Here is a 65,761-nt window from a genome sequence, read left to right as displayed (position 1 = left end):
CATAGTTTTTAGGTGAAATTGAAAGGCATCACCCAGCGGAAACCATTAGCAGGTTGGTGGGATTCAGTTGGCTCGCCTTGTCTTGGAGCAAGACGTGACAGCTAAAAGCCAATGGGCAATATTTTGAAACCCTGAATTTTGAAACCCCATCTATGGAGAGTTCAAAGGCCACATACAGCTGGGCCTCTGCCATGATCATTACCCAGCAATGTGATGAGATCTACAGAACACTCTACCTGTACCAATCTGATTGTACCAAGGTGGGAAGGTTGGCACAATATGGGGAAAAAGCGCTAAGAACAGCTACTGCAAGGAAGGAACCAGCAAATTCCTTTCCTCCTTTTGGTGAAGGATATGTCCACTTGTTTTATCATTTCCATTTATGGCACCTTCTGGCTGGGCAGCAGAATGGTCTCCGACCTGATTCCATCTGCAAGCTCTTTTTACACAAAGATACCCATCAGTACATGGTGATTTGTTCTTTGGTTGGCCAGGTAAAAATACAGGTAGATGGTGGCTTGCTGACTGAGGTGAAACAAAACATCTAACTGTTGTACCTAGGGGGAATTTGCTGGAAGCCTTCTAAAGTTAGTTGGAGAAGATTCACAGAACCCTTTTCTTGATTTAGAGCAAGGGTGGGCAAATTTATGACCTGTGGGCTTCAACTCCCAGAATTCCCCAGCCAGCAAAATTCTGGGAGTTGAGGTCCACATTTCTTAAAGTTGCCAAGTTTGGAAAACATTGGTCCACAAGTTTCTGTAGTCTCTAAGAAGAGTTTTCTCCTGGAGAAAACAATTTGGAGGGAATCACTTGGATGACTCAAGAACCAAGAGGGATCTAAAGGTCACTAAATAGGCCCCTAAATTAAAAAAAAATCCCATTCCTTCCCTGGGTAAATTCCATATCTCCATGAATGGATTTGACTTTCATCGGCATGGTACCAGGATATGTTTAGGTAGAGATGTGTGAATGGACTTGCATTCTTGCTTTGTCTGCTGGCCTTGTAGATTGCATTATGTCTCTGCAACTTTCTCCACCCAACAAGCTATCAATACTGTAGAGGAATGTACGCTATTGACTTTTCATCCACACCTGAGATGCTGAAAGATGCTGGCCTTCCTTGTCAGCATTTCTTACTGCTGTTATCATGTCACTGTTCGTTAAAGAATGATTGGGTCCTCTTTGAACTCCAGGAGGGTGGGAAATTGAATTGAAACCACGGGACTTCAATGGTTTCAGTTTTGTATTTTGGCCTATGTGTCATTTTCCAATGAAAACTTTGACTTCAGGAAGTGACTCAACGGTTCTAAGGTTATTTTCAATGGCAGGAACAAGGAGCTCCAGCCCAGAAACTTCACCAACATTGGGCCTGCAAAGCTTTAGATCAGACCCTCCAATTCTTCTATCAGGACTGGCTTTCTCATCTTGGCTGCCATACACCTTGGGCAATGAAGTTGGTAAAGTTGGTAAGGGCTGCGTTCCAAGTCTTCCAGATGAAGTGTCTGCAAGGATGGCTTTCCATTGGAAAGACTCCAGAACATTGGGAGGGAGCAGAATTTAAGTGAGGTGACTTACCTCAGGAGTCTCCAGCCTGTGGACCACAGCCCAGTACCGGGCCGTGGCCTTTTGGCCAGCAGGCTGGGGGAATGGCTGGCCAGTGCACGCATCCCCCACCCATGTTAGCGGCCCCATTTGTGCATGTGCAGGAGTGCTAGTGCTGCCACCAGTGTCACACGGTTGCTAGCAGCCCATTTGCACATGCACGCAGTTGCTAGTGACCCTCTTGCACATGTGCGTAGGCACCAGCGCTGCCGTCAGCACCTCCATGGGCACCCGCAGTCCACTTGCGCATGTATGTGGATGCTGGTGGCGCCACTGTGCACATGCCCACACACACACATTTCTCTTCTACTCCCTTTCCCTCCAGGCTGCCAGTCTGGAAAGGTTGGGGAACTCTGACTTCCATCATCTGGACTTTAGCCTTTAAGATATGTGGGCTTCCATTCCCAGAATTCCCAGGCCAGCATTTATTATTTTATTTTTTATTTTAATTCGATTTATATCCCGCCCTTCTCCAAAGACTCGGGCGGCTTACAAGCTTAGCAGTAGCCTTCATTCTATGTATATGCCTGCTTGTTAGGGCTTTCACACACACCCCCAAGCGGCATTATTACAAAGTCAGCTTAATTGCCCCCAACAATCTGGGTCCTCCTTTTACCTACCTCAGAAGGATGGAAGGCTGAGTCAACCTTGAGCCTGGTGGGATGTGAACCTGCACTAATTGCAGGCAGCTGGTGTTACTTAAGGAGGCATTAGCCCACTGCTCCACCAAGGCTCTTTTTAATTAATATTAAATTTATATGCTACCCATCTCATTGTCAAGTGACTCTGGGTGCTTACATCATAAAACACCATTAAAACACTAAATATTAGAATTAACACAAATTAGATATGTTAGAAATAATACAATACACTACAGGTAATCCTTGACTTACAACAGTTCCTTATTGACCGTTCAAAGTTACAACGGCACTAAAAAAGTGACTTATGACCATTTTTCACATTTAGACACACTGACCATGTGATCAAACTTCAGATGCTTGGCAACTGATTCATACTTATGACCTTCGCTTTGTCCCAAGGTCATGTGATCATCTTTTGCAACCTTTTGACAAGCAAAATCAATGGGGAAGCCAGACCCACTTTACAATCGTGTTACTAACTTTATCAACTGCAATGATTCAGTTAACAACTGTCGCAAGAAAGGTCGTAAAATGGGGCAAAACTCACTTAACAAATGCCTCACTAAACAACAGAAATTTGGGGGTCAGTTGTGGTCGTAATTCGACCCCAATATAACATATTTTAATGGGTTTTGAAAAAAATGCTTCTTCTTAAATTAGCAACAAAATCTAAACGCTGAGCTATTTCCTTTGGTATGTCAGTTTTACCCAATGGAGATCTTTTTTTTTTTTACAGATTATTCATTTCCTACCATATGAAGGAGAGCAGTTTGCTGAATTATCTTTGTTTTCTCTCCATGCTAGGTTGTGTGGTTGATTGACGTGAGCTGGCAACTTTGGAAACAAAGGTGAGTTAGTGAGTAAGAATCCAGAATCCAGAAATAACTCTTGCTTAATTAACCTTGACTGAGCAAACCAAATGGAATCTAAGCTATTTCCCTTGTCATATTTGCATTGTTTGATTAGAGAAGCTGAAACGCTTACCGTTGGCTGCTATATGAACAGAAGCAATTTTCTTTCTAGCTTTTTTTTTTAACTTTCTACCTTATCAGATTATCTCAGGCAGAACTCTCCTCACAGAGTTAACTACAAGATCAGACTAACAATTACGAAGGGAAACAGTGCAGCTGAGTAGCTACGGTTGAATGTAACTGCTATGAGCCACTTTCAAATCTTTGCTGACATTGTTCCTGGGGGACATCAGAAAAGTCATGGTGGTGGCTGCAACCACACAATCAAACTCCAACCATTTTATGAGATGTAAAGGCGAGAGAGTCAAACTGCCAGCCCGCGGGCCGGATGCGTCACATAGAAGCTGCGGCCGCCTCAGCTCCGACAAGGGGGAAAAAGTCACGATATGTCGTGACACGTCACATGACGTGGCGAGTTTGACACCCCTGTGTAAAGGCCTTAAAGATGCAGTGGTACCTCCATCTTGAGGTTTTGACATTGCTGTGCATCAAGGAATATGGTTATATCAATCCCTGAGCGATGTTGAATGGCCACCATTTCAAAGCTTAACCCATCCTACAAGAGGGTTTGATAAAAATGAAGCTCCAAGTACATTATCTTGGAGGAAAGGTGGGATATAAATGTCAGAAGTAGACGTGCCCATCATTTTCAAATTCTGAAGAAGCACTTTTGTTCAATTTAGCTGAGGTACCACAGAGAGCAGCCTGTTGGGAGGCCCTGTTTGTGGAGTGGCTGAGAACAGATGGCACAGTTTGCTCACAGTGAATACAAATATAAAATCTAAAGTACATATATTCCCCCCTTTTTTTAAAAAAAGGTAAGCTCTTTGGGTGTGTCCCCCCATATCCCACTTGTTAAGTGAGGCACTTGGCTTCCAGAAGGGTTCCCAAACCTATATTAAGAATCCCGCAAGATTAGGGCTTGAGTTAACATTAAATCTGCAGTGCACAGAATAAGAGAGTTGGAAAGGTCCTCGGAGGTCATCTAGTCCAACCCCCTGCTCAGGCAGGAAACCCTATACCATTTCGGACAAATGGCTGTCCAGTCTCTTCTTAAAAACTTCCAGTGTCAGAGCATTCACCACTTCTGGAGGCAGGTTGTTCCACTGGTTAATTGTTCTAACAGTCAGGAAATTTCTCCTTAGTTCTAGGTTGCTTCTCTCCTTGATTAGTTCCCATCTGTTGCTTCTTGTTCTGCCTTCAGGCGCTTGGGAGAATAGCTTGGCTCCCTCTTCTTCATGGCAGGACACAGAGTAACTTTGAGAGCATGGTAAACTATTGCAACCTGCTTCTGCCAGTATTGAAGTACAAGTAGTCCTTGACTTACAACGGGTTTTTTAGTGGCCATTCAAAATTACAAGAGCACTGAAAAGGGTGACTAATGACCACGTTTCACATTTACACCCATTGCAGCATCCCCATAATCACGTAACCATCATTCAGATGTTTGGCAACTGACTCTATGACAGTTGCAGTGTCCAAGGGTCACGTGATCACCTTCTGCGACTTTCTGACAAGCAAGGCCAATGGGGAAGCCGGATTCACGCAACAACCATGTTACTGACTTGACGGCAGTGGTTCATTTAACAACCGTGGCAAGAAAGATGGTAAAATGGGGGGAAAAAATCACTTAACAAATGTCTTGCTTAGCAACAGAAATTTTGGGCTTACTTGTGGTCGTAAGTGGAGGACTATCCATACTCTACCCAGAGTCATCCGAAGAGTTTGTATCTGACTTCCTTATTCCATATTTGCCCTATAAATGGGCATGGGTGATTTATCCAGGCGCTGCTGCTGAGATGGAAAGGAGAGCTGCCATTGGCTAACCGTGAGTCACCTCTGCTGTTATGCGCGCTCCTGGGCATTCTCCTCCCCTTAATGGTTCAGGAGTATCCATCTCACCAGCTTCATTGAGTAGAGGAACTCATGTGGAATGAGCCGACCACTTCAAGCCAAGCAGCTCTTTTCTTTCCCCTAAAAGGGAAAAAGAAGCTGGGCAGCAGCTCACCTGCCGCAATGTGATGGAGAAGCTGGCAGACGTAATGATACTTTCCAGAGGTAGATGCAGGTAGATGCATTTCGGTGGCTGAGATTAAACCTGATGAACTTAGGCTCCACGTCTAGGCTGGCAAAGAGTGAGGTTTTTCCCGGCAAGGGTGAGCTCACCGAAAGATTATGGCCCATCGACCCCGTTCAGAATTTAGCCTGTAACTCTTGGCACATCTGCAGAGTGGTGAGGGAGGGAGGGAGGGATGCTTGGTTAGGCTGGTGGTTGGTTCACAATTATAAGTGACCAGCATCAGGATCCACAAGGGTCTTTACACCTGTATTGTTACGCTCAAAGATTGTTCTGCAGTCCCTTTCCATTCTTGCCCTTCGGTTGGAGGGGAAAGAAAATTTTAAACTTAAAAAGTTTACAGTATGGAATTACTCAGAATTTCCAGCCAGGTTTTTTCATATTTTTTTTTCTTCCTCCAAACCAGAGAGGAAGACAAAAATGCTAGCTTTGCATATTATGCCATGAATGAATGAATGGCTTCTTTATGCTGGTCAGAAACGGGACGTGGTGGCTCAGTGGGTTAGGACGCTGAGTTTGTCGATCAGAAGGTCGGCAGTTTGGCGGGTCAAATCCCAAGTGCCGCATAACAAAGTAAGTGCCTGTTACTCGTCCCAGCTTCTGCCAATCTAGCAGTTCGAAAGCACATAAAAATGCAAGTAGAAAAATAGGGACCACTACGGTGGGAAGGTAACAGTGCTCCGTGCGCCTTTGGCGTCTAGTCATGCCGGCCACATGACCACGGAGACGTCCTCGGACAAGCGCTGGCTCTTTGGCTTTGAAACGGAGATGAGCACCGGCCCCTAGAGTTGAAAACGACTAGCACGCATGTGCGGGGGAAACTTTACCTTTACCTTTACCTTTACAAGAAATAAGAGGCCATATTATTATACAACACATAGTAGGGCTCACATTGAAATTGTGATTGCAATAGGAAGACAGTCCATGGTGTGGTGGGGAGCCCATTGATTGCTGGAAGAGTGAACATTAGCAATCAATCTAACCCTTGATGAATAACACCAATTCTTATGTTATTGCACTGGTAGCATGAGATTACCAGCTCTGTTTAAAGTTGGCGATTGTCTACAAAGTCCTATATAGCATAGTGCTCAAGTATACCAATCGCTATCTTGTCAAAAATTAAATCTGCCCAATCTGAACATCTCAATAGGATAATCAACATCTCCCATCTGCAAAAGGTTCAAGGATACAGCGTGCCTTTCCTACGGTGGCCCTTTTGACTTTGAGTGTGTTTATTTTTTTTTTTCCTTCAAGGTATTCCTTGACCTACAACTACAATATGAGCTCCAAATTTTTTTGCTAAGTGAGACATTTGTTAAGTGAATTTTGCTCCATTTTACCACCTTCCTTACCGCAGTCATCAAGTGAATCACTGCAGTTGTTAAATTAGTAACACGGTTGTGAAGTTAATCTGGTTTCCCCATTGACTTTGCCTGTCAGAAGGTTGCATAAGGTGAGCACGTGACCCCGGGACACTACAACGGTCATAAATGTGAGTCAGTTCCCAAGCATCTGAATTTTGATTATGTGGCCGTGGGGATGCTGCAGGTGTGAAATATTGTCCTAAGTCACTTTTTTCAGTGCCATTGCAACTTCAAACTGTCTATTTTAAGGCTACCTGTATTACCTAAAGCAGGGGAGATAAAGCTTTTCAACCGTATGTTTTGCCCTCTTTATATCCTCACCTTTCTCCCTCTGATCTAGTTAACAGGAGGTAGGGCTGATGGCTCGGTCACCAATTTGGGCGACTCACCAAGGAGGAACAAATTTAATTTCTTATTTTCTCTGTCCGGATATCAACTCGACAGACTTTGTAAAATTACCCAGGGTGATGAAGACAAAGCTGCAGCTTTAAAAATAAATGAGCACAATAATAAAATAATAAGGGCAACCTTGTCTTTGCTTCCTTGGTCTCTTCGGATGCTGGCCCTCTGCCACAAAAACCACGTTCTGCTGGCAATCTAGGTGGGATGCTTAATGCTTTGCACTGTCACCTAATTCCACAGATGGAAACCTGACGTCAAAAGAGGGGCTAAGACTACGATTGATCCTGGCTCTGATTAAATCCAAACTCCCTGTCCTTCTAAGGCATTTCTTTTTTAACCAAAAGTCTTCCTGGGGCTTAATATCTGGGGACAAAGAGGACTGGCAAATTAATGATTCCCATGTTCGTAGGAGGGGTCGGAATGGCATTTACTTTCCATGGTCCTAAAATAGCCGTCTGGGCTGCAAAAATTTACCTTCTGTGTTGCGTTGAACGGAATCTGAAATGCTGCTAGACAGCGCCCTCGGCTGTCGAAAGCGTTGTGCATCTCCGCTCCGTCATGCTAGCTGAAGTGAAAACAAGGGGATCTTGAACCGCATGACAACGATCAACAGGCAATCCGGTGACTATCAAAATACAGTCATTCTAAATTTTAGAACTGGCACAAATTAGACAAGTTAGCAATACTCATCCTGTTGACTTACAACATTTAGTGACCGTTCAAAGTTACATCAGCGCTGGGAAAAGTTCATTTACAAGCATTTTTCACACCTATGACCATTGCAGCATCCCCATGGTCACGTGGTCAACATTCAGATGCTTGGAAGCTGACTCATATTGGCGACAGTCCTGTGATCACTTTTTGCGACCCTCTAACAAGCAAAGTCAATGGGAAAGCCAGATTCACTTAACAACCATGTTACTAACTGAGCAATTGCAGTGATTCGCTTAACAACTGTGGCAAGAAAGTTGTAAAATGGGACAAAAAATCACTTAACAAATGTCTCATTTAGCAACAGAAAATTTGGGCTCAATTGCCGTCATTAAACTGAGAACTACATCTTTGTGGGAAGATTGCAACTGCTATTCTATTCTATTCAATTCTAATTCTAATTCTAATTCTAATTCTATTCTGTTCTGTTCCGTTCCATTCCATTCTACATTTTATGCTATGCTATGCTATGCTATGCTATGCTATGCTATGCTATGCTATGCTATGAAGTGTTGACTTCAGATGAATTCTTCTTCAGATCCTCTACCTCTTAATAACAATACAGAAAAATTCTTGTGCATTTGTGTGTGTGTGTGTGTGTGTGTGTAAATAAGAGCACTTAGATCAACATTTGTCTCTTTTATGAGATGAAGGCCAACCTATTAGTTGGGACATGCAGATCCCTTTCACTCTGATCACTGTCAGCACCACAGCAATTGATGCATCTTTCCATGTTATGTTTTTAAAAAGCTATTTGGAAAAATATATTCTGTAATCATTCTGAAGTTTCTCAGCTTTTGTTCTGACTTTAAAAAAAAAGCAACAAATGCCCAAGATATTTATTTGTACCCATTTCCAAATTCTATTTTCTTTTCTACTTAACCAGAGACTTGGAAAGCACTTACAGAATCCATCCCATAACATTCTTTTCCTTGCCGAGTGGATGTGTAAGAGGGCTGTTTTTCTTCTACACGGCTTCTGATAAGCCATAATAGTGCTTTTTCTTTTCTTTTTTCCAATTTTAGTTATATTAAATTGCCATCTTTTGACTTTTCCTTGCTCTAAATCCTTTAGTTGTTTACACCAAAAGTCTCCTTGCAGGTTCATGTCTGGTTCTGGTGGTTGATGCTTAACTGTCTTCAAAAATGGAGAATCATTCCTGAGCTGGCCACGCTGAGGGAAAAGAGAAAGGTTTCCAAACTGTGCCATGCTGGCTCAGGAATTCTGGGACTTGAAGTCCACGAGTCATAAAAGAGCCAAGGTTGCCTAGCTCTGGTATAGGATCTCCTGCCATGGGCAGACAGTTTGATTACAAGACCTCCACCTTGCTATTCTATTTTCTGTTGCAAGTTGCTCAGATTCTTTAGAAACGGCAAAGGAATTGCAGAATAAAATAAAAACCAGGACATCAGGACATCAGGGCGGAGATACCCCATATTTCAGTAAGCAAATGACTGCCAGACAAACTGGAGGTGGTATGTTGGGATTTTAAAATTTATTCCAACATGCTATTTTTTAAAAAATAGGCTCAGACTGATTAGACAGCCCAAACTGTAGTAAAGGCAATATACGTGTAAAAACTTCTTTCATTCACAGTACAGATGTCATTTACAATTAAGGATCACAAACATCAAATGCTGAGTAATTTCTCTCTTTTTTTAAACATTATATTCTGTGCTTTTTACCTGCATTTTTTTGCACTCTTATTACCATACAGACATTGCAAGATGCAAATGTAGAAACCAAAATAAAAATTACAGGCAAAACTACCAAATTACACTGTACTCTGAGTCTGTACATATTTACAGTACCTTTTTGGAATGTATTGCCATTTTTAAGAACATATAGAAACTTTCTAAAGACTATTCCACTTACAGAATACATACACCTTTTAGAAAAAAAGGCAAATATTTATCTTACATGAGACCATGTATATTAAATTTGCGTACACATCATCAATATTATTAGTATTTTACATTACATTTACTAAAGTGAGCATAAGTGCCATAATATTCAAGACTGAAAACTTATTTTATGTCATCATTAGGACCCAAATTTGGTATTTTCTAAAAAAATATTTTACCTTTTAATTCACAAATACTGTGCAATAAACAGGATGTAACCCCCCAAAAAAGTTCTTAAGGAATACACACAAAATCAAGTTTGGAAAAAATTAAAAAGGAGGAAAAATATTGAAATAGACAGAGAAGGGCTAGATCACAATGCTTAACACTTAGCTCAGAAATGGTGTAACAGCTTCAAAACACTATATATTTACTGCCTCTTAAAAATCAGTCACCATGACTTGGCATTGCATTTTTAAAAAATAATAATAATAATTGTGACTTAAATAGAGAGACCCAGGTGCTAGAAGATAGAACTTTATGCTAAGAAATAGTGAACGAGTTAAATAGAATTGCTCTGTTTGAACTGAAGATAGAACAACAGTATGAGGCTTGCTATTCCAGTTCTCCTCCAATGTAGTTATAAATAACTTATTGCTTTAAGCCCGCTGCCAAAATAATGGTTGATTTTTCACTTATGCTATAGTATCCTCAAAACGAGCCAACGTGAAACCATGGTTTATGAAGGTTTGTTTCAGCAAACCTTAGTTAAGGTTCACCATAGGAGAAGGCCTGGATGCAATATCAGACACTGGTTAATCTAACGTCAGACAGTTTGAAACTCCTTCTTACGACCGCATTGGAAGAGAATGAGTCCACAATTCACCAATTGGTTGCCGTGATTTACAAACTACAATGTCTTGGTTCACAAAAGAGGGTAAGACAAACTCAAGCAAGCCGTGTTAGGGTTCAGAAATTACATGCAGCTGCTCCTTGTATTTTATTTCTTCCAGGCCAAACTACAGGTAGTCCTTGACTTACAATCTTCAGTTTGGTGACCATTCAAAGTTACAATGACACTAAAGCGACTTATAACAATTTTTCACACTTATGATCATCGCAGCCTCCCCATGGTCTTGATCAAGATTCAGGTAGTTGGCAACTGGCTTATATTTATGATGGGCCTGGAGTCATGTGGTCACCTTTTGTGACCTTCTGATAAGAAAAGCCAGTGGAGGCCAGATTTGTTTTACAACTGTGTCACTAACTTAACAACGGCAGTGATTCACTTAACAACCATGGCAAGGAAGTTTGTGCAATGGGCACAAAACATCTAACTGTTGTACCTAGGGGGAATTTGCTGGAAGCCTTCTAAAGTTAGTTGGAGAAGATTCACAGAACCCTTTTCTTGATTTAGAGCAAGGGTGGGCAAATTTATGACCTGTGGGCTTCAACTCCCAGAATTCCCCAGCCAGCAAAATTCTGGGAGTTGAGGTCCACATTTCTTAAAGTTGCCAAGTTTGGACATCACATGACATCACGCGGCGTATCGGGAGTGTTTTGCCATTGCCGGTAATGGGGTGGGCACGGCTTCCACATGACACGTCCGGCCCGCAGGCCAGCAGTTTGACACCCCTGCAATAGAGAGAGAAGGAGGCCATCATAATTGGGCCATTTTATAGGTGAGGCCATAAAGGCCTCTCTCTGACTGTTTGGTATTTTCATGAAAGGCAACTTGAAAAAGTGATCCATGCTATCATGGATTGGTTTTCCTGTATCTCTGGAACACAAATCGTAGCTCTAAATATGAATCACAACAATTACAACAAAATCTGGTTTGGTGTTTCCGACTTCATCCAAATTAATACATCACATGGCATACGTTTCAATTAACTCAGAAAGCAAACCACTTTCAAAAGACTGGTCTTTAATGAACAGACAGTATATCAAATGGCTTAAATTACTGCCTTTCAGAGATGACAACTCTAGGAATAAATCTCTTTGAAAATAAAAAGCTATCCACTCACTTTGAAGTCCTCAGCAGTTTGGAGGGAGAATTCTTTGGCCTGAAGGTGGATAGAAGCAGGATGGGGGGGGGGGGGCGGGGTGTCACCAAAATATCAATGGAAATACTCATGAACTCAAACACAAATATCATCCCTGCATACTGATGAAACCCAGTAATCAAATATAAAGAGTTCTGTAAAGTTTTTTTTGCAAGTGATTCTTCTTTTTTTCTCAACCAAAAACGGGAGGGGGGGCAGTGAAAAAATCTAGAAATATTCCACAGAACCTGCTCAGTTCCATAAATTAGGGGTGCACAGAAGTATCAATTCAAATTGTGTCGAAATCAGAATAACCCCAGGTTAAAAATGGCCTGCCTCTACAGTGGACAAGCTGTCTTGGGCTCAAAACTGGCTCGTTCTCTGAGCATTCTCAATTCAAAATTTTCCCAGAATACTCAAAATAGCCCACTTCGTATTTGGATCAAAACATTTTATTGACGAAATCATATGTACCTTGCTCTGAAATGAATGGTATTATACTCAAGAGAGATTTACTCTGAAATGAGTCTTAGGATACATGACTTTTTCGGGGGGAAATTACCTCTAAAAAAGATGTCGTTAATAGTGATGAGATTCTGTTCAGTTTTCCTAGTCTGAGATGATAAGGGCCAGCTACTCGTAAGTGTCTCCTAAATTTCCTTATAGCACCACAATGTCTTGATTGACCCAGTACTTGACTGTTAATGGGGCGATTGTAAGTGCTTCCATGGAAACACCTTCTTAAGGCTTTGCTAGGTCTTCCTAGAGTGCTCAGCACCATACAATTTGAGCCCTTGGTGTGTTGAATAGCTTGCCGTCAGGGAAGCTAGCTCCATCTGGCCAACCAACGCCCTCGGCTGGCCAACAAGAAATGCCCTAGAGACCCAGAAGATTACATGGCTGGCAAAAGAAAGAAAGAAAGAAAAAGTGATGAGAGAGGACTGCTTCCATTTACTTTTTCCTGTATCACAACTAAAGCTTTTTAACACACGGCTTTAGTTGGCCTGTGATTAAATAGCAATAGCAATAGCATTTAGACTTATACACCACTTCACAGTGCTTTACAGCCCTCCCTTTACAGCAATTTACAGAGTCAGCCTATTGCCCCCAACAATCCTCATTTTACCAACCTTGGAAGGATGGAAGGCTGAGTCAACCTTGATCCAGTGAGAATCGAACTGCTGGCAGTCGGCAGAATTAGCCTGCAATACTGCATTCTAACCTCTGCATCACCATGGATCACATTAGGAAATGAGAACTCCACCGGCAAACAAGTCAAGCTGACATCCGCTTCTGTGTTTACAGTGGACACTCATTATGCAAAAGAAGGCTCATGTCTTATCAAACAACTTGGTGGCCTTTAGGTATTTAGGATTTCAAGTCTCAAGAGTCCTCTGCTCCTGGTCATGCAATCTAGAGCTAATGGGAGCTGAAGCCCAAAGCAACTGGATGATGCCAAGTATAAACTATGCCATGCTAAGGTCCAAATGAGGCTGCTGGCTGGTATGCTGGTACAAATATCTAGGATCTGGGCAAACATTAGTTCCCAATCAGGAAACGAAAAGGAGGAATTCAAGTATAGTCTTCTAAAATGCAAGAAGAGAGATCACAAAAGGTTACAATGCATTGCATAGTGTATTGGGTCTTCTGCTATTCAGTCTATGCTAGGAGCATTGCAGTCCCAATAAGAGATTTCAGGATCTGCCTCCCCAAACTAAAATGCCCTTACAAGCAACATACCAATATATAAAGCACATCAAGCCTCCTAACAGTGAACAAAAATTTACTTCCATCTGCAGAGCACGGAAGGGAGACAGAACAGTATCGGAACCAAAAAAAAAATGATAATAAACATACCCTAATTATTAATATTACCTCTGGGAATCTAAATTCCACCACAAATTATAGAATCCATGGCAAGGTAATGTGCCTTCCACACTGCATCTAAATGAAAAGGAGGTGAAAGCAGGAAAAAGCTGGGAAAACAGAAAACCCTGAGCATTATGTTGCATTTGATCTAGCCCCCAAATGAAACCAGGCACAGTTAAAGCATGAATAGGTCAAAGACATGAGAGTGTCCAACAATGGCTCGTGTACACTTACAATACTGAAAACCGTTTGGTCCATTAAAGAGCTGCATGGAAAGCCAACTGAGAAGAAAGAAGGAAAATAAAGGAATCCAAAGCCTCAGTAGAGATGAAATACTGTTGTCCAGCAATTGCCACAGAGATGATGATCCAAGGATTGCTTCTTCAGTGCTGGACGGGGTATGGGGGAATCCTCTGAAGGGAATACAAGGTAGTGCCAATTTCTGTTGGTTCAATCTATTTAATCCAGTAATAGATATTTGTACCCCATGATCTGCCTCAGGAGAAAACTGAATTAGACCCCCTTCACAGTCTAGATGCTGGATTCCAGTGCAAACACGACAGCACCATCACGCTCAGCCCCGAAAGAGGTATCAGAGGCAGAAGTAAACAAAGGAAAAAATGTTGAAGACCACGCGTGGCGTTTTCCAGTGAACTCTGCAATTCCAGGGTTGAATTGGTTGCTTTCATATCACAACGTCAACGTTGCCTTGACCAAGTGGACACAAAACCAGCCAAACAAAAATGGTCTAGCATCCCCGTTTTCATAAATTCCTTCATACAATACATAAAACAATGCATCTCAGATTATTTAACCCATTCTGTGTTGTTCACCTAATGCAAAACCCAACAGTCCATGGCTTTATCAAGCCAGCTTAATCAAATGAACTCATTCAGGATTCTTCTTCTTCTTTCTTCTTTTCTTGTTTTGGGGGAAATGAGAGAGCATGCACACAGTAAATTCAGAAATCTCAAGATAGCTCTGAACTGGTCCACTGCATAAACATTTGTGGATCTGTTGCAGGGCTGGTGCGTGAGGAAAAAGGGAGCTGGTTTCATTTTTTTGAAAAGCATTTGTACAGACTCCCTACAGACTCTTCAAATAAACGCTGAGCACACACTTATCAGAGTAAACACTTCTTTTGAACAGGTGCACTTTTAAAATGGTATGAACAAGGCAGAACTGCATGACACTGGCATGATTTGTAGGTGGCACCAATTGATGAGCGGTTGGGTGGGCACTTCTTAAAACTGCTCTTAAAAAAAAACCTGGCTAAATATTCACCACTGCGTTGTGCAGATGTGAAATTTGGCTCTCTGCCTCATTGCGTTTTTGCACTGATTCAAAAAGTTGGGAGGAGAAACTGCGCAAAAATCGAAAGACCTAAATTTCCCTGTTTTATTCATGAAGTCTGAATGAATCTTTTTTTCCTACATACGAGGTCTTAAAAGTAATGCTGTTTTCAGTTTTTATAGTCTCCCATCCAGCATGACCTTGCTGGTTTGAGGTTACAGCTAGTCCCCAATTTACAACAGTACACTTAGTAACAGTTCTGAAATTACAGTGGAACTAAAAAAAGTGAGTCATGGCCATTTTTCACATTTAATGACCCTTGCAGCATCCCCACGGTCACATGATCAAAATTCAGATGCTTGGCAATTGGCTCATATTTACGAGGGGTCATGTGAACTTCTGCCCAGTGAGGAAGCCAGATTCACTTAACAACCATGTCACTAACTTTACAACTGCAGCTGTGGCAAGAAAGGCCATAAACAAATGTCTCACTGAGCCACAGAAATTGTGCTTGTAAGTCAAGGACTACCTGCATACAGGTTGAAATCCAGCCTCTTTGGAGGACCATCAAGTTGGGCAACCTCCTCTTCTTTCAGAGGGAGATGGTCTAATTGAGACAAACGTATCATGAAATCAGAAATTATAACTAAGGCGGGGGCAGATGTAAGCCTAAGCATGCCCTTAACTTGTACTGGTGGGGAAACCCTTGCTAATGGCGTGTACCACACCGAAGTCCTGGTTCAACACCCATCATGGGTTCCTTAGAGCCTGCTCACCCACATGTGTGCTGTGCAGAAGACAGCTCCAATGGAATCCATTTTATAAGTACTTTGCACTGGTTTCCAAAAATGGAAGGGTCAAATCTGGATGTGTTTTTTTTTAAAAAAAAATTGGTGTAAAAAACTCGGGACAATCTTTTTTAAAAAGAGAGAGAGAGAGAGAGAGAGAGAGACATATTTCCAAATCTGAGGTTATGTATCACATACTTCAGAGCCACATTTTCAAACACTGAGATTCCAGGAGCAGAAGAAAACAAAAAAAAAAGATTCTCAACTAAGTCTCAGCCAACGTTTACCAGCCGACTTCCATGGCTGGTTAAAAAAAAAAGCACCCTTTAGGATTGTGTGCACATAGATTTAAGCAGCAGCGACGTGGAATGTCAGCATTAAAGCAAGAATGGCTGCCAGAATGAACAGATCCACATCATTCTCAAAACATTTTTTTTACATTCAATATATTTCTATTTCCTTCCAATTTTTTTTCTTAAAAGGGGATAACCCTCCATATGTCTGTGTGTCCCTTTTTAAAAAGTGCTTTTGTGGGTTGTGTTTAGGGAGGCACCTGCTGAGATCGCCAATCTCTCTCCCTCTCTCCCCACCCTCCTTTTTTTTCCAGGGCAGGGAGACAGAATTATTTTCACTGCCATTAATACCTCCCCCAAAGTAAGTGCTAATTTCATCAACAATTCAAGGGTAAACACTTCTTTCCCCCCCCCCCAAATCAGAACAATCACAGCTGTCCTTAAAGCACATTTACAGGCAATCAGAATAATGCAAATAATAATAATAATAATAATAAAGAACCATTATAAAATAACAAGCACTTCACCACATATTAAATAAAGCATGTAATAAATAGGGATGGGGGATTATAACTTCTGTACAGGGGAGCAGATTTTTTTTTTCTAATCAGTATCTCTGAAGAGGCGTCAATTTTCCTAGAAGTTTTCAGTGCATCCTTTGGAAAAGATTCTTGACTCTTTCCTGTCTGCATTTATCGGAGTTCGTTGGAACAGACATAGTTAATGGCAATGGAGGGGTAGGGGTGACTAACGCCTTTTCAAGTGTGTAAAACACTTGTAGTTTCAGTTTTGCATGTGTGTGTGCATGTCAAGCAACCACAACAAAAAGGGGCATTGATAAAAGGCACAAGGAAATGTGAAAGTAAAATGGAGGGAGGGACCATGATTTTTCTACACCAAAGGGAACTTCCTGTAGCAATGATTTACTCTAAAACCAACAGCACTGACCAAGGTCTGTTGTTAAACATCTGAGAAGTTGCTGAGAAGGAGACGAGCAGGAGCTTAAGTATTTCCTGTACTGTTCTCCACTCGGCTTTGAGCTAAGCCAAAGCCTGCAGCATGTTCCAAGGATGGACTTCTTCTCCTAGGTGCCCCTGCTGGTGGGGCTGGCTCTCCTGACAGGTTCCTTCTCCTGCTGGAGAGCTGGTGAGAGGGCTGGCTGAACGAATGTTCCAAAAGGCAGCCCGTGCTGCTGCTTCGGTCCAGTGACTGCGTGGGGAGGCTTGAAATAAAAGTGCAGGTGGATCTGAAAGTAGTACATGAGCTGCCACCATCTTTCTTCCCCTTCTTGGTGAAGGGTCCTTCCCCATGAGCCAAAGGCTTTGGAGAACACTCCCCCGTTGAGCAAGAACTCATCTGGGTGGCCGTACAGCTCTCCTGCTCCGAACTACACTTTTTTACCCTGTATCCCTCCTTGGATCGTATTTGCTGAAGTTCACTAGTCCTTATTTTCTCTTCCATGTAGATGCCGCTTTGAAGTGGCAAAGTGGTCGATGAAGAAGGAGCTTCGTGTCTGTTTGGAGTTTCTTTGCCCTTGACTTTCATCTGGCAGAATTCAGAAGTGCTACCACCGAGTTCAAAGTAGCTGGCCTGCAGGGACATCACTGATCCATGCCCCAAGCTGGGATGGCTGCTGGGCCTTGCCTGGACCATTTGGATGCCCCCAATTGGGATCATCGGACAAGGGCTCCTGGGTAATTGCTGGGAGTGCAAAGGGAGATGACTAAAAATATGGTCTTCCACTTGATCTGGAGCATGAATGGGTACTTCGTGGAGCGACTGAAAAGGTCTGAAACAGAGATGTTGAATGATGCCTGGTGAAACTGTTGGGCTCCTGGACTCTGTCTTCTGCAATGACAAGAGACATACAAAAAGTCAACTCTTTTAAGTCTGGCGTATACAGATGTGGACACAAAATGCTGGCTTGCTTTAATAAGGCGTTCTTAATTTAGAAAAGCAAAATGACTCAAAGGAGACAAACTAAAAGAACATCTTCCATTGTATCTGGTTATCTATCCTTCTCTCTTTTCTGTGCTCTGTGTTAAAACACAACAGAAAACAAACAAACAAAAAATCACCACCCCCACCCCAAAAGAGCACATCACGAAAATGACGGTTTTGATCTTCAGTTGGGCAATATCCATTTCCAAATTCCTGACCCACCACTTGAAGAGCAAGGAGGTAAAGCAGGAATGGGCAATATATGGGTCTTCAAATATTGCTGACCTTTATGTCCCATCATCCTTAGCTAGCATGGCCCATGATGTGAGGCAATAGACATTGCAATGAAAAAAAACCACCTGGAGGACCAGAATTTACCCATCTCCGAGCACAGCTTACCAGCTTAGGGTCTTCATGCAGCTCTGTATCCTTGTCAAGGGACCTGTGAGGTAGAGGCACTGAAGATGATATTCCATACTGAGTTTTACTCAAGTTTTGTACTTTTTCATCTGCTGCCATTTGGCTCTGAGAAGGCAACTCCTCTCTTCCTGGGGATGGATACCGTGAAGGTGGCTCTGAATAGCTCTGGGACAGCATTTTCTTCAGAGATAAGTATCTAGATGATGACATTTCCCTGCTTGGAGAGACACATCTCACCGGAGAAATCCCTCTTGCTGGCGGGAGGTATAAGGGTGACGAAAGCTCTGTCTTTGAAGAAAGGTGAGATCTGCTTGGTGAGATCTCAAGTCTTGGTGATGAATTACAGAAGACAAATGACTCTCTCAGAGCGTGGTGAGTGGAGGGCATTTCTCCAGTATATGACAATCTTTTTGGTGAAGTTTCATTTTTGGTTAACAGATGCTTTCGAGTCAAGGACCAGTTGTTTCCACTGCTGTTAATCTCAGAGTCTTTGCTTGGGGAACACTTCCTTCTAGGCGTGATATCTTTGGAGACTGACAAATCCATTGCTAAGAGCATCTGTGGTCTTCTAACAGATTCCTTCTCAGCCGAAGTTGAGAGCGCACTGGAGGTCTGAGCTGGTCGGTGAAGTCTTAACAAGCTGTGGCACACAGCAACTTCGCAGCTGTCAGCTGACCATTTCATTTCAGCCTCTAAGGAGGCAGTCTGGGAACAACAAACAGTACTCTCATTGCCAGAAGGAACATCTTCCACTGTGGACAAGGTTGTCTTGGTGCCTTTCTCCTGGGAAGGGAGAGGACTTCTTGGAAAGTTCCCTGGAAGGGAAGTATTCTTTGTTTCAGAAGGATTTCCAAGTGATTCCTCTTGGTTTTCCTTTTCCTCCTCTTCCTCTTCCTCCTCCTCCTCCTCTTCTTCATCATTGTCATCATCATCATCATCATCATCATCATCATCATCACCAGACTCTTCCAAGTCTGAAAACTGGTGTTCAGGTAACTCAGATCCCTCCTGTCCTTCTGAATCTTGGAAGAGATCTTCAGTGGTTCCTAAAAGATGGAAGCAGAGTAGAACAGTTTATCAGATAAGGATATACAGTATTAATACATGTACACATATTCATATACAGACATATGTACACATTTCAGGACAAACAACTCCTGGGAGATAACTGGAGGGAACTCCACTATGTTCTGGATTTAATGAGGGAGCACACTTCAAAGGAAATTAGAAATGTAAATTTCATTAAAAGTGCAGGTCCATCTCATACCGTTTTCAGCAGAATCTAAATCAAAACAAGATTAAGATACTGCTTCTGCCACTAATACAGATTTTACCTATGATAGATACTGATTATGGGCTTTTTTCCCATCTTCCCTTTCCCATTCATGCTGGGTAGAAGCGGGGGAAATAATCATGTCCAGGGATAGTTCAAGGAGCATCAAATGAGGCTTTAATATGCACAACTCAAAGCTCCCTACTTCCTGAAATATTCTGGAAAATTGAGATAGAATTTTGTTTATCCATTCACTCAATAAATTTGTAGATTATAACAATGAAGTCTCTTGACATTTTACCACAAAACACAGCTGAAGGCAACTAAAATGTTCATGGTGAGAGACTAATGAAGTAAAATATTTATACATTACAACAAATATTCAATTGGTTGTCTAAATTCCTGTAAGCTATCTGCAACTGTTCCATTTTTAATAGCCTCTGGAAAACTAATAATTTGGGATAAATATGTTCTCCAATGGAAGAGTTAGTGGTAAAAGGAAACCAGGCTGTCAAAGAACACGGTGGCTGGACACCATCAAAGCTGACACCATCCAGAACATAGAACAACTTAAAGACGTAGCACAAGATCGGAAGATGTGGAAAGACCTGGCCCATAGAACCACCAAGAATTGGACATGATTGAATGGATATCATCATCATCATCATCATCATCATCATCATCATCATCATCATCATGTTCTGCAATCGACAGCTCTTCCAAAATACGGGCTTAATCACTGAAAAGCACTATTTGCAATTCTCACCCACCCAACTCTGCAAAAATGGGAAACCAACAGCAGTTTCTTCCGGAATGCTTAACCCTAACCCTACCCAATACAGTAGCTAATTCTGTTTGAAAGAAGTGATCCTCAAAGTTCATCAATGCCAAACAATAGAGGACTTTAAAACCAACACCTAAGTTGTATCCAAAAGCCAACAGGTAACCTGTACAGAGCACAGAGCACCAATGTAACATATTCCTGGCAACCAATATCATGTGTTCCTGCGAACCATCAGGCTGCTGCATTCTGGACCAACTTTAGCTTCCAAGTGGTGGTCAAGGCAGCTCAGCGTACAGAATGTTGCAATAGTCCAAGCAGAAACTGATGAGGAAAGCAAGATCCTTTTGCTCCAAAAAGGGCCACAAGATGAAGTGAGCAAAGGCCCTCCTGGCCACAGTCTTCACCTGCCCAGCTACCTATGAGTTTACAAAGACCTTGAAGTTCTGCTCCTCTAAATGTGCCTCCAAAACTAATATATCAGTCTGGACTAAAGGAAATGCTGTCTCAAAATCTCCCCACATCAGCTTGGCTAGTAGCCAAGTCACCTCATCAGGCCTGTGACAGCACAGCTGCCCTTCAAGGCCAGAATTGAGCTGTTTTTTCTCCTTTTACTCACTCAGTTGATTGGCTCATGTCAACAGAACAGCTAGCAAGGTCACTAAAACTCATACACAGCACTCTCCCTATATTAAAGAACCATTGCCAAACCATTTGAACATATTTTAATCCCGCAGAGCTACTTAAAATGCAAAGTGGGTTGCTTTTTGAGTTGAAAGTTGCATTGCCAAGTTAATGAACACCAAATATCAAAGGGACAGCCAGGTTTAGCTCTGCACTGGGACATGAGGATTAGGATTGGATCAGTATCCACCAAGAATTCTCAGGTATCCAGATTTCACTGGCTCTTGGGGTATCTCACTTATTTATCTATATGACAGACGGATGATTTATGATCCTATCACCCTTTGGAACATTATTCCTCAACAGAAATACATAAAATTACATAGAAGGCAAACTGATTTGTTGTGGGAAGACCAATCAGAGGTTTTTCAAAAAGGGAGATGGGGATGGGGGTGGTGAGGGGAGAAGGAATTAAAATAGTTTTGATGAAGAAATATAGCAAATGGGTCAACATTTCTTTAAAAGAATGAAATAACAGAATCCTAGTATTGAAGAGCCATTAGAGGTCTTCTAGACCAGGGGTAGGCAACCATGGCTCTTTTATGACTCGTGCTGGCTCAGGAATTCTGGGAGTTGAAGTCCACGAATCATAAAAGAGCCAAGGTTGCCTACCCCTGTTCTAGTCCAATCACTGTCCAAGCAGAAATCCTCAAGACTATCCCAAACAAATGTTTATCTAACCTTGATGGAACACCTATGTCTTCAGGAGGCAGGTTTTTTGTTTTTTTCATTGTTTAATAGGCCTCATGAAACTCTTTCTTTCAAGTTAGGATCTCTCTCTACAAGGAATTGACCTGATGGTTCTTGTCCTACACAGGTCATCCTCGACTTACAACAGTTGAATTAGTGACTGTTTGAAGCTACAATGGCATTGAAAAAGAGACTTATGACTGTTTTTCACACTTACGACAGCATCCCCATGATCAGATGATGATTAAATCTCAGATGCTTGGCAAGTGACACATATTTATGACGGTGGCAGTGTCCCAGGATCATCATGCGATCATCTTTTCCAACCTTATGACAAGCAAAGCCAATGGGAAAGCCAGCTTCACTTAATAGCCGTGTTACTAACTTAACTGAAGTCATTTGCTTAACAACTCTGCCAAGGAAGGTTGTAAAATGGGGCAAAATTCACTTACCAGGTGGGCGCGGCTGGGTAGGCACGGCTAGGTGGTCGCAGCCACGTCACCGTGACCAGGTGGGCAGGGTTGGGTGGGTGTGGCCGGCATGGTGTGGCCGGCTCGACACCGCTCACTTGGGAGCGGCTAATTTGGTATAGTAAGGTAGGCGTGGCTGGGTATGCATGGACAGGTAGGTGCAGCCAGCTCAGCCTCGCTGAGTCAGCACAGAAGTCACATCGCAATGCCCACCCAGTCACGGTGACCTAGTCGTGGCAATCCGGCTGTGACCACCCAACCATACCCATCTGGCTGCTGCGAGTGATCATCGACCAGGAGTAGGCAACCTTGGCTCTTTTATAACTCTTGGACCTCAACTTCCAGAATTCCTGAGCCAGCCAGCCAGAATTCTGGGAGTTGAAATCCACAAGTCATAAAAGAGTCCAGGTTGCCTACCGCTGTCATAGACCCTCCTGGCTCCAGCCTTCACTGTCCTGCAGTTCTCTACAACTAAGATGATCCAAGGCCTGGAGATGAAAACATATGAAGAATGGCTGCAGGACTTGGGTTTGGCTAGTCTAAAGCAGAGGTCCCCAACCTTTTGGGCACCAGAGACTGGTTCCATGGAGAGAGGTTTTTCTGTGGACCAGAGAGTGCATGGGTTTGTGTGCTGCCTGCATCCTGCAGATGATGCTTTGCTTTTTTGTGCGGACCGGTTGCTGGCATGCTGCAGCCCGGTATTGGTCTACGGACCGGGGTTGGGGACCCCTAGTCTAAAGAAAAGAAGAAATAGGGGTGACATGTTAGCAATGTTCCAGTATTTGAGAGGCTGCCACAAAGAAGAGGGGGTCAAATTATTCTCCAAATCACCAGAGGGTAGGACAATGATCAAAGAGAGAAGCAACCTGGAATTAAGGAGAAACTTCCTAACAGTGCGGACAATTAACCAGTGGAACAGCTGGCCTCCAGAAATCATGGGCGCTCCATCACTGGAGGTTTTTAAGAAGAGACTGGACAGTCACTTGTCTGAGATGGTATAGGTTCTCCTGCTTCAGCGGGGGACTGGACTAGAAAACGTCCAAGGTCCCTTCCAGCTCTATTCTGTTCTGTTCTGTTCTACAGTAGCAGACAGAATCACAATCTGCAGCAAGCCGTCAAGTGAACAGATCTGTTTTCATTCCCTTTGTCTCCTCCTTTGAAAACCTAGAATATATATCTGACGTCATGGTTTGGCCAGAGCCGCCCAATGTCTCAGAATGCCCCTGAAAGCGACCCAGAGATAATCCATCTAAAAGCCAAGGAACCCTTGTGGAAAAGCTCCCTTGAAGCTCATCGGTTATACTGAGTAAGTTAACAGACTCGAAAACTCCTCCGGCAATTTGATGCCAGACCATATGTCCGTTGGCTGACACATCTGAGTGCACCTCCCTTGTGACTGACACAATAATGCTCCCTCAGCCTCCCTGGCTTGCGTGGGCTTTCATCCCCAGGGGTGAAACTCTGGCAAGGCACCACTGCTTCCAAACAAAGACTGTTTTAGCCTGGTGCAAAGCAGAAAGAGGAAGAGAGAGAGAGAGAGAGAGAGAGAGAGAGACAGACAGACAGACAGACAGACAGACAGACAGACAGACAGAGAAAGAGAAAGACAGCGAGAAGAAGGGAGGGAGGGAGAGACAGACAGACAGAAACATAGGGAGGGAGAGAGAGGGAGAGAGAGGGAGGGAGGGAGGGAGGGAGGGAGAGAGAGAGAGAGAGAGAGAGAGAGAGAGAGAGAGAGAGAGAGAGAGAGAGAGAGAGAGAGAGAGAATATGTCTGGATTAAAAGTGAATTAAATCCTACCACTCAAGATTCATGGGTTTCCTTTACTTCTGTGGAAGAAGTACAGGTGGTCCTCAGTCCCCATGGTCAAAATTCAGATGCTTGGCAACTGACATTTATGCCAATTGCATTGTCCTGGGGTGATGTGATCACCTTTTGCCACCTTCTGCCAGGCAAGAGGCGGCCAGATTCACTTAGCAACCGTGTTACTAATTTAACCACGGCATTGATTCACTTAATCAATGTAGGAAGAAAGGTCATAGAATGGGGCAAAATTCACTCAACAAATATATCTCGCTTTGCAACAGAGAAGTTTGGCTCAACTGTGGCCGTAAGTTGAGGACTACCTGTAATAAGCCTCTCCTGCTTCTTTTAGAATCCTGGAGGAAAATAAGGCTGCACGGGGATTGTTGTAGAGAAAGCAAAAACAGCCAAAACTATTGCTCGGTGTGTCATTATCACAGATGCAGCACTTTAAATTATTCTGCTTAGTGACTGTATGATGCAGCAGCAAGACATTGGATGGGATCACAAAACATACAGTACCACAATCTAACAAAACACAGTGACAGAGTTCAGACAATGTGTTATGTTGAAACAGGTAAGCCACATATTTAATGTAATGGCCTGGTTCATACAACATGCTGAAATAGCAGTGTGGTTTCATAAAAGACATTGAACCACAAACCACCTGGCCTCTTTTTAGTCTGGTCTAGGATTTTTGTGAACTCATGCATCAGAAGATGTACTCTGCAACTAGAAGTATCCACTATCCGAGTCATTTGGTCAGGACTTGTGCTAGCTAGGAATGAGAAAACTGAAGCAACTGTGAGTTTCTGCATCCAATATTCTAAAACAAGTATGGCCAAAATGTTCTTGTAAAGAGGATTGTACTGATTCAAGACATGGTGGGCAGGCTGAACTGAAGAATGGATGAAGCCAGAACCCCAAATGTGTCAGGACTCCCATTTGCTAACCCTCATATACATTCTCTCCCTCCCTCTCTCCTTGTGGAACTTGTGGGAATGATGGCCTGAATTGATCTCAGTTCAGAATCCACATTTCCCCCACTCTGTCTCACATCAGTGCTGACAACTCTCAAAAGAATGTAAGCAAAATTCATGCTCTCATAATGATGGAGATGGAGGCTATGTTCCACCAAAAGGACATTTATCTAAGAAGCCACCCAGCAGAAGTTCCCACTTACTTGTTAGAATACGAGTCAAATGTTCCCCCAGATCTGCATCCCTACTTAGCATCAAGAATGGTGTCTAAGGGTGACAGGGGTGAGCAACCAAGACCCTTGAGATGATTCCCAATACAACTGTCATAATCTCTCAGCAGTGGTCGTGCTTGGTGACTCTCGGCATGAGCACTCAATCCCAGCCATGTGGAGAGCGTCATGTTCCATTCCCCAAAGGTGCAGTCCCAAATCTTTACCTTCCTCTGGTTCCAGCTCCCCTAGTGTAGACGCCAACACACCCATCTCCTGACATTTTTTGCTGTGGGCTTTTGACTTCATATGTTTAGTCAGATTCCCTGCAAATGAAACAGAACAGGCACAAATTGTCAGTGGTAGTTTGCTAGCTACAGGTAGCAAACAGTAACATAATCGGCAAGCGATGCTTTACATTCCAAGCCAGAAACAGAAAGCTGCTGCTCTTGACATCAAGCAGCTGCCCTCAGTGGCTAATCTGTTGTCTGCTTCTCCCCAATTACTACAGAATTGCTTTTCACAACTGCTCGCTCTCATGCAATGCAGGAAAAGCCAGCAGGCACATGCTTTGCAAAAACAGGGAAAGCCAACTCAGAACTCTTCTATGTGACATGCAAAAGAGGAAGGGATCCGGGATGCTCATTGCCAAAGTGCATAAAGCAGAGATGGCCATATCATGCCTATGGGGTGCCAGGTGGCTGCAATTCTTGAGGTGGCAATGATGGAACTCCCAGATCAAATATCCAAAAGCTCACAGATTTTTTTTAAAATAGAACTGTTAACTTGGGTTGTCTTTTTAGTCTGAAAAAATTACTGGCCTAGGACATTAACCCAATCATAAATTCTACTCCAGAAATTAGCAAAGATAAAGGTGTCAAAAGAGATCTGAGAGTAGAGTAAAAAAAACAAAGAAGAAACCAAAGCTCTCCTCTAGAGTATGGCTACATTCTCATTTTTAATTTAGGATAAACTTTTAGCGATGGTTCTTTCACCTCTTGCTTTATCCTTACAATATATTTTTTTATTTATTTAAAGGCACACACTTTGCACTCTGCAGTCTGTTTTTTCAAGGTCTCTGGTACCATTTCACTAAAAACCTCAGACAATTTTTATATTCTCCCAACTTCTGGCAATCACTAATCAGGTCATCTAAATCAACATATTATTATTATTATTATTATTATTATTATTATTATTATTATTATTATTATTATTATTATTATTATTATTATTATTATTATTATTATTATTTTAAAGGAGTACTGTTGTCTTTGCTCAGTTGCTAAGTCATGTCCAACTTGTTGCAACCCCATAGACCACAGCACACCAGCTCCCCCATCCTCCACTGTCTCCCAGTTTCCCAAATTTTATGTTCATTGCATCAATGACTATCTAACATCCCATCCTCTCCCATCCCCTTCTCCTTTTGCCTTTTAATCTACCCTAAATCGGGATTTTTTCCAACGAGGCCTCTCTTTTCATTTGGTGGCCAAAATATTTGAGCTTCAGCTTCAGGATCTATCTTTCCAAAGAACAATCAGAGTTTATTTCCTTTAGGATTGACTGATTTGATCTCCTTACAGTCCAAGGGACTCTCAAGAGCAGAGGTCTTCAAACTTGGCCCTTTTATGTCTTGTGGACTTCAACTCCCAGAATTCCTGGCTGAGGAATTCTGGGAGTTGAAGTCCACAAGTCATAAAAGGGCCAAGTTTGAAGACCCCTGCTCAAGAGTCTTCTCCAGCATAAAAAAAAACAGTGCCTGCATGCAAAGTTTGCTCAGTTAACATTATATCATGATCTGAACACAATGGCAAGCAAATTATTATTATTATTATTATTATTATTATTATTATTATTATTATTATTATTATTATTATTATTATTATTATATGAAACAGAAAAGATTTGAAGAGGTTTTATCTAGAGTTCCCTTAATTTCTTATGTTTGAAAGCAAAACAGATTTGCTACAGACACAAGAACTGCTTCAAATTAAATATAGGCTGTGCTTTGGGAATAGTGTCTACGTGTCCGATAGTAAATCAAAACTGGTAACTGCTCAGCTTCCAGGTGCTCAAGTAATGTGACTTGAGTGGAGAACGTTGCAATAAAGCAATAGAAGAACATGATGAGGGATTGAGCTAGTGAATCATTGGAAACCCTGATAAGAGCCTCATGACTCTATGCATTAAGGGTCATTTAAAAAAAAAACCTTCAGTCTACGTCTGTAAATTAAATTGCAATTGTTGCTTGACCCAACCATAGAAGTTAGTTACAAGTCTCAGAGAATGAAAAGACAAAGGGATTGCATGATGTGTTTTTGGAGATTGCAACAACGAGTGTTTACAATCCTACAGTCTTAGAAGGATTTTTTTTTTTTTGCAGTTCAGAATGTAAGGAAGGGAGAAATTCTCAAACACCCAAGCCGGAGAAACATTTGGGAATGTAGTACTAGCTTCATTGTGAATCCTCAGAACCTGTATCCAACAGCAGATAGAGAAAACAAACTTTATCAGGTCCTAAGTAACCAATTTCTCCATCAAAATCGCCAGATGTAAATGTCTATTTTCCCTTAAACAGCAAAACAGAAAATGTGCAACAGAAGGGAAGACATATGACTGGGCTACGAAAGAAATGAAATCCAATTATGGTTGGAGTACTGCAAGTGTATTGCAAAACATTTCCTTTTCTTTATTAGCCTTTCACACAAATACACTTTTTCTCCCCAAGGGACAGAGTAGATCAAAAATAAGAAGGCATTATTAAAGACTTTTAAAGTTTTGGTTCATTCCTGAATATGTTTTCATATCTGAGTTCTCTTAATGCAACAGTGTTTCTAACTCTTGGGCAAGTAAATCTAGCTATATAAATTAATGGGGAAAAACTGAGGTGCCAGCTAGATATGTTCCCCACCAAAGTCTTGGGCGCACCCCCCACAGTAATTTGAATTTGCTACCAGGAATCAGAGGAGGGGGAAATTATTAAATGAGAAATAATCCTATCAACTGAGATAAATTAATGTAAATGGACTGGCACTGAAATCAAGCAAAATCATGTTTAGTTTAGTTTTGTTTCGTTTAATCTGATTCCACCCATTTGTTTTATATCCCAATTCAATCCACACTGGGGAAGTACAGTTGACATAATCTTACTCAAAGGGTTAGTTTAGCCTTTATCTTGAAAACTGCTATATATGTATTCTTGAACTATAAGATTAGAGAGACAAAAAGACTCATGAGTCCAATTGTTTCTTCTATGAGCTACTTTACCTAGAGAAAAAAAAAGTTTTTCAGTAGAGGGCTCGTAAAAAACTATTGTCCCAATTACTTAATGTAGAAAAGATCCTGCGTTTCTGATTTAGAATAACTACTGGATTTTCTATTTACAAAAGTAGGATTTCTTCAAACTAAAGTGTTTGAAAGAATCCTCGATACCTCAAAACTTCTCCTCTTTCTCACCAACAAGTACTATAGCATAAGTAGAACGTTTCAGAATCCCTTTTAGGACTAGAACTTGAATTCAGGCCCCTTAGTCTTAACATACTTTTCAAATTCTAGATTATTGAGGAGTTCTGGAGAATTTAGAAGTTTGCACCTTATTTCAGACCTCAAATTAATATATATTACCCTAATATAGGGGTTAGAAGTTATCCAAATTAGTCCAGAATGTTTAGCATGTGGATATACAGTATCATGGTAATGATTAATCAATCTGGACAGTGATTCCATTTTTTGCTTATGGATCAATGTAATGGCATCAGACAACACTCCATTCCTCTCCCTGTTTCTAATTTGAAAGTGGTAATGAATAGAACGTATTTTTCCTATTGTTACAATTATCTAATCAAGAAGAACCTTAAAATAGTTGGCATGTTACACCATCTAAAGAAGAATGAATTGTTAATAATAAAAAATCAACATGATACATTGAGGTTTATTCATTGTAGAGGTATGTTTTCAATGAATTGTTACACCTCAGTCCCCCGAGCAGATACCTTCACATATATCATAATGTTTAATTATATCAGTGGGAACAATGGAAGAGTTATTAAATAATAGATTATATTATTCCCAATTTTAGCTCAATATACAGGTTTTCTTGTTAGTGCTGAAGTTCATTTTTGTCTACTCTCCATCCATTTTTCTTTCTTTCTTTCTTTCTTTCTTTCTTTCTTTCTTTCTTTATCTTTCTTTCTTTTCTTTCTTTCCTTTCTTTCTGTTCTTTCTTTCCTTTCTTTTTTCTTTCCTTCCTTCCTTCCTTCCTTCTTTCCTTCCTTCCTTCCTTCCTTCCTTCCTTCCTTCCTTCCTTCCTTCCTTCCTTCCTTCCTTCCTTCCTTCCTTCAGTCCAGATTGGGCTTTTCAGTTCTAAGGTGTGCTTTTTTTAATCCCATCTTTATTACTTCGTAACTAATTCAAGGCGGTGATTTCAACTCCCAGAATTCCAGAGCCAGTCATAAAAGAGCCAAGGTTGCCTACCCCTGGTATAGCTAATCTTTTCTCACCTTTTAAGGTGACTATTTGAAATTGCTTAAATTCATTTAAAGGCTACACCCCACTTACTCATGATAACTCATGATAACTATTGTTTGTGCCATAGAACTGGGTTTCTTTCTAGGAAACAAACACATAAGCAAGAAAACTTGGCAAGGGGAGATAACTCAGAGAGGAAAGAATTCTTCCCATCAAACTGATCTCTCCAGATGCTGAGTTTTCGTTACAGAAGGAATAAATGCTATTCTTCCTTGTAACACGATGACTAATATTGTTTACGCTATTGTATTTGTCCAGTGTCTGAGATTTCTGGAGGACACAAATCTGACTGCAAATTATTTCCTGATTGCCCAACTATGTTATTTTCACAAATATCTGAGACTTGATATAGCATCAGTTGAACATGCCAAGTCCCATAATGCTCTATTTAGATTTCTTCTCTTCTCCTGAAAACTTTTGATAATACCACAGATACTACGAACATTTTGCTAGTTTAAGCTTCAGGGTAAAATCCCAGAAAAACTGTCGACAATCTTTTCACCAAGTATCACTTTCTCCAAAGTTATATTATAATAACGTTTAGAAATGGACAAAGTTGGAACCATAATAGAAACAATGTTCTATGTCTGCTCTGATAGACTTCCGTTATGTAGCCTATCTTTTATATGCAGAGATGAGGACTTATCTTTTCATCATGCAAGCATTATGATGTTCCTTCCACTGAGACTCAACCGAAAAAAGATTCAGGGGACAGATGAGTTGCAAATCTCCATCTGATCAAGAGAAATCAAAGTTTTCCTCTATGCCCTCCTTATATGAAAACTCAGTTCTCCCTGCCACCTCAAATTCTGAGAACTACATTATAACCCTAAGGCTTCTACTATTTTTCAGCTACACAAGCAGCACAAAACTACAGTAATTGTCTTGAATTGTTTAAAGACTGCTGCCATCATCCCCCAGGAATTAAATAAATGACTAGGTTCTCTGCCTTCTTAAGACACTGTATTCTCTGCTGGGACAATAGTTTTTCTTTATGAAGTTGTCCAAGGTCCTGAAAATGGTGTGATTATCTTTACTGTACATGTTCTATTTTACCTGCCTACTTGTACTCTGTTCTGTCTAGAAAAGCCACAGTAGATACTCAGGAACTTATTTGAAATACCTTCAAAGAAGCGTTTGCAACATTTTAAGAGCTGCTGTGTTTTTTTTCTGCCTCAGATTAAAAGCTGAGAGGAAAAAGAAGACTGACTTTGCGCATACCCCATCTATCTCCCCATATTGGACACACAATTGTTGTGTACAGTGCTGTACAATGTACAAAAAAGAAAAAAAAAGTACAGATGGAATCAGAAAAGATATTTTATTCCTCCTGTATGGTATCTTTATTCTTACCAAGAGTTGTGGAAGGTATTCAAAAGGAATGGATGATGGGAATTGAGGGGATTCTGAGCAAGGCATTGGAGATCCTAAGTAGGTACGTACAGTAGGTAGGTAGATAGAGAGGGAGGAAGGGAGGGATAGAGAAGCAAATTCCAAGCATCTAATTACTTTGGAAAAGAAGTTCGATTCTTTCTGATTTTCTTCAGAAAAAAACCTTCTAAACAAAAGTGAACGAAGGCCCATTTCCCCATGCCTATGTTTCATTGAACCGCACAACAAACTCTATATACATCTCAAAATTCAGATGGTGGTCAGTGAACTCTAGACCAGAACTTGCATTGCCTCACAAATGTGCAATCCCACTTTTCAATTACACCAAGTTATCAGAGAAAAGTTCCAAATACTTTTTCCATAGCCATTCATGTGGTCCTTCTGAGCAAGCATTGTATGCCAACTGAATATCTCTTTTCAAAGCCTTGGCTATTTCCAGTTTTGCAACTGACGCCTTTCAAACTAATGTACTATGTGAATTCAAACACAGAGCCAACAGTGACTTTTGATTCCCATGGAACTAGAAATGAGAATAACCCAAGAGAGGCATTCTGAACCATTGAATTTACATTTCAATTGTAAGCTGATTTCCCTTAAGCAAAAATATGCATATTTCTCATATCAGTTTCTGATATCCTAAGTCAGGGGTAGGCAACCTCGGCTCTTTTATGACTCATGGACGTCAACTCCCAGAATTCCTGAGCCAGCATGAGTTGAGGTCCATGAGTCATAAAAGAGCCGAGGTTGCCTACCCCTGTCCTAGGTAGAGGTTTCTATATCTGGTCAAGGTTAGAACAAGCTAATTGGCCACAGAGTCTTTTGGCAAAGCCCAGACTTAGTGCTCATGCAACACTAATCATTTTTGTGAATAGCAATAGCAATAACACTTAGACTTATATACCGCCTCATAGTGCTTTATAGCCCTCTCCAAGTATTTTACAGTCAGCCCACAACAATCTGGGTCCTCATTTTTCCGAGCTCGGAAGGATGCAAGGCTAATCAACCTTGAGCCGGTGAGAATCGAACTGCTGGCAGCCGGCAGTCAGCGGAAGTAGTACTACAGCTGGTAGTACTGCCTTCAAACCACTGCGCCACCACCATCATCGCTATTACTTGCAGAAAAATCCATACCAGTTTAAGTTAAGGTGCCACTTGTCCAAATCTGAACACATGTTACTTTCTGCAAATATTTCAACAACACAATGGCTGGTAGCTGAGTTCCCTTATTTGATTTGATTTGATTTATTATAAATCATGCCTATAATTGATTCAAAGTAATTGCTTCATGCAGCAAAGAGGAACATCATGAGCTATTTCCACTGAAAAGAAAGGAATACTGTGCTCTTAAGAGTATTGAACAGATATACTGTACTTCTAATTTAACCATACTACTATGTTCTTAAAAATAAATGTTTATTTTACTTTAAACCATCCCTCTTCCTATCACATTCAGCAATAAAAAAGCTGCAGCTTGCTCATATTTCATATTATCTTGGTTTATAAATTTTTCTGCCTGCAGTTCAGTCATGCTTTCATAATTATCTTTATTTCAAGAATTAAAACTATCTCTTAACTATCAATAAACCAAAAATGAGAAGTAATAAAGCTAACAGATCCAGAAGCTTAAAGAGATGTGTGGGGCAGGCAAAGTGAGAAACCCACGATTTGGATTGGAAGTACAGTCCTTTCGGAGAATACAGATAGCCCTCGACTTATCACCACAATTGGGTCCAAAATTTCAGTTGCTAAATGAAAACTGTTAAGTGAGTTTTGCCCATTTATGACCCTTTTGTCACAGTTGTTAAGTGAATCACTGCGGTTGCTAAATTAGTAACACGGTTACTCACTGGCTTCCCCATTGACTCTGCTTGTCAGAAGGTTGAGTCATTCCCACCATTACATCTTATATCTTTCGTTACATAAGCTGGTTCACTGTTAAATTATTTCCTTGACAAGTTGCGACCTTTGCAGCATCCCCAGGATCATGTGATCAAAATTCAAATGCTTGGCAACTTATGACTCATACTTATGACCTTTGCTTTGTCCCGAGGTTGTGCCATCACCGTTTGTGAACTTTGGACAAGCAAAGTCAACAGAGAAGCCAGATTCACTTAACCACCTTGTTACTAATTTATCAACTGCAGTGATTCACTGTGGCAAGAAAGGTCATAAAATGGGGCAAAACTCACTTCACCATAGACATTTTGGGGTCAACTGTGGTCTTAAGTGGAGGACCACCTGTATATTACATTGACTATTTTAACGGGTTTTGGAAAAAAATGCTAACTGTCTCACTTAAGAAATGTTGGGCTCAATTGTGGCCCATTAAGTCGAGCACTGCCTGAACTAAAGGCATACTCCATTCAAAGGTTTCGCTGTGATCTGATTACCCAGCAGATGATAGTTTCGCTTTGGCATGCTTCAGCCAACTTCAGCCAGTTTGAAGCTCTAGGTCTTCTCCAGCTGAACTTTAAGCATCATATCTGCTATTGTCCCCAAGGGAATGTCAACCAGCAAGCCAATGCACTAGGAAGACGAGCTCAGGAGCTGACTGGTGCTTACCTTTGGTTTTAAAAGCAAAGTTACAGTACTTGCAGACATAGGGCCTGACGTCTGTGTGCGTGCGAATGTGTTTCTTCAGCATGCTGGGTTTCTTGCAGCGAATTCCACACTCCTCACATACATACTTCCCTCGTCCACGGCCTCGCACATACACATACTCTTCGTTTGATTTGTACCTATGAGCAACAGGGTGTCATGGTAACAGAAATAAAAGATTCCCACCTTAACATAGCAAGTCTCTTTGAAAGAAAAATATAATCATAGAACCAACACACAATCCCATTGCATTATTCATGGCTGCAGATGAAAAACGCACTGAGTGAGCATCAGAGAACCAGGTGTGTGCATATGGAGTCCTGCAGAAGCTGAGATGTAAAGATTTCATTTATAACCACACCACCTCTACATCCTTTAGCAGAGAAGGTTAGTCTTTGTGAAAAGTTCCCTCTTTTTCCAGTTTGAGAAAGGCAATGTTAGACAAGGATGGGAGAGGGTCTCCACCCATCCTGTGCAGTTCATCCTAGGAAGATTACATTAGCAAGAAGAGAACCATGAGTGGTATCCTGACTCCTTAGAGCACGGGTGTCAAACTTGCCGCGTCACGTGACGTGTCGTGACATGACGTATGGCAACTTTTTTTTGCATTGCTGGAGTTGGGGTGGGTGCGCCCTCCACATGATGCAACCGGCCCATGGGCTGGCAGTTTGACACACCTGCCTTAGAGGAACCAAATGATTAAACACATTTAATAAACAAGGGACTTCACTTTACTGACAGTTTACGGAGAGAAGTCCTTGGTGCTGTCTGAGCTTGGTTGTTTTCTTGCAGACGTTTCATTACTAGCATTGATGATGTTTACCTAGTTTGGGTAATGAAACGTCTGCAAGAAAACAACCAAGCTCAGACAGCACCAAGGGCCCCTCATTTCAGCCCTGAGCTACAAATATCCTCCTTTAGTGCACAGAGTTTCATGCAAGGGATGCCCATGCCCATCATAGTAAGCTCAGATCTTTAGCTTTGTTTTATTAACAAGCACCCTCATACCAAACAACCAAACAAACCCATGACCTTTCTAATCACCTTCAGCCACATATCTTATTAATGCCTTTTACTGAAATCTAAACACTGCAGAAAAAGTTTGTGGACTGAAACCTGTGGCCAGAAATTCATGTGGAACATATCAGGGAAAGATATCCCCGCTCTTAAACCCTATTAGCTTTTGGCTTAGCCTTTTAACACTAACTTCTCTTTCCCACTACAGTAACAAGCAAAGGCATCATTCATGTAGCTGGAAAGTTAAAAAAAACTGTGGTGATATTCATAATTCACACCTATTATTTGGGAAAAAGTAGATAAGCAATTGCTTCCTCACATTTTTCCTACATTCAAAGCATAGAGATAAGCCTCTCCAACTAAGAGAAATTCAGATGGCCAATGTATGTTATTTGGAAGAAGAGAGGGAGAGTGCCTTGAATTTGCAAGAAATATGGCTTGGGAATTGGGGTCTAAAATATTTAAAGGAATTCTCCCCCCCCCAAAAAAAAACTTGGAAAGGAGCCCCAAAGAGGAAAGTGAGAAAGCTCAGAACAATTATATTGGCTAGCTTTACAAAGGAGAGAGTAAGAGAAAATATAAGTTTTAGTTTAATTGTGGTTCATTTAAACCAGACATGTCAAACACAAGGCCCGGGGGCCGATCCGGCCCGCAAAGTGGTTTCATGTGGCCCGCGAAGCCATCCTGGAAACAGTGAGGGAACGGCCCCCTCTGCCTTGGCCCCGGCCCAGAGACCCTCCTTCTGCCAGAGACCCCCAGATCTGTCCCACTCCTGCCAAGGCCCCCATAGGCACCCTTGATGCGAACGATGTAGAGCTGGCCACGCCCACCCAGTAGGCCATATGCACTCTAGCCACGCCCACCCAGTAGGCCATGCCCACCCTGGCCATACCCACCCGGTCCGCCGAGGGCAACTACAATGCTGATGTGGCCCTCAATGAAATTGAGTTTGACACCCCTGATTTAAGCAAAGAAATAAATGAGCAGAAAATGCTAAGGTTATATCAAATATGTTGGGAAAATATTAGTAAATTTAGTATTATATTAGTAAACATTTGTATAATATATACCTGCACAAGGAGTGAGGGAAAGCAAGAAACGTGAAGAACCTTAGAATCCTGTCGCTTAATTGTTCATTAACACTCTGGAAAATGTAACCTCCTTGAAACAAAGCAAAAAGAAGAAATGGACGGGTCCTAACACCTCTCACTCTCCACCCAAGATCAAAACTGCAATAAAATATTCATCAGAAAGAGATGTGGTTAGAAGCCACGTCTTGCTCCTGTTGGCCAACCACAGAAGACATTTCAATAATGCAGAGAGCCACAGAGAAGGGATCTTCAAACTTGGCAAAGCTGGCTGAGGAATTCTGGGAGTTGAAGTCCACAAGTCATAAGAGGGCCACGTTTGAAGACCCCTGCCATAGAGCAAGCAAATACTGCACAAATGAAATGGGTCGTTTTGGCAAAACAAAGGTTTTGTCGTTTTTTTAAATTATCTTCTTAGTATCTTCCCCTTCTGCTTTTTTTTCTTTCTGTCATTTTACTGCTTTTCTTTTTTTTCCCTTATGCACACAGTTTGAATAATTTAGGCTGAAACTTGTAAGTGCTCTGTAGTTACAATTACTACTGTTCATATAAAAGTTAATAAAACTATAATTTTAAAAAAACTTGGATCATGGAGAATCAATGAAACCCAAAGGCTCATCTGAACAGCCTCACCTCATCTGCACAGCCTATCCTGTTGTATAGTTATATATTAAACAGAGTAAACTGGACCTAGTTATTTCTGTTAATGCAGACAATTTTTCTTGAGTAGCTATAAGTTCAAAAAAAGGGGGGTGGGGGTGGAAAGAAAGGAAATGAACTGCTGGGCAGGTTAACTCTGATCGAAAGGCATATTATTCTTTCCTGGCAGATTCAGGTTAAAAATCCAAAGGAAAAAATGTCACAGTAGCCACAATATTGACAACAGTGGCTGATAAGAGTGGATTCCTGCAAATTCATGGCAGCAGACTTGAGAAATTATGCTTACAAATATTGTGCTTTGCTTTCCCTTATTTAAAACGAGGTGGGCTTATAGAAACCCCCAAACCCAACTTTTCACCTGGTTTTCCTTACAGCCAGCCATTCTCAAGCTCTCATTCTCCAAGGCAATTCCAAAGAAGTCATATCACATGAAGAGTGGGAACTCCAGGGTCAGGGAACTTTGCCAAACTGTCTGTTCCCAGATGCTGTATTACACCTACATGCAAGATTGGAGCCACAAACAGCTGGGAAGCTTGACAAAACAGGAAAGGAATCCCTTCCAGGGCTTAAATACACACCAAAAAGACAGGGTTGCTGAGTGAGCATTGAGAAAAAAATGATTCCCATTTTAGTTATGGGGGGAGGGGGGAAATGACATCTTTGGGAGTCTGGCTAGTTCTCTATCCAAAGTTCTCTATCTTACTGGGGCTATGAAATTGTCTTTTGGAAGCTCGCCTACCGAGTGATAGAAAATGGAAGCCGAGAGCAAAGCAATGAAAAGACGTAGTTTCTTGCAAAGAAACAACAGAGATTTCAAAGAATTTAAACACGGCCCGATATATATATATATATATATATATATATATATATATATATATATATATATATATATATATATATATATATATATATATATATATATATATATATATATAATTGATTTTTAACAATTACAATCTTTCGTGCTTAGTAAACAACGTGTTGTCTGGATTCACCTATTTAACATTAACTGCTTCACTATCAATTAGTTCAATACCGCACAATCCAGTGTTTTTTCCCCTGATCCTCCTTTCTTCACAAATATGATGAGGATGTTTACATTCAATTTTGTATCTTTTAATGATAGGAAGAATTGTATTTGCGTAGTGTTGGGAAAATGAAAACAATGTGGGAGATTCTTCTTCATCATCGTCATCATCCCTTTCCTACAAAAAGCTGGCATGAAAGTCTTTCCTGTCCCAGCTTGATATATTCACCACCATCTTGCAAAACAGATTAGGTCAAAAACACAAGGAGAAGATCAAAGAAGATCTCCTCTTTTATGACATTTTATGCATCAAGTGATAATCTTTGATTTGCCCAGAGCTTCTAGGCATTTAAGTACAGTAAACAAAATCTGGTCCTTCTATGTTGTTTGTCCTGTCCTGGGAAATTCGAGCTGCTAGGGTTTTCCCCCTATCAAACCAGACTGTCTGCAACATGCTTCTGCTTAAACTATTTTTAACATAAGAATGCTTGGTACTGCTTAATGTCAGTATACATAATAGCAACAGGGAAGTTATTAAGAATAAAACAGATAATAAAAGATAAAGGAGATGTTTTATAGCGGAGTTTAAATTCTGGAGATTATGATGGTAGGTTGCTATTTCCTTCATCTGGATGAGTTTTCTGACTTCCCAGTCTAGCTCACCATGCCCTCAGAATTCTCTGGGCATGTACTATCCAAGTAGTAACTGGGTCTATGGAGATTCTCAGTCATCCAGGTCATGGTTGTCCCAAAGGTGCTTTTTCAAAAGACAATTGGACTTTGTTTTTCCTTGAAGAGGTTTCACTTCTCATCCAAGAAGCTTCTTCAGTCAAAACTGAAGAAGCTTCATGGATGAGAAGCCAAACGTCTGAAAAGGAGAAGCCAAGTCCAGTTGCCTTTTGAAAAAAAACACCTTTGGGACAGGCTTGACCTGTGCTGCTACCTGTTGAGCCCTAAACAGATCAAATCATAACAGATGCCAATTCAACAAGCTGAAAACTTATCTGAATTGCATCTGTAAGAACATTCCTTTCTGAATGTGTCGAGGAAGATTCTCAGTCATCCAGGTACAGTTGTCTGAAAACTGAGTCATGGCAACTGAATTTGTTTGTGTTAATTTATAAATAATAATAATAATGAGGAGGAGGAGGAGGAGGAGGAGGAAGGAGGAGGAGGAGGAGGAGGAGGAGGAAGGTACCTTGGAGGTCATCTAGTCCAACCCTCTGCTCAGGCAGGAAACCCTATACCATTTCAGACAAATGGCTGTCCAGTCTCTTCTTAAAAACTTCCAGTGTTGTAGCATTCACAGCTTCTGGAGGCAGGTTGTTCCACTGGTTAATTGTTATCACTGTCAGGAAGTTTCTCCTTAGTTCTAGGTTGTTTCTCTCCTTGACTAGTTTCCATCTGTTGCTTCTTGTCCTGCCTTCAGGCACTTTGGAGAATAGCTTGACTCCCTCTTCTTTGTGGCGGCCCCTGAGATACTGGAAGACTGCTATCATGTCAATTTGAGATGTTTCAAAGCAACTCCTCATGCAAGCAGCTTCTTTAGTCAGAGCAAGTTGGTTAAACCGAGTCGTTGGGATGTACCAACTCATCCTGAACCACACATTTTGGGCTTTGTTCCCCAAAATGTGTGGCAATTTTCAGATTCCTTTCCATTCCTGAACTGAATTTAGGAGAAGTTGCTCCCTGTCTCTGCTGCTTCCAGATGCCCTGAAATGTAGCTAGTAGGGATGATAAAACAGTCCAAGGTGAGTAGGGAAGTAAAATAGAAACCCAGGCTGTTTCCATAACCTCAGAGAAAAATGCATTATAGACAAGTGTCTTATGGAAAAAAAATATGCACCAATGCAAAGGACTGCTAGTCTTCTCCAGCATCTTTTTTTACATGCTATAATGAAAAGTTCTTGTCAGAAGGGATCTGCCTTGACCGAACCATCTGCATTTTAGACAAAAACCATACAAATGCAGCCCTGGAATACACTCCAGATTTATAATCCAGATGTGACCCTTTGTGTTAACTGTTTTTCAGCAGTGAACCAGACGCAAAGAGTATGGTTACACAGAGTTGACTAGTTGCATAATCCTAGCATCTTTGATCTGGCAGAGATAGACAAGTAGCTGTCACCCACAAGGACCGGAATGCTTGGGAATTAGCAGATATTTTACCATTGTTGCTAAGACACAAGATGTTATATAACATCACCCAGGGGGGAAAAAAGCCAAACTCCAGCAGTTGCCAAATCTCTCTTCTTCCCACTTCTACCAGTGAGACAACTTTTGAGTATTTTGCATCAAATAACCAGCTGGTGGCTCAGAAACTCATTTATGAGTATTTCTAAAGAACAAATTCCCTCTCAACTTAACAGTATTAGAAGCCACACTCAATCAGGGCATAGCACTAGCAATTGCACTTAAGACTTATATAACCACTTCACACGGCTTTACAGCCCTCTCTAAGTGGTTTACAGAGTCAGCCTGTTGCCCCCAACAATCTGGGTCCTCATTTTACTGACCTCAGAAGGATGGAAGGCCGAGTCCACCTTGAGCCAGTGAGGATCAAACTCCTGGTAGTGAGCTGAATTAGCTTGCAATACTACATTATAACCACTGTGCCACCCATGGCTCATTGAGCAGGCATACTTGGGCTCACAACTTGCCTAGAATTTAACTGGCTCTATTCTATGTACAGCCAAGAAATTAAAAGACGCTTGCTCCTGGGGAGGAAAGCCATGGCAAATCTAGACAGCACACTAAAAAGCAGAGACATCACCCTGTCAACAAAAGTGTGTATAGTCAAGGCTGTGGTCTTCCCAGTTGCAATGTATGGCAGTGAAAGTTGGACCATAAGAAAGGCTGATCGCCAAAGAATTGAGGCCTTTGAACTATGGTGCTGGAGAAGACTCCTGCGAGTTCCTTGGACTGCAAGGCGATCAAACCGGTCGGTCCTAGAGGAGATCAATCCTGACTGCTCTTTAGAAGGCCAGATCCTGAAGCTAAAACTCAAATACTTTGGCCACCTAATGAGAAGGAAGGACTCACTGGAGAAGAGCCTAATGCTGGGAAAGATTGAGGGCAATAGAAGAAGGGGACGACAGAGAATGAGGTGGCTGGATGGAGTCACTGAAGCAGTAGGCATGAGCTTAAATGGACTCCAGAAGATGGTAGAGGACAGGAAGGCCTGGAGGAAGGTTGTCCATAGGGTCGCGATGGGTTGGACACGACTTCGCAGCTAACAACAACAACAACAAAATTCTATGTACGGGCAGGCCTTTGAGTCAGTCCTGTCTCAACTAGGCCCTGTTCCAACAACATACTTAACTGAGCCAGGGTGAAGTTAATCTGCTACGGCAGGGGTGTCAAACTGCCGGCCCGCGGGCCGGAGCGTCACGGAGAAACCGTGCCCATCCCATTTTCGGCAATGGGAAAAAGTTCCATGACGTCGCGAGTTTGACATGCCTGTGCTACGGGGACACCCATTAACTGATTAGCTATAGCTGGCTCTAAATGTAAAGTGATATAGGCTAACCATATACCTAGCTAACCCATCTGAACTCTACAGGTGTAAGGCTAGGGGTTAATTGGGTGAAACATGTTGTGGAACAGAGTTACTGAGTAGAGAGTAAGTATTCAAAAAGGCAAAGAATCCTTGATTTCTACAAGCAAGAATCCCCAGGAAATTATCCAGTTTAGTGTGAAACAAGGTATTTACAAGGTGGATTAAAAACAGTCCATAGTTTGTGGGAAAGAACAAACTTCATGGATTTTACATCAGTATACGTAGTCCTTGACTTATGCCCTTTTGCTTAACAACTATGCCAGGTTATGACACACTCCCCCAAAAGATACTTACAACCCAGTTTCCAAGTTACTGCAGTGCCACAGTGATTATTCACCCTTACAACTGACTGCAGGGCCATTGCAGCAGGCTCTCCCACCTATGCCCCACCCACCCCGCTGCGTCTCTGCAGGCTTCCGTCTGCTTCCTGCTCTTTAAGGAGGCTCCATTTGTCTGTACAATCTCCTTAAAAATGGAGCCCCTTACAGGCTCATGACAAACTAATCAAAGAGAGAAGCAACCTAGATCTAAGGAGAAAATTCCTGACAGTTAGAACAATTAACCAGTGGAACCACCTCCCTCCAGAAGCTGTGAATGCTCCAACACTGGAAGTTTTTAAGAGGAGACTGGACAGCCATTTGTCTGAAATGGTATAGGGTTTCCTGCCTGAGCAGGGGGTTGGACTAGATGACCTCCAAAGTCCCTTCCAACTTCAACATCATCATCATCATTATCAAATATACTTATTTTGGCTCAGCTTGGAAACCTCTCCATTTCTCCTCAGCATGGCTGGCTCACGAATTCTGGGAGTTGAAGTCCACGATTCATAAAAGCGCCAAGGTTGCCTGCCCCTGACCTAGGATTTCCTTCTTAAAGTTTCTCTTACACCTATGGTGGTTTTAATTTTTTTAACAATATCAGGCTTATTTCTTAACCTCGATCACGTACTAGCTAGGGGCTGAAATAATGTTGAGTATTTGCCACTGTGGGCTCAGTTCGAGAATTACCATTTAGTATCCTTGCACGTTCTTGGTTCATAATTACATCAGGAATTTGGTTAATTTGTAATTATTACAGTTAAATAGTAAGACAGGTTTGTGGAAAGCAATTAGGGGTTAACAATGTTAATGTTTTGTTAAACTGTATCACCCAAATTTGAAATATTTTAGTCTAAGAAGAACCAGATAGATCAAGAATGGACAGCTGCAAAAAATGGTGATTATGTATTCATGGAAAAATGTTGGTCTCCCAGACTCTAAAAATTCATTTAACATCTGTCAGCTCACAGCCGTAGAATTAGCTTTGTACCAAAGAAAAGACTAGCCTAGACAATACAGTTCCATGTGGTTTAGGTTTAATTCATTCTTTAAAATGGAATCATAATGATGAAATGTAAGAAAATTGTATTATTTTAATAGCCTGAGAAGGAATGGTTGATTGGGTAGATGAAATATGTATTCAGTCTTAATGGACTTTTAAATATTTAGGGTTAGAAATAATATAGGTTTGTGGGGTTTTGTTTTTGAGGTTTTAGTTTTGTTCAGGTTGTTTTAAGATTTTCTTTTTGTTGTGGCATTTTTAAACATTTGCTTCCTATCCCCTCACCGCCTTGGGTAGTTCAGATAGGATTTTTTCTTACTTTGTATTTTTTATATAATAGATTTCTTTTTTTTAAGTGTGCCATCTTTCCAAATATTTTTAATGGGACCGAGTTGTATCCTCAGTAATTCAAATTCCCATTTGACATCTAGGATTGTGCAATCTTTCAGACTCAAGATTTTTTTCCCACTACTGTTGTTACATGAAAGCTTAATCTATATGGCTATATCTGTCATTTTTATACAAACAGCTATTCTTCACAGCTGAAACTTGTAAGAACTTGGAATACCTTCATTTTTTTAGCCAAGATGAACATGTATTTGTCTGGAAACAAAAATAATTATATTTGATGATGATGATGATTGATAAAGTTGGAAGGGTCCTTGGAGGTCATCTACTCCAACCCCCTGGTCAGGCAGGAAACCCTATACCATTTCAGACAAATGGCTGTCCAGTCTCTTCTTTAAAACTTCCAGTGTTGGAGCATTCACTGCTTCTGGAGGCAGGTTGTTCCACTGGTTAATAGTCCTAACTGTCAGGAAGTTTCTCCTTAGTTCTAGGTTGCTTCTCTCCTTGACTAGTTTCCATCCGTTACTTCTTGTCCTGCTTTCAGGTGCTTTGGAGAATAGCTTGAACATAAAACACTGAGTCAAGACAAGAAAACCAGCTTAGCAGATCACCCACTCTGATTGTACTTATTTTCACATATCCTTATTTTTCACTACCTATGCAGAAAATCAAGAGGCTCTTCTTATGCCCTTCCCTAAAAGGTAAAATATATTATCTGCCAAGGAAGCAAACAACCCCAGTTCCTGGTCAGCAATTCTTTCCTTCTTGTCCCATACAGTGTATGGCATGCACATAGAAGAATTGCACATCAAACTAAATTTTGCTTGTTTGTTAGAGAAGCCACAATAAGTATGAGGACCCAGATTGTTGGGGGCAATTAAGCTGACTTTGTAATAATGCCGCTTGGGTGTGTGTGTGTAAAAGCCCTAATAAGCAGGCATATACATAGAATGAAGGCTACTGCTAAGCTTGTAAGCCGCCCTGAGTCTTCGGAGAAGGGCAGGATATAAATGGAATTAAAATAAATAAATAAATAAATAAATAAAAAAGTAGGTTCATATACCTGATGAGCAATAAATCATGATGTACAAAGTCTAGTCCAGAAGAAATCTAGTCCAGAAGAAATCTAACAAGCCACATTACTGCTTATGGTGGATAAGTTAACTCAGCAGTCATGACTTTGAACTGGCCCTGGAAGAAACAAGGAGGAGTCAAAGAAGCAGAACAATTACAGCAATGCTTCCTGACTTCAATAAGCTACAGATGGGTGGACTTCAACTCCTAAGTGTCTCCAGCCTATATGTCCACTGCTGAGCATTCTGAAGTTGATTTTATTTATTTGGAACTATCAAAGATAGGCAACACTGACTTGTTTTCTTGATATTTGCCAAGACCCAGTTCTTCTTCAAGGTCTTTTTTTAAGCTTTATCTCTACAAGAGCCTTGGTCGAGCAGTGGGCTAATGCCTCCTTAAGTAACACCAGCTGCCTGCAATTAGTGCAGGTTCGCATCCCACCAGGCTCAAGGTTGACTCAGCCTTCCATCCTTCCCAGGTAGGTAAAATGAGGACCCAGATTGTTGGGGGCAATAAGCTGACTTTGTAATAATGCCGCTTGGCGGGGGCCGAAAGCCCTAATAAGCAGGCATATACATAGAATGAAGGCTATTGCTAAGCACATTGGTTTGTGCTTAAATTGTAAGCCGCCCTGAGTCTTCGGAGAAGGGCGGGATATAAATGGGATTAAAATAAAAAATAAAATAAATAAAAATACTTCCAGGATTTTGAGATTCACGCAGACTGTGGGTTCAGAGTTCGAGTCACTCTTTTAATATTATTATTTAGACTGGATTTGGCATTTTTATCCACCTACCAAGTCATTTCTTATCAACAATTTTTAAATCTGGAATGTTCTGTGGCAGATACTTGTCTGATTGAATTCCAAAGCTCAGAATACTTTGGTTTAGTTTTCTATTATATAGTTTATTTTGGGGTCCCACCAGTTTGGAGAGAAGTGGTATGTCTTGCAAATATTCCAATGCACCACTGCTCTACTTTGTCAAGCCTCTATACTTCCCTCTATATGCCAGCGGTGTCACGCAGAAGCCACACCCACCCCTTTGCCGGCAATGGCAAAACAGTCCCATGATGTCGCGAGTTTGACATGTCTGCTCTATGCTGTTTGCCATGACAGGCCAGGATCCCTGGCTGATCTCTCAAACAAATACAAAATTCGACAAAATACCATTCTTGATTGGCTTTTGTAGTAGAAATACTGATTCTAGTTCTTAAATCAGAGTAAACTAAAGGAAATCAATAGGTTGCTTAGATGTGAAAATACACAAGCATTTTTGGAAAACGGGAACAACTGGAAGAATACATATTCATGGTAAGCCACAGCTGTTGGATATTCTGGCTTATTATAATGTACAAAGACTCTTTTCAACATCATTTAAATGAGTGAAGTAGTATCTTGCCCCATCTTCTTATGCAGAAAATAAAACCTTAAAAACAAAGCAATCGCACAGAATTTCTATTTTAAACATCCCTTTTTTTAAAATGCCATCTACAGGTTCAATTTAGGTAAAAGCTCATAAATCTCTGCTCATTTCTGTTTGTGTTGTGCCCTGCAGATTTGTATTGTCTGCTTTTTTATGCCAAGGGCAACCTGCTCACTTTTCACCAATAGCAATGAAAAAAGGTAATAAAGCAATAAACTTGAGCTTCTAATTTTATGTCTGTAGTTCCACATCTGGCTATTTTTATTAGGAACAGAAAGTTCTACCTAATCAAGTTTTTTTAAAAAAAAGAAAAAGAGAAAAGTGTTTAATTATATATTGCTTTCTTAGCTCAGCCTATATTTACTTACTTTAAAAAAAACCCATCATATCAGTATGTCCTTCCTGATAAAGCAACACAAATAAACCTTGGAAAACGTATACAGATATTGCATTTTATATTTGGTCTTAAAATGACCACAAAACTCCATCCGCTGGCAATGTTAAAACTTAAGTCTACTGTTTAGACTGTAGATTCATGGACAAAGGTGAACTTTAAAAACTGTACAAGCAGATAGGAAGAAAAGGTCAAAGCTTGCTGGAGAATTATATCAAGTAGAATAACACATTGAGCTACAATAGCATTTGTCTTCACCACCATTGTTAGATCAGCTACAGAAGCTGCTGAAGCTATTATCTTGACTACAAACAGAATAACTAGATCTACATGGTAAACCAAAAATATACAATTGCTTTAGCACAATATGAGAATCCAGCCATTGACAGGGAATAGGTTTCTGTAAAGAAGAGCAGAAGGTGTAAAAAAAATCACTCAATATGAACTCAAAAGTGTTCCTCTTATCAATATTTCACAGCCTTGGGAACTTAAAGATGTACAGACATCAACTCACAGAATTCTGGCTGGAGAATTCTGGGAGTTGAAGTCTATAGAGCTTAAAGTTGTTGAGGTTGAGAAAGACTGCTCTAGACATTGGGGAACTGTCATTCTTGTGACTCCTCACTACTGGTCAACCTTGCTGTGGCTGTTGGGAGTTACAGTTCAGTAAGGTCCGGAAAGCCCTGGTTCTTTAGCACCAAGAATAACTTGCACCTTTTATCCCTAAGTCAGGGGTAGGCAACCTTGGTTCTTTTATGACTCATGGACTTCAACTCCCAGAATTCCTGAGCCAGCTATGCTGGCTCAGGAATTCTGGGAGTTGAAGTCCATAAGTCATAAAAGAACCAAGGTTGCCTAACCGTGCCCTAAGTCAACCAAACTGGTTTTGCACTATTTCCTGAAGATATTGTGGTTGTTGATAATTCAGTATCTGAGATTTGGTTGTCAGTATTCACTGGAGGATAAACTGGTTGTGGTTCTGATAAGAACTATCAGACAGTGGAGAAAGAAAAGGAAGGAAAAAAAATCCCTTCCATTTGATCTAATCTTTGGCAAGGATTAGAACTTCTCTCTTCCAAGAATCCCAAGCTTCAAAGTTTTCAGTTTGAAAATTTTCAAATTAAAAATGCTTCATATCTCCTTCACTTTCTGTCTGATCAAAAACCCAAAATGGAGATATGAACATTTTTGGTGGCAAACTACTACCAATAAATACATTATGGCATCATTATAGTTTGGGCTCATAATCTTGTATTAATATCTGGAGCTATATTAAATTTTTCAAGAGCCGTCAGTGGTATCTCTTTGTATGCATGTTAAACATCATGCAGCCACTGGAATAATCTATTTTGAATGGTAAAATATCCACATCTGGATAAGAAATCAGAAAGTAAAGCCTTTAGGATTTCATGGGAAAGAATGAGATCAAACTGTCAGAGGAAACAGTAAACGCAAACATATATACACACTCACAGAGAGAGACAGGGAGAAATTCAGAACTAAAGAAAAATAAACCCCAGAATAAAAAAAAATCTTACGTGTGAATATATTTTCCTTCCCTCATCTGCGATGAGCCTTACAGCTATAATTAAAGGATAACCCATTCTGGAAATCATAATCTCATGCAGGTCTGTATCCTATCCTACCCTGCAGAAAACTCTAATTCATTAGGCATTATTGGTGGTTGGGGCGGGGTTTAAAATAAAACAATTAACTCCTATGAGAGAGAAAAGAAAAGTAGGAAATAACTGTTAGAAGTCAATACTTAATGATCTACAATGTTCAGAATGCTTATTTTGGTGAAATCTGAAAGTCTAGGCAGACAGGCATGCACACACACACACAAAAAAAACATATGTTCATGTAAATATACAAAATATGTCTGAACTCAATGTCCGTGGAGATTCTCAGTCATCCAGATCATGGTTGTCCCAAAAGTGCTTTTCAAAAGGCAACTGGACTTTGGGTTTGGGGTTTTTTTTTTCTTGAAGAGGTTTTGTTTCTCATCCAAGAACTGAAGAAGCTTCTTAGATGAGAAGTGAAATGTCTTCAAAAAAACAAACAAACAAACAAAGGACTCAGTTGGATCAAGTCACTTATTGCAGCACTAATTCTAGAACTACACCGGTTGTTTTCTACAGGCTGAACCATCACCCAACTCACATCTCTTCTAAGCATTTTGGGGGAGTTTCTGGGTTTGAAAAATAATAGGTAGATCAGGGGTCTTCAAACTCGGCCCTTTTATGACTCGTGGACTTCAACTCCCAGAATTCCTCAGCCAGGCATGCTGGCTGAGGAATTCTGGGAGTTGAAGTCCATGAGTCATAAAAGGGCCGAGTTTGAAGACTCCTGAGGTAGATCTTCAATTTAGCTGAACTGGCAAGAAGTCAAGGTTATTGTTATTGTCTTCTCGGCGCTCTCTCTACTTCCAATTATATGGCTGCAACGTATAAAATAAATAAGATGAAAATTAAAGTAGGGGCCACTTCAACATTAAACCCTCCAATCTAGAGCATCAGATCGAAGCAAAGAAAAAAAGTCTTTATGTAAGGAAAGAGGGCCAGGGCTAGAAATTGGACTACACATAATCCTCGACTTACAACAGTTTGTTTCGTGACCATTCAAACTTACAACGGCACTGGAAAAAGTGACTTATGACTTGTTTTTCACACTTAAGAGCGTTGCAATATCTTTATGGCCACAGGATCAACGTTTGGACGTTTGGCAACTGACTCATATTTATGACGGTGTCCCAGGGTCATGTGATTCCCCTTTTGTAACCATCTGGCAAGCAAAGTCAATGGGGAAGCCAGATTCGCTAAAGTGTGTTACTGACACAACAACTGCAGTGATTGACTTAACTTTGGCAAGAAAGATCATAAAATGGGGCGAAACTCTTTTAAAAAGAAATTTGGGGCTCAGTTGTGGTCATAAGTTGAGGACTAAATGTACAACATTATACACAAACAAGCAACAGAACATTTGCACAAGATTTGTACGTACATTATTTTGGACAGTCAGCCATAGGTGAAACTGTGATGAGCACATGTGATTTATCTTTCTAGCATCAAACTCTTATCCAATCTACTGAGATACTTGAAACAACAAAACCCAACTCAAATCTTCTGGAAAAAGTCAGATAATCCAGCCCCAATCAATTCTTCCATTGCTGCACAGGTAAAATTTCAGAAAATGAGAAACAGGTCTACTGTTCTTGAAACCCGAAGCTACTTACCTGGCATATGAGTTGCTAGAGCTCAGGACCATAACGGTGATGAGAGAAAGAGAGAGGAAAGTAAAAAAAAAAACAACCTAAGCCTAATTGGAGCTAATAAGGGACACCATTGCATTTTCCTCCAAGAGTTGTTTTTAGAATCAAAAGCTTCCCCTCCATCAAACACCACGGAATATGAGAACAACACAAATACTCACCCTCCTTCAAAGATCTTGATCCTGGTTGGTTCTCCTCGCTTGGTTACAGGAATGTCATCTTCAGTTTTTCCTCTTTTATCCCTTTCCTTATTGGTTTGCATTGCATCTTTCTGGCCTTCACTGAGAAGGAGTGAGGGCAGATGGACCTATCTCCCCCCCAAAAAAATCAAAGCAATTTATTATTATTTTTTTAAAAAAAGAAAAGAAAAAGGAAAAAAAGAGGAGGAAAAAAAGGAAGGCTGGTCACTGGTCACAAACCCCTTGCTTCAACCTCTTCTTGTGAAGTAAAGAGTGGGCAGCTGTTTCTGGCATGGGCTGCACTAAAATCAACTTCGGTGCCCTCTCTGTTTAAAGGAGCTTTAAGGATCTTTCAGCGCAATAAGTAGTAGAGAATAAGTTGTACCTTAACTGCGCTTTGAGCTGTACTCCAAGGGTTCCAACCGTTGGTTATATTAAATGTGGGCCGCTGTCGGTTGCTTCAGTTTCTAAAGCAGGGGTGGGTAACCATGGTAACCTTTTTATGACTCGTGGAACTTCAATTCCCAAAAATGGCTGGCTCAGGAATTCTGGGAATTGAAGTCCACAAGTCACAAAAGGGCCATGGTTCCCCACTCCTGTTCTAAAGGGACACAGGATGTCCATCTCTGCTAAAGGTTTTGGGCGATCCATTCTGGAGCATGGAAATACCAATACTAAAATAAAATAAATAATTAAAAGGAAAAGTCTAGTATTACTAAATGAGACAGGGCAATTATTTATGTTTTGCCAAGAAAGGTCAGCCACGTATAAAAGTAATCTGAAATCTCAAGAACAACATTCCTGGAATTAATCTATGGATTCGGGACTAAATCCTCAGCAGTAGCATCCTCCAACTCATAAGAATGGACCAAGCCCAGTTATATGTTTTTTATTGGATATGATTTCTCTGCGGGAATAAAGGAGCAAGCTTCTCTCACTTTCCTTCCATGGCCCCTTAAAATCTACTCCAGAGGATCCCGCGGTCACCAGAATGGATTTTGGAGTTTTGCTGGGAATGAGAAGCGGGTTGGGTGAGGAGGGCACAGGGGAGCACAAAGTTCTATTGTGCTACCAAAAGTCTGGTTTGATGCTCTATTCCAGGGGTCTTCAGACTTGGCCCTTTTATGACTTGTGGACTTCAACTCCCAAAATTCCTCAGCCAGGCACGCTGGCTGAGGAATTCTGGGAGTTGAAGTCCACAAGTCATACAAGGGCCAAGTTTGAAGACCCCTGCTCTATTCCATCCATTATCACCTAACCAGCCAATGAGAAGTTAAAGAAGAACAAACGCGTAACCGGTGCCAAGGAATCTCTGCAGTCAGTTAGATAATTGTTTTAACAGGACAGAGGAAAGAGGTTATATGACTGGAACTATTTTCCAAAACATGAATCTGGTTTTCATCTAAAAAAAATTTTTAGTCTGCTTTCAAGTTAAACAGTCTGACTCGACAATCACCCCAACATTATGCCAAAAAACCACCCTCTTTGACCCTGCAGGTGTTTCTGAGTATTCAGCCTTCTTTTCATCTTGTGGCTGACTGCTTCGTGTTGCTTTCAGCCCAAACACCAAAGCTTTTCTCCAGAGTAAACATGAAACGCTATGATTTTTATATAACTCTGTAAGATGTTACATTTACTCCTATGCTATGTCAGCCTCTGCTAAGCAACACGCAGTCTTGGATCCAGACTCCTTCATCATACCTCAAAGCATTTTAAGACCATAAAATCCCACCAAGCTCCTGTGATGAGACGTTCAGTGAAAATATTAAAACATTAACATGATCTGCTCTTTTCTAAGGAGTACTAAGAGTTGTATGCATAAAATAATACAAAGCACTATACTTTTTACTTCTGCTTCTCTTGACAGAAGTCACTGTAATGGTCATTTTAATTTAGCAGCCTTCCAAGGCTCATCACCAAAGATTGCCACATTCCAGACAAATGCAGTGAATCTCCCTGGCCCAAACCACCAAACTATAATCATTTCCAAGTTTGATCAGACATTACTAATTTCAGGGCTCAACTCTCCCTACAACCAGTCTTTTTTGTTCATTGTTCTTTGCATGATTTCACTTTTTAGTGGAGCCCTCAACCCCTCTGAGGTAGCTTCAATCAATGATCCGTCTGGCATGGAATCGATTTCATTGCTACCATAAAACATGTGATTTTACATACTGCACAAGAACAGTGAAGGTTTCTGAAAAGTGTCCATGCTTATCTTGCATAAGTTGCCATTTACCCGGGGCACCCCATTTAGGAAGTCTTCTATGACTTCTATTAACAACGACTTGCAACCCAACTCACCGCAGCCAACTCACTGTGGCCAACTCACTATCACCAACTCACCAGAGCCAACTCACAGCGGGGCAACTCACAGTTCAATTTAATTATTTTAAATAAATAAAAAATATTTTAACTTTTGTCATTCGTATTTCATTTGGTCCCTCCTTTTGTCTCCTTTAATGATTCTATTCCATCCTTTCTCTGATATTAGTGTAACTTTTGTCCTGCGGCAAGCTGGCCATGGCTAGTTGTCCTTTGGCTAGTTGGCTACAGCCAGGTAGTCCAGCAAGTTGGCCATGGCGAGTTGGCCATAGCAAATTGGCCCTGATGAATTGCCATAAATGCATTGAACTGACTTCAGGAGCAGCTGCATTCAGTTTTCTCTGAACTGGGTGATATATTAGCTTGCCTATTTCTATCAATTTTGTTGTGCGGAATAGTAAAGCTCACTAGCTGAAATATGAAATGAGTAAGTTGCTAGCTGAAATCTAGCAGCTTACAAAAAGGAAGCTTCCACACACTAGTCACTTACAGTATTGGGAATAGACAGTGTACAAATGACTCGGCACTGGGGCGCTCACTAGGAAGCAAGGCATTTAATACAATTTCCATGGCAAGGATTGATTCTACAATTTGACCTGGGCAGCAAAGCCAACAAGGAAGTGCATCCAAAGCCCATTCCTTGGGCTGGCCACACATTATAAGTTAATAAAATGGATCAGGCTGACCTTCTCCAAAGCAGAATCTTTCAAAAGTACTGGCTTTACTCCAGCGATATTTCCTAATCGTTGGTAATTCTGAAAGTTGCAGCTCCAACATATTCAAAGACACCAGACTGGGGAATGACAGAAGAAAGCAGCTCTGTTGGAGAACCCAGTACACCCAGATGTTTTGTCTTTAGCTAGTTTGACAGCAGTTTACTTTCAGCAATAGAGTTGGGGTTCTAGAGCAACTTTCTCCAACCTGGCGTCTTCCAAATACATTGGGCTGAGAACCTCCAAAACATCCAGCCAGCACTGCTTTGGGGAGCCAGTTCTAGGCAGTCGTGACCCAACTCATCTGGATAACATGTTGAGCCAGTTCTTTGAAGCCTGGCAGCAATGCTGTCCAATCCTTAAACAAACAGATGAGGGCCAAAGGAAAAAGTGATTTTCCTTACCTCTGACATTTTGGGGTTCCTGGAACTTGAGGGTACAAGCCTCCCTGTCTCTGGACGTGGAGCGGTAGCCATGGTGTAGGTTTCTTTGCTCACCTTTTGCTTGGAGCGTAGGAGTGACAGGGCAGCCTTAGTAGATACACCGGGGAGGTTGGGATTATACAGGCTAATGCACCAGCTGGCATACACCGAGGAACTGTGGTCAACTTGCTGAATGTGATTTGGTTTTGTGTAATTTAAATAGCACCAACTGACATTAGTAGTTGTGTGGAGACTGGGGAACAGAAGTACCTTCTTAACGTCTGTACTGTCCTGAGACTTCTTGGAGCTTTGAGCAGCCGCTGAGGAACATGCCGAGCTCGGAGGATTTGCCACCGAGGCTTCTGCCGATTCTTTCAAGTCCTCCTTCTTCACTTTCCCGGGAGCGTTATTGCTTTCAGGCTTCTTTCTCGCTGGCTGCTTACATTCTTTTTGAACTTCAAAGCTAGAGGCCTCAGACTGTGGCAAGGCCAGGTTTAAGGCAGCCTGGCCTTTGGGGGATTCTGACTGTTCAGACAATATATCTGGGAGTGTTTCTGCTTTGGCTGCTGTTTGATCACGTTTTTTCCCTTCCTCCATTGTATTGGATGTCATCACTATTTCCAGCTTCTCTTCTGTCTTGGACAACTCTTCTTCCTTCACCCGTTTCTGCTGCTGAGTTTCCATGGTGAGCTCCAAGCTCCCCGCTGGAGACAGCATCCGCTTGCTTCCTCCAGCACTTGACGGGCTCCCTCCGAGATCCAAGAGGCTTTCAGACGTGGGGCCCAGGGGGAAGTAGCCTTTCCTTTCCGACAGAGATAGTGGCAGCCGCAGGTAAGGAGCGCGGATCGGGGTCTTCTGCTCCTCTGTGATCATCTGAGCCAAATCAAGACCAACACTGTGAACGTTAGCAGTGCAGACCAGAGTACCCTTGGTCTGATAGTCCTCAAATTTTGGCAGTAGGATTGAAGAGGCGCTGCAGTGGGACTGAGTGACTAGGATTTGGGAAAGAGTGGTGTACATTGCACTTCCGTAGGATGGCATGTTAGCCTGAATGCGAACTGGGACAACGAGAGATACCACAGGCTCTGAACAGGCGGGTACCACCAGCTGAGAAATGGAGATGGACGCAGAGGGGCTACTGGGCCGAGCTAAAATATGCAGCCGGCTCTCAGAGCCATAATCTAGAGATGGGGAGAAGGTATGGCTTCCAATTTCAGGAGAGAGGCTGGATTTCAGATGGGGCAAGTGGGCACCAATGTCACTTGGCAGCTGGACAGCAAGCTGTGACTGAAGAGGCAGAAACAGTGCAGAAGGGAGTAGTGAAGACCCTGGGTAATGGAAGGGCAAGATGGATGGGCTTTGCCTGATTATGATATCAGCCGGGTGTGACAGCAGCGGAGGGGCAATGTGTAATTGGCCCGGATGCAGCAAAGCTTCTTGAAGAGGAAGTGCTGCGCTTTGAAATAAGGAATGAGGGACCTGAGGGATGGAATACTGACTGGAGAAGATGTCGACTGAATGTCCCAACGGTGGCAAGAGGTGCTGGAATGGTAAAAGAGAAATTTGTGGGCCCATGTACTGCTTTTCATGGAGGGTTAAATGAGGGACAGGTGGATGGACCACTTGCAGAGCTTCAGTATAGGGATATGTGCATGAGGACTCAGGACAGTCTTTTGGCTGGTCCTTGTTGGCTGGGTACCCTCTGTGAGAAGAGAAAGAGGAGGAGGAAGAGGAGGAAGGGAGCTGTTGATATAGCAAGCTTGCAGCAGGAGACTGAGTGGAAGGTTGCACGGATTCCTCGCTCTCAGCTGTTCCTTTGGAGGCAGAGTCTGGCTCGTGCTCCGGATGCCTGGTGAGAGATGCCTGCCGAACCAAAAAGCACTTTCTCCTCTCCTGTGGAGCTGTTGTTGTTGTCGTCGTTGTTGTTGGAATTTGGGAAGTAGAAGGAGATGGAGACAAGCTCCCATAGTCAAAGGACTTGCTGCGGATCTCCGACATTGGAGAGGAATGTGAGACATTGGGTGTCTGTTCAGAAGCAGACCTCCTCATTTCTCGGGAATGATGGTGATGGTGGTGGAGATGGGAACTTGGTACCGTTAACATGTGGGAGCCGAGGCCAAGGCCAAGAGGCTTACCATGGGATTCAGAGGACTGAGAAACCGTTTCCTCTCTCTCAAAAGAAGCTGAGTGACTAGAAGTATGGGAGATGCTGCTTTCCTGACTTGGGCTTCTGATTGACTCAAAACTGGATTCTCCAGAAGACTGGGCCATTTCTGCTAGCCGTAGCCTCTTCTTTTTGGGAGGTAGCTTCTCTGCAGGAAGTTGGGAGAGAGACTGGCTTCTCTGTGGCCACTGAAATTTCTCCAACTTTTCTGGCTCTTTCGGTGGAGGTTCTGGTTCCATTTCTGGTCTATCAGGTTCTTCAGTGACCAGAATCTCAGGGACTTGAATATTAGGTTGACGCACAAGCTTTGGCTGAAGGGAGTGAGTTGGTCGGACATGTTGGACTTCTGGTTGGGAGGCATAAGGCAAGAGCAGCTTTTCCTCTCCTTCTAAGCTACTCTGCTGTTCTATGGAATCCGACTTCTCAAAAGAACTTGTATGTTGGATGACAGAGATCTCCTTTGAGGTTGTTCTCCTCTCTTTGCCCTCTGGAGTAAATGGGGGAAAACTTATACTAACCTCGGAAAGAGGCACAGGTTGAGTGGGATCCATTGCTGGCTTCACAGACTTGGAGGTGAGGTTCAAGGCCACATCACTGGATTTCAACCCCCTAAACTGAGTGGCTGGTCCACTTCTAGAAAAGGATGCTTCAGTCAACTCAAAAGCTGGTGGATCTTCATCATCACCAAGACTCTTTTCTTTTCGCCTCTTCCTCAGTGGCGTCAGCTCTAAGCTAGTTCCCAACTTATAATGCATCACTTGTGGCCCTGGATCAGATTCCATCAAACCTTTCTCCATTTCAGACAAAGTATATGAACTGGAAGAATGAGGTTTGGAGATCTGAAGTTCTGAACAATAGTACTTCTTGTGGGCTTCATAATTATCCCTTTTCTTGTATCGAGCCCCACAGATGTTGCACTCGTACATAAATCCTTTTGTTTTGGTGCCCTTCCTTGACTTCTTGGTCAACTCACTCTCCTTGGTCTCTGGTTCTTCTGGAGGTCTGGAAAAGCTTTCCTTGCCTGCTGCACCAACCTCTTCTGAGCTGTACTCCATTCCCAGGGGTAGCTCAATAGCTGGCTGCCGTTTTAGCATCCGGGGATGGGAAGACATCTGACTGCGGCTTAAGACCTCTGATTCAGCAATGTGATCATCGAAAGAATAGCTACCTCTAAAGGAGTGAGAAGAAGTCATAGTGCATACAGCTGAAGGCATAGAGTGGCTTCTTAGAAGAGGCACTGTCTCCGTGGCACTGTGGGATTGCTGGAACGATAACAAGGATGGTTCAGGCTTCATTTTTTCAATATGAGATGTCAACGACTTTGATGGATCTGGTTGGCTACCGGAACCAGGTTTGATGTCTAGCTGAAATGATTCTCTGAAAGAGCCAGGCTTTGGAGATTCGATACTGCTCCGTCTAGACAAAGAGCTCCTTCTCGGTTTAACACTATCAATTTCACTAGTATCAACAACTGCCTCATTAATGGTGATCAGCTTGGTGATATGTTCAATAACCTGTGTCCGAGGCACAGACAAAGGAACAGTACTCAGCTTTTCTTCAGACGATACTGGGGGAAATTCTTGGGTCGTGGTTGCGGCTAACATAGCAGTCCGCTGGCCGATCCTCCCACATTTGCCAAAAATGATTTCTGCGTATGATTTTGCATTTGTATTCGGCGGACTGATTTGCTGCTCTGCACTCTCTGATCTCGAGAAGTAGCCTGATTCGGTGCTTCCTTTACTGCCAGGACTAAGGAAAGCCTGTTCCTCAATAACTTTCTTCCTCTCACTTAGACGGAGGGCAAGCTTTTGTTTGATAGTGTGCGTTTCTTCTGATTTATGACTTTGGGCAAGGTCTGACGATGGCTCTACAAAAGCACTGCTGTCCTCAAGGGATTGAGACATGCTAGAATGGGTAAAGGAGGTGCTTTCTTGGCTTGAACCTTGACTTCCTGCCCTGTACAACATAGTTTGCTTTCGCCTGGTGGATAGTTCCAACAAATGGCCTGGGGTGCTTCTGGTCTCCTCTTCAGAATCTGTGCTTTCTCCTTCTGTAGGCTCTTCAAATTCCTCTCCACCCACCTTCTCCACCTCCAAGCTGGAAGGGTACAACTCTGTAGCAGTGCCTGAAGATAACCCAGCTTTGATGCGATGAGCGTGAGATTTTCGGTGCTTGTACAAATTGCTTTTGGTTTTGAAGGAAAAGCCACAGGGAACACATGGATAGGGTCTCTCACCTGTGTGGGATCGGATGTGTTTCTGGAGAACACTTGGTTTGGCACAAGGCCGGCTACAGTACTGGCAAATGTATTTGCCTGGCTTCTGTGGCTTTTTTTCCTTCTTGTGTCCTTCTTCAGATGGTTTCAAAGAAACCTGCAAAGTACGAGGGATGTAGACCTTTTGAACAGGGGGCTTGTCTTCTTCAGTAGAAACAGAGGAGCAGGATGGTAAGATCCCAGAAGAAGGAAATGAGCCAGAGGGAATTGATCTTGCTGGCTCAACAAGCTGCCAGGTAGGGCCTTCTTGCTTTCGGGGAGTCCTGTATGCTGGTGACAATGAGTGCTGTTGAAGTTGGGCCACGTGGGATGGATGCTCGAAAGAGGAATGCTTGGGTTGAGCTTGTCCTGTCTTCTCCTGAGCCTCCTCTCTTGAAAAACGTTGCTGGGGTGCAACATCTTGGAGGGGAGAGCCTGGCAGCAAAGCAGAGCTGCTTGGATATGGAGTCATGGAGGAGATACTGCTTTGAAAAGCTTCTCCTTTCACGAGCCTCTTTCTTGGAGCCTCGTCCCCCTTTTTTGTGCTCCTCTTGCTTTGTTCAGGATCCATGGCCTTTGAAAGGGGGAACAGAGCGGGGGGGGGAGGGAGGGCTGGAAATGCTATTTCAGGAAACTGTCACCAGGCTTCATTTACAGCAAAGGGAGGTCTCCCCTGTGGCGTTCCTGCTTTGCTTGCATTGGAGATGAAGCCAGAGCTGCTAAGAGCCACTGTAGATTCAAGATTTCAAAGTGTCCAGTTGCTATTTGATTCAGAGGGGGGAAAAAATCCTGAAGTAATAGAGGGAAAGGGGGGTGGGGGTAGGGATGCGGGTCAACAGAGTTCACACTGGTAAAGCATGACAAACTACTTCAAAGCAGGAAAACTGTCCAAAAGTTGCAGTCCAAATATTTTCCTTGTGAATTGTGTTGAAGCTTTAAACCGAGCCATTGCAGTACCGTTGACCATGGCAAGTCTTCAAAGACCGAGAAGCAGCCCAGGAAGTGCCTTCTGTTCTCTTCTCATGCAAACCTTTGTAAACTTGAGACTCCTATGTTCATCTTGCAACCATCCCTCTCGGTGTCTTTCCTTGGCTTGGGGAGGAAACCTCCACACACAAACACACACACACACACAGCAGACCACAACTTTTTCTGTGTGAGCATGTGCATGCAATTCTCTCTTTTGTCTTCCTTGCTCTTCCACTTTGATGTTCAGAGACCTTGGAAGATGTTGCCACTCACCTTTCTGAAATGACAACAAAGAGAGAAACACATTCAAATCACTCACATTCCCAGTTCTCCTACTTTACGCTGTCAAAAAGGCAGAGATTTTAGACTTCTTCAGGCATTCAGCTGGACATGTGACCCTTGTGAAATAACTGCACAGAGAACCCCCAATCCTTTCTCTTCCTGACTTTCACTGAATTCTGTTGGAAATCTCCTCTCCTGAAGGAAGTATACTCACATTTGCTTGGACCTCTCTCTGCACGACCCAGGACCTGAAGAAGCCATAGTCCCAGTCAGTGCAGAAGGCCAGTCTCACATCCGTGCAAACTCAACCAGAGTGATGTGGAGGTCGATAAGAAATTAAAGAGTGGAATTGTACATAAGACCTTGTTCTCTACACTTTCTGTGGGAGATGGGTTGGCAGCTAGTTCCCAGGGCAGTATGCCAAAAACATCAACGATGAACAGCTAGCTACCTTGCACAAAGTTGCAATGAAAAGCTCTGTAAATTGGTGAACAGAACAGAAGCTCTGGGGTTAAATTGCACATGTTATTTGAAGAAATTACACATCCATTTTGTTAGATGTGTCTTTATTGTTAAAGATAGTCCTCTAACAACCAGTCATTTTTTACCACCATCCATGATGTTTTTTGCCAGTTTCTGACAAAAAACACCCATTCAGATGAACAGGTTTGCTTAATGACCGGTTTAATGACATTCATATAATGACAGCTGTGAAAAAAGACAGAAGTGTACTTTTGGTCATGTGGATGTCCTGAATTGTGACCGCAATGACTTACGACTATAATTACAGTTGTAAGTCAAGGACTACCCATAATTAGCCAGGCAATATCAAGTATCTAAAAAAATTCAGTCAACATTTCAGCCAAATATAAGCCAAAAGAGTCTGACATTTAACTGAAGTTTGATTCCTACAAAAGTAACTTTTGAGGCATAGGACAGTGTGGGAATCCAATTCATGTAATTTCTTGCTTTGGGGACAAAGATAAATAGGTGCACCTTTGAACTTGAAGGCATGATCCAAATTAGACAAATCAAGAGAGATTCGAAATCAGATTTTGCAACAATTTTTCCAAGGCAGCGGTCCCCAACCTTTCCAGCTTTGCAAACCGCCAGGGGAGGGAGAGAAGATGTTACTGCATGAGCGGCAGATGAGCACACATGTGCAGATCCATTTGCATGAGCGGCAGGCACATGTGCCCACCACTCGTGCAAATATAGCCTTGCACACACACGTTTGTGCACTGCTTGTATAAGTAGAGCTGTGCACATGTGCGCATGCTCACCCACTGCTTCATGGCACAGTTCCAAATGGGTCATGGCCCGATAGTGGGCTGCAGCCCAGGGGTTGGGGACCCCTGTTCTAAGGTGTTCAAATGCCAGTATGAATGCTTGGGTTGACTGAAACCAGTAGCAAGATGAGAAAGGAGTTTTTCTTCTGGAAGGGTAGCAAGCAACCATTAACTTCTTCTTGAACTTCAACAGTATAGCTCAGGGGTCTTCAAACTTGGTCCTTTTATGACTTGTGGACTTCAACTCCCAGAATTCCTCAGCCAGGCACACTGGCTGAGGAATTCTGAGAGTTAAAGTCCACAAGTCATAAAAGGACCAAGTTTGAAGACCCCTGGTATAGTTATTGCTCAGATCTCCCCCAGCTGTTTGCATTTTTAAAAGTTGTGCATGCTAGTTGTATTCATACAATTAGAACTCTATATCAAAGTCAGGAAACCAATAGGTGAGGTTCCTGAATATCCACGTAAAATGTCCAGCTCCTTGGCTGCAGTTTAAGTAGACATGCTAGAGTTCCATTGTTACTTCTACTTGTTGATGTTATTATTTAAAATGAAAGCACACTAAACCAATAAACACAGCAGCAGATGTACTCCAGAAAGCATGTGTAGCCAAGATGACCCCAATTTGTACATGGTCACCATAACAACATACTGCATTTGATTTAACAAAATTAACTCGATTTTTCCTCCTTGCAGCAGCTGCAAGCTGAGTGACTTAATAAGGTTTGGTACTTGCATTTATCAGTGAAAGAAAATGTGTTTGTCTGCTTAACATTAGAAATCTCAGCCAACAGAGGAAGAAGCTGATGTTCTTTGGGACTTACATAAAGGAACACAAGGAGGGGTTGGGGACAGAAAACTGCATGGAAGATCTCCAATAACAGTAAGACTCAGAAAATTTGTCATCAAGTCTTATGGTGACAATCTTCTAAAGCCACTGCAGGCATAATCAGAAAGTCATGCTTTTAGGGAACAAAGAAAGATGACTTCTCTGGAAGCAAATTCTGGATGCACCTAGCAGCAGTTTCAGGTTTTAGAAATCTAAAAGTAACAACAATCCAGTATTTAAATAAGTTTGTATAGTAGTTAAATTCTGTAAAACACAGGCTGAAAATGTGATGCCTACCATACATCAAAACTAAGCATCAGTCTTATCAGATCTGGAGGGTGCACAGAACCAGCAGCGATCAGCTGGAGCAGTTGCAAAGAGACAGATCGTTTCAGCAAGTGGAGATGGGCTGTATTTTAGTGGTACGTGTGTTTGTGGTTCAATCATTAAATTGTGTCTGAGTTTTCATGACCCCATGGACCATAGCATGACAGGCTCCCCCCTCCACCACCACCACGCCCCCAGTCTTCCACTGTCTCCCAGAGTTTGCCCAAATTCATGTTCATTTCATCAATGACACTATCTAACCATCTCATCCTCTGCTGTCCCCTTCAACTTTTGCCTTCAATCTTACTCCTTTTGCCTTCAATCTTTCCCAACCTAAGGGTCTTTTCCAATGAGTCCTCTCTTTTCAGTAGGCGGCCAAAGTATAACTAATGGGCTAATGCTGCACATAGCCTCCAAAAATCCATTACATCAGCACTTTTCCCCTTTTTAACAGCAATGAAACAGGGGAGCATAGCAGAAGAGATATTGTTTTTAATTCAGTGCCAAAACAGTAAAAAAGAAGAAGAAGAAGCACCCCAAAAGGCAGAGGGAGGACACCCAAAATTATATCTCTGTCCCACCTGCAGACATCCTGGCCACATCACCCCTGGCCCTCAGCAAGAGAAAGACTAAAAATTGTATGCAGTACGAAGTGTAAGGATTGAAAGCAAATGTCAGAGGTATAATTCAGCACCTGCAATGAATGATGTGAAAGACCTGAAAAACGCCCTCAAGCTGAGAAAGAGAGTGGGCAGGCACAATGGTAGAATAGATAGGCAAATCATCTAACCATGATTTAAAGGCAACTTCCTTTGTTCTGAAAATGATGGCTTCTAATCATTTCTCTGAGCAACTGCCAGTCAGTATGCTAGGATGTGTCACTGACAGAAGCTGCATGGAGAAATCTGAAAATTTCCTTCTCTCTATAAGAGAAAGAAAGAAAGAAAGAAAGAAAGAAAGAAAGAAAGAAAGAAAGAAAGAAAGAAAGAAAGAAAGAAAAAGAAAGAAAAAGAAAGAAAGAAAGAAAGAAAGAAAGAAAGAAAGAAAGAAAGAGAAAGAAAGAAAGAAAGAAAGAAAGAAAGAAAGAAAGAAAGAAAGAAAGAAAGAAAGAAAGAAAGAAAGAAAGAACCCAAGTATCAAATAAATGTAACATTAAATATATAGAATCCACCCCAGCTAGATGCTGGGGGCTGGAAGAAAAATTATCCTTTATATACCAATAGTTATAAGCTTTGTTGTTGTTAGTGCTGGATATTTGTTTTTCTGTTTTGTATTTTTTTTATTTTTATGATAAAACAAAATAAATACTTTTTAAAAAATGGCAAAAGTTTGCGACAGGTTGCTTGCTTTTAACAAACCACAGGAAGCTGGCAAAAGCCAACTCATGGGGCCTCCTGTCCCTTACGAGACCCCTCGCTTCCCTCACGTTGCTTGAATTATAGTCCACCACGCTTGAAAGGCATCAGGCTGTGTATGACAAAGACAGATGTTCTTTTGAACGGAAGGCAGATTGGTGGAACAGCACCCTGCTTCTAGAAACCCATCATCTCAGCTTGCCATTTTTCAGCACAGAGGCAGGCCCTTCTTAACAAAGCGCCAGTGCTACCCGTGTTTTCCACAAAAATAAGACCAGCTCTTATATTAATTTTTGCTCCAAAAGACGCTTTGGGGCAGGGGCCTTCAAACTTGGCTCTTTTATGACTTGTGGACTTCAACTTCCAGAATTCCTCAGCCAGGCATGCTGGCTGAGGAATTCTGGGAGTTGAAGTCCACAAGTCATGAAAGGGCCAAGTCTGAAGACCCCTGCATTAGGGCTTATTTTTATTTTAATCTTTTATTTATTTATTTTAATCCCATTTATATCCCTTCTTCTCCGAAGACTCAGGGCGGCTTACAATCTAAGCACAAATCAAATGTGCTTAGCAATTTTCTGGTTAGGGCTTATATTTGGGAAAATACGGTACTAAATGCATCTGTCTGGCTGACGATCTTAACTGGGTCTTATTTTTTGGGTGGGACTTATATTACGAGCGTCCCGAAAAATCATGCTAGTTCTTATTTTACAGTTGGCTCTTATTTTCGGGGAAACACGGCATCACCAACCATTTATAAAACATGGTGCAAACTTTTCAGAGGATAGGTCTGAGGAACACTGGCAATCACAGGCGTACAGGTGTGACTTGCCTACAACACATCAACTGTTCTGTTCCTTGAATCCCACACATATGTCAGATGGAGTCACAAACATTCACTTTGGCCAACCCCTCTTCTTGGTTTGTTATTACAATTGCACCCAAAGTGTCCTCTTGTTATTCAAGTACTCCTTGACTTATAATAGCTCATTTAGTAACCGTTCAAAGTTAAAACAGCATCGAACATAGGACCATTTTTCACACTTAGGACTGTTGCACCATCCCCACGGGCACATGATCACAATTCAGATGCTTAGCAACTGACGAAATATGATAGTTGCTGCGTCCCAGAGTCATGTTATCCTCTTTGGCGACCTTCCGACAAGCGACGTCAATGGGGAAGCCAGATTTGTATAACAACTGTGTTACTAACTTAATAATTGCAGTACTTCACTTAACAACTGTGGCAAGAAAGGTCGTAAAATGGGGCAAAACTCTCTTAATAAACGTCTTACTTAACAACAGAAATTTTGGGCACAATTGTGGTCGAGAACTACTTGTGTAGAGATCTGCCAATTTTTCCAGCAGCCTTTGCAGCTTTTCTTTTCATTCTTGTTTGACAATAGCAAAGAGGTAAATACTATCACTTCCTCCTTACTATAAAAATAGACCCAGGCAGGAGGAAATGTTTGTGTGAGTGAAAGGCACAACTTTGCTTTTCAGTTTTTCTTTGTTTTCGTTTCCCACTTATCAAGGAAATGCTATGTTTCTTCTTCAATTGATGAGAGAATTGAGCAAAACCGGACTTCACGTTTTTAAAAATAGGGGAGCGTGAATTGTGGTTTTTTTCATCCCAGCTAGATCGAGTGAGGACAATCTGGAATCCAAAGTGAAAATAATCCAGCACCCATAGAGCAGTGGATGTCTTATGGATCACTTCTGATCTTCCAAACTTGTTTTTCTAGACCCCAATGACCAAGACAGTGTTGTCAATATTAGTCAGAAAATCACCTTTTTAGCGCCATAAACAGTTTTCTGAGGAAAGATGTAAAATTAGCTACTCTAGCTTCTGCAGGTTCTAATGTACTTATTCTGCATTAAAATAACCCTTCCCAAAATCTCAAATATATATATATTTCTTTTCAATATTGTGCCTATGAGGATGCTACTTCATCAGAAGTTCTAAGTGTATTGAAAGTAAGGAGAAAGGATGTTGGTAAAATTCATTGAACAGACTGAGCATGTTTCAATGAATGTCTCTCGGAACAAGAATCCTGATTTCCAACTTTAAGACAAGTAGGGTGTGTGTGTGTGTGTGTGTGTGTGTGTGTGTGTGTGTGTGTGTGTATATATATATATATATATACACAGACACATCCCAACACACACACCTGCTCCACCCAATAGTCAGAGAATGGGGAATACTTACAGCACAATTGATCTTCAGTGGCTCTAATCGTGTTTGTGCTTCTTCTTTTTTTAAAATGATATTGCCCAGGGCTTAATTCAACCTGTAAAATAACAAAAACACATGCTCATTAGAGAAATGCATTTCAAACAAAAATAGCATTTGACAAGGTGAACAAGATCTGGAGCTCAAATTAAACACCTTACCCAGAAACAAACACAAGACACAGCTTTGATGCTAAGAGTTAGCTTAGTTTACATTACACATTTTGGAATTAAAGGCTCACTTTACCTTTAATGACTGCAAACTGGGTAGAAATTCATCATTTAAAATTTATGAGAGAGACTCAATTTTGGCAGGAAGATTTGGATTTTTTAAATAAAAAATAAAAAAAAATCCTGACATATTTCTCTACATAGATTGCCCATGATAAGAGCCACAGAATGTTTTATCTGAGACATAGTCAGATCAGGAAAAATGTCTGACAAATTCAAGAGTAAATTGTATAACAGAAAAATAGAATTGGAAAGGGACCTTGGAGGTCTTCTAGTCCAACCCCCTGCTCTATACCATTTCAGAAGTGTGTTTGTGTATCTGTGTGTGCATGTGTGTATCCCCCAACAAGGACTAAACATCATCTCCCTTTGAATCTGATCTTGAAACATCTCAAGTTCAAAGAATAAATAAATATAAGTAGCTCATTTAAGAAACTTTGGCATTGGCAGCTGCAGAAGTCTCAAGAAGACACAAAAGGTGCTTTTTGTTTGAGTTCAGCTGCTGAAGATTAGCTGTATAGGTCCATACGTATTTCTTGTCACGTGTTTTGCATTTTGCAACTGGCATTTTTCAAAGTTGCCCAGGTAACAGAATGCTGCTAAGCCACACAGGATATAACCAAAACAGTACTATAAAATTTTGATCGCTTTGTAAAATCCATTTAAAAAGAAAACAATTTTGCAACCGCAAGTCAATTTGAAGTAGAAGGCAAGGAAGAAAATCCAAAAAAGGTTTTAAAAAAGTCTAAAACCACAAAAAGTCTTTAGGTACAAGGCAATTCTAGCTTTGCTCACTGTCTGGAAATCTTGGATGCCTGGAAATTTTATATCGATTCAGCTGCCAGGAAAAAAAGGCATAAATTAACAGGACTGTATATAAGTTCCAGCAGAAGTGTCTTCTGTGCATGTATCAAAGACTAGAAAATGCTAAGCATGCAACATATTTATGTCCTGAGAGGACCATTCAGACTTCTTCCAGTCTTCTCACAGTACTATAATATGGTCAAAATGCAGCCCTAAACATACTGAACATAGAATCACAGAGTTGGAAAGGACCTTAAAGGTCTTCTAGTCCAACCTCCTGCTCAACTAAGAGACTCTGTACCATTTCAGTCAAAAGGCTGTCCAGTCTCTTCTTAAAAGCCTCCAGAGATGGAGCACCCACATCTTCTGAACTCACTGAAATCTATTGGACATTTCTGAGCTGCCACACATGGAATGATTCCACAGTGTAAACAATAACATAATAAATTATCTTTGCCAGCAGTATGAATTGTTGGATTTGAGATACTCGATTAGTTTGAGTTAAAGACAGTTGGCCTGAATTACTAGATTAATAA

At 41.6% G+C, this 65,761-nt stretch overlaps 1 protein-coding gene across 1 annotated transcript; it reads right to left on the bottom strand.

Moving 5' to 3' along the window:
* Positions 1 to 16,431: 16,431 nt before the first annotated feature.
* On the bottom strand, positions 16,432 to 57,481 carry HIVEP3 (HIVEP zinc finger 3; the record flags this gene model as incomplete). Its single annotated transcript, XM_083370034.1, has 6 exons — positions 16,432 to 17,748; positions 18,241 to 19,307; positions 25,379 to 25,477; positions 33,636 to 33,811; positions 49,015 to 49,160; positions 52,475 to 57,481. The coding sequence occupies 6 exons, from the start codon at positions 57,479 to 57,481 to the stop codon at positions 16,903 to 16,905; spliced, it is 7,341 nt and encodes a 2,446-aa protein (XP_083226160.1). The 3' UTR covers positions 16,432 to 16,902.
* Between the last annotated feature and the right edge of the window lie 8,280 nt (positions 57,482 to 65,761).

The sequence above is a fragment of the Vipera ursinii genome (genome assembly GCF_947247035.1).
Source record: "Vipera ursinii genome assembly, chromosome: 9".
NCBI classification, from domain to species: Eukaryota; Metazoa; Chordata; class Lepidosauria; order Squamata; family Viperidae; genus Vipera; species Vipera ursinii.
The sequence above is the reverse complement of the archived record's forward strand: the minus strand, read 5'-3'. Positions and strand labels throughout refer to the sequence as shown.